Raw genomic sequence first — 72,089 nt, 5'->3', positions numbered from 1 at the left:
GTCATGGAAAACAAATGACATTAAAGGTCAAGTCACATGAGTACAAGGTCAAGTCACACGAGTAGTCAGTTGAGAAGAAATATGAAGACAAGAGAGTATGACATGGGATAGGCTAAAGCCATGATAACAAAATATGAAGGCTAACTTGTCTTATCCACAATCAACAGTCAGCATGACAAAATCATATTAAAACCTATTGCATTAATAGGGATTTCTTGGAGGTAAATAATGAGGGATGCATTTGTGGTTTCTACAATACATTGTGTTCTAATGTCTGCAAGGTAGATAATATCCCATTTGAGCCTTTTCTGAGAATGTAGCACTTGGGGACAAGAACAAAATCTAGAATCCAGCTCATAAATCTAAAATAGTTTTTCAAGGCTTGAAAATGTTATTCTTCTTGAATTATAGCCCTGCCCTCTTTTGGCACTAGAAGGTACTCATGACTGCTGCCAAGGCAAGGAAAAAATTAATAGTCCTCGACTTGAACTTTCTTTAACTCACTTTACTCAAGGTTTGCTGCAAAGGGCAAATTTATTACATATCTTTTTTAGTCCTAACACTACTTGATCATCAGAAGTTTATCTTAAGTTAATGAGGACCCTAAGCCAACATAAATTTGACCATAACCTGATCTGATTCTTCTAGACCTTGTTTGAAGGTGATGCTGGCTTACACTTAAACCATGGTCAAGAGAGATAGATGAACAAACAATTCTCAAACTAAAAGCCATTAACAACCATATGAAAGATTGCTACAAATTCTTAGTAAGATATATGTAAAACAAAGTAATGTTAAAGATCCCTTTCACATTCAGTAAATTAGCAAATAGATATAAATAGTAGAGGGAGTGTAGAAAAGCAAAGAAATATAATGCTGGTGGCTCTGTGAACTGATAAAAAAATCAATTTTAAAGCAATCTGATATGCTAAGAAAATGTCTGAAATAACCATAGTCTTTGACCCAGAAATCTCACTGCTGGGCAATTGTTTTTTTAAGGTTAATGATTTTTTAAAAAATAGTTTGGTATGCCAAAATAAGGGTTTTTTTGTAGAAGCAAAGAATTGATAACAAAATTCATGTAATTTGAATGATACCTAATAAGAATATAATATATGAATGTAATTGAATATTAATGAATGTAAAGAATACAGAGAAGCGCTGAGGTAAAGTGAGTAAGACAAAACAGAAATACTAGATATAGATATAAATAATATAAAATATATATAATATAAAAAACATAAAAATAAAAGTAAGACAAAGTAAACAGAAAGACCAACAAAAATTGAAACTGAATATTGTGAAATTATGACAAAATCAGACCACAATAATATAATTAACATTTATGTAGCTTTTACTAAATGCCAGACATTATGCTATAATATTATATTATTTGATTTCCCAATAACATTGGGAGGTAAGAGGTCATTATCAATACCATTTTAAAGATGAGGAAACTAAAAGAAACAAAAGAGAAGTGATTTGCCCAGGTGTGTGCAACTAATTGTCTGAGGCTAGACTTCCTGTCTTCCTTGGTTTTTCTATCTCCTGTGCTACCTAGCTATCTCTTTCCACAAAGAAGAATAAAAAGAATTCAGTTGCCTTTTTTCAGGGAAAAGGTGGGAGACTATGGGTATGAAACATCTTGGAAATTATAGACTTGGTAATTGTACTGGATAGACTTGACAATATTTTTTCCTCCATTTTATTCTTTGTTAAAAGAGATAGCTTAATGGCAGTGGTTGAAGAAGAAATATAATTGGAGATGAACATAATGTAAAAAATAAAAGATAGGGGCAGCTAGGTGGTGCAGTGGATAAAGCACCGGCCCTGGAGTCAGGAGTACCTGGGTTCAAATCTGGTCTCAAACACTTAATAATTACCTAGCTGTGTGGCATTGGGCAAGCCACTTAGCCCCATTTGCCTTGCAAAAACCTAAAAAAAAAAAAAAGATAATAATTTTTAAAAAATTAATTAACTAATTTCTTTCCATGTTTATTCCAAAGATTTCTTATATTTGAAAATTTGGGGGGGGAGTTCATACCTGCAATCCCATGATTTCATCAGGGCTACAGGTCTTTTGGTGTGAAAACTATTGCAGATCCTCCACCTATTTTTTTGGTTGTTCGGTCACTTCAGTCATATCCAACTCTGTGATTTGCCATTTTCTTCTTTAGCTTGGTTCACAGATGAGGAAAATGAGGAAAACAGGATTAAGTGACTTGCCCAGACTGACAATTGGAAACTGAGGGAGGTAAGATTTGAACTCAGGAAGATGAACCTTCCTAACTTCAGGCCCCACAGTCTATCCACTATGCCACCCAGCTGCTCTTTGTTCTCATCTAGATAACTTTTAAGAATTTAAAAAATGAAGTAACTTGTCTGTGGTCTCACAGCTGATATGTCAGAAGAATGACCTTGAAGCCTGGCAAGTCTTTGTAATTTCAAGGCTCCTCTTCTATCTTCTACCCCACACTGCCTCTCATATTTGGTGATAATGCTCCAATAATGGTCATCCATCTCTAAGTACCAACAGATACAAGCTATATACAAGCTTTTTGCTGACATTCAAGCATTTTTGAGCCTTAGAGTCACAGCATTTGCAAAGTATAGTGTTGACCCCTAACAAAAGCCCAGTTTACTGGCAATTTATTAGCCCAATTTAAGATCTTAGGAGAAAAGTAGAGTTTATTGGCAAGAGCTTGCTTCAGAGAAGGAAAAACAAAAGGTGTAGGCTACAAGTACTATTTCTGGTCATAAAAAAAAAGAATTTGAGAAGAAAGAAATCATTAATGTCTAGCCACAGAAAAAGAAGGCAAAAAATATATACTGAAAGCTCCCAACATGAAAAGAAATTTTAGTCTGATTTTTGACTAAATCAAAACTACAGGATCCAAACTGATCATCTTTAAATTTCTTTGTATCTGTAACCAAAAATAGCATGATGACCTGCATGTAGTAGGTACTTAAATTTTTTTTGACTAACTTTTAGTTTAATGGATAAAAGTACAGAAGAAAACAAAAGCCTCCTAATGACATTTTGACACAGATCAAAGATCAAATCAAAGTCAAGTCCGTAAGGACTTCTGAGAAGTCTATTGTTCAATGCATTCTCAATATTTTATATGCAAAGTTGGAAACCTATCACAATTGGCATGTGAAGCAACCACAAAAGACATAGATGGGTTATAAAGTTCCAGGAATGAATTGAGGTTCATAGGATCATAGATTTAAATCTATTGTCTAGTCTAAACTCCCTCATTTTGCCAATAAGGAAATAGGAATCCAGAACAGTTAAGAACCTCTATAGGTTCCTATTTCCTTATTCTTTTTTTTTGGGGGGGGGGGATTACAAGGCAATGGGGTTAAGTGACTTGCCCAAGGTCACACAACTAAGTATTAAGTATTTGAGGTTGGATTTGAACTCAGGTCCTCCTGATTCTAGGGCTAGTGCACTATCTACTGCACCACCTAGTCATCCAAAAATCCTATAGTTCTTAGGTATAGGTATCCTTTTCATAGTAAAGTTTAAGATTCTGTGGGTAGTAAGGAGTAATCTCAGAGAATCTCAATTCTCTGACTCCAAATCAACTCTCTGCATTGCACTGTGATGTGATAAAGGTATTCATATCTTTGGAAGTGTGACACAAAGGGGGCAGCTAGGTGGAGCAGTGGATAGAGCACCAGCCCTGGAGTCAGGAGTACCTGAGTTTAAATCCAGCCTCAGACATTTAATAATTACCTAGCTGTGTGACCTTTGGCAAGTCACTTAACCCCATTGCCTTAAATAAATAAAATTTAGAAAAAAAGAAGTGTGACATATGTATAGACCTCTAGTCTCCAGGTCAAGAAGATTTGGGCTCTACTCCAGTCTCTGACGCATACTGGCTGAATGACCTTGGAAAAATTGCTTAAGTGTTCAGTGCTCTATGATTTAAGATTTCAAACTGCAGACCTATATTGGTAGAGGGAGTTTCCTCATCCAGGGACTTCCCTATTCTAGTGAAAATAATTTATATAGCCCCCTGCCAACATCAATCTGAGTTATAGTGGAAATGACTGCTGAACTTGGAGTCAGAAGGCCTAGATTAAACTCCCAGCAATGTGACTTCCTACCTAGATCACCTTGGGTCAGTCACTTAAATTGCTACTCCTCAAATCCTTCATCTGCAAAATGAGTGAATTAGACAAGGTGGCCTTTTAACTATTTTTAGTATGAAGTCCATTGTTCATAGGCACAGTAAAATAGCAGTCATCTGTCAGTAATTTTTCAGCTGCCCTTCAAGCTTCTTCTGACATCTGCTTTCATTTTTAAAAGCTCTCTCTCCACAATGAAAGTTGCCAGATTTCTTTTTGTTATCAGCATTTCCTTGTATTCTTATCAAAACTTTCTTGTAGTAAATATTGCTTGAAATATGCCCCTTTCATTTGGATTTGTAAATTACTGTATTATACTAAAAAAATTTCTGGTTGTGATGTACATCTATTGCTATGGCAAATATTTATTATTTGGAAAATATTTCATTTTTCCCTAAGTGGACTGAAAGTGTTCTTACCAGGCAAGTTCTGACATCATGAGTTACTGTAAAGATCAACTTTGGGGATCTTCAAAAGAGAAATTCCATTTGTCTGGTTTCCATCATTATATCTGGAAACAGCTAAGGCAATGGGTTACCAGTGATATGGCAGTAGTTTTCATGATTTTCAATCACTAAAGCTATTTTTTCAAAAGAGAAAGGTAAAGAGTAAGAAGCCTGACATCTCCATTTGAGAAATCTCCAGAAGTTTAGATGCTGTCACATATTTGGCCATCTGAACCTTTTACAGAAAGCTTTCTTATACATTAGTCCTGCAAAAGTAAAATAACCATATAGTGGAAGCAAAGTTTCTCCAGTAGTGATGTGATATTCTATGGATACATTCAGAAAAAAAAAAATCAAATGCAAGCAAAAACTTCCTAAGCAAACTTTGAATTCTCTGATACAGATTAGAAATAACAATAGAAGGGAACAGCAAGGAAAAGCAGAGAGTAGGGAATATTTTAGTTTATTTGGAGACATAGAAAAAATATTTTACAAATTATCACTATGATCAAGTGGGTTAATTCCCCTTTCCCCTTTCATTTTCAATCTGGGAAAGTATAAAAAATACACTATTATTTAAACTAAGAGAATCACTGGAATAAAAATAAAATTGACACATATACACACAAACACACCACATACACTGAAAGAGAGAGAGAGAGAGAGAGAGAGAGAGAGAGAGAGAAATATACCAGCTTTGTAAACTATTTGTAGAAAAGAGGAAATAACACTGGAGAACTTTGGACACATAAGAATTCTATTTCCTTAATACAAATCATGCTTCATCCATTTGGGGCTCATCCAAAAAATGAAGTCATCTCTTTAATTGGCTTATGTTGTGTTTCAAATAGAGTTATTTTTAGAAGTGGCAAGTTCATGCTTTCTCACAGGGTAGAATAGTTCAGAAAAAGAGCTGTCTTTAGCCAACAATTTCTCTATCAGTTAAAAACAGTAATTGCTTATAGGCAATGACCTTAACCTCTTCTCCTCATTTGCTGGCCCTTCATAGGGATTAGTGAATCTTCAAGTTCAGTCTCAGGAGTGGCTTATCACCTCTGACAAAGGAAGTCTGGGGCTTAGGAACCTCTTTTGAAATGATGAACAAAAATCTCTTCATGGTGCAAGTTTATGATTCTTGTCGATCCTAGTGTATATAGGAAGTCTCTTAACCCTATGTACTCCTTCAAACAAGCTCCAGGGATAGAAAATGGCTTTACTCTGGCTTTCAACTAAAATAAAACTATAGGATCCAAATTGATCATTGGCACCAGACCAGCTCACAGGTAAATAATTCATAGTGTTATCCTTCTAAGAAGAGCAACAAAATGTTACTGCCCCCATCATAGAGATAAGGAAAGAGAAAATCACAGGGGTTAAATGAATTGTTCAAGGTCACAGAAGTATCTGAGCTTGGAACAGAGCTCAGGTATTCTGATTGGAAGACCAGAGTTCTTTTTCCTGCACTAGGCTGAATCCCTTGCCCTCTTACAGCTTAACCTTGTGGAATTTTGCTTTGACTTGTTTTTGCAAGAATGAGGAAAAGATAGCCACTGCAATCCTTAGAATTCTTTTTGTTCTGGTCTTCATATAAAAGATTCCCATTGCCCATGCATCATTCAGCTTTGATCTGCATTGCATTGTGGGGTTGCTCTACATTACGTGATCCTAACGTACCAAACTATAATGTGCAATCTTCCAAAAAAAGAACCATACCGTATAGGGTAGGAAATTACATTGCTTCATTTTCCTAAGCCATTTTTGTGGATCTAAATTTGACAAACTATATTCTAGGAGGGTCAAAATAAGAGTAGAAAATTGATCTAAATTTTGAATTCTAAGTGAATACAAAAAAAATAGGCAAAAATCTATTGTTTTGTTGTTTTTGTTACTATTGTTACTGTAGTTTTTATCTTCCAAAGACTTGACGAAAATGTATTGGAATGATATCAGTTTCAGATGGGTTCTTGAGACTTAAGGGTGGGACTAATAAGTATGTCTTTGAAAAGCTCACCATAAGTATTTGCAAAACCTGTCTGGAAGAGCCTCACTGAAGAGTTCATATATATCCTAGAAGATTTATCAGAGATTAAAACCAGTTTCCTCTTCCATATGATGCTCATTCAGTGACTGTGGGCTTTTCCATAAAAGTCAGGGGAAAAGGTTTATTTCTGCATAGAAGATGATTCTCATCACCAACCATTAAAGACTGAAAAGGTTGACTTACACATTGATGTCCTTTGAAAATTTCAAGGAAATCTCTGAAAGAGTTCCATTCACAGAACATGTATGGATTCAGCAAGATGTTTCTCTAAAGCACTCAGCTATTTCTACTAGCCAAGTTAAAGGATCAAAATTATAATGATAACCCTAATTATTATTTTAACTGAATTGAGTGAACACATCCAGATTGACATATTAGAAGGTTAAAATGTTTTCCCTTCTGCTTTCTTAATAAATAGGGTAGAGAATAGTAGAGAACTTAAGATCAGAGCCTCAAAGTCCAGTGAGACAAAGTTTTATGTTATAATAGGAAAGGTTACCAAAGTAGAATAAATTTCACCCAGATAATCAGTTCATGGAATCACAGGGTTGTTGTGGAATTGGAAGGGACCTCAAAGGTCATAAAGTTCCCTCATTTTACTGAAGAGGCACAGAGGAAACCGATTTGTTCAAAATCTCATAGATAGTAAGTGTCAAAGAAAAATTCAAATGAAAGGGGAGGGTAGTCTAAAATAAATGATGACTAAGTCTGAGAAACTTTAAATTCAATTCCTATTTCCTCTTTTGATCTGAAGGTGACTCAGTTCCTTCCCCTATAAAAATCCAGAACAATAAAGTATGATCAAAGTTCCGGTTTCCTGATTGCCTTATGATCTGGTATTAGGAAAATTAGGAATTATGGATTCGTTTGTCCTCCATACTCCCTGCATTCCTTTCTTCATCCATCTTATTCCTCAGGGGTATCCCTTCCCAATTTTTTTGCCTGGCAGCAATTTGGTGGCATAGTATATAGAGCCTTAGGTCTGCAGTCAAAAAGATCTGAATTCAAATTTGACCTCAAATACTTACTAATTTATATGACCTTGAACAAGTCACTTAACCTTGGTTGCCTCAGTTTCTTCAATTATTTATTAAAAGGGGATCATAATAGATCCTACCTCCTAGAGTTGTTGTGAAAATCAAATAATATAATTGTAAATAACTTAGTACTGTACAGCATAGTCACATTAATAAATACTTGTTTCTTTCCTTCATTTTCTCTTCTCCCATTTAGTACTAGATATTCCTTTCCCTAATGCTCTCTGATCTCCTCACTATTCTCAGGTAAAGGATCTCTGAAACAAAACCTCTCCCTTTTATTTAAACAACATTTTTTTTTCGGTGATACCTTTATAAGAGAAGCACAGGTTACTATATATATATATATATATATATATATATATATATAGTAAAAAAATTAAAGTCCACCTAAAGGACTATTAATAGGCATTTGGTGGGCATTAGGAACTGCAATTTATTGCAAAGAATTAGGCAAGAGAATGGGTATAATAGGTGCATGATGAGGAGGAGAGGGCCATTCGTGATAACTAAATCTACAAAAGATAGATAATAGCTATGCTCCACAGTATATAGATCTATTAAAAGGCCTTAAAGAAGTCTTCTAATACATTGGGAAGGCCCCTGCTGAGGCTTTATGGGAGGACACAGACAGGAAGCATAGAGGATGCGCAAGTATGGATGGTTTGGGATATTCATCTTTGGAGGAAGTGCTCACATATATGAAGATACAGATCTTTATAAATATCCGCCTAAGATGCTCCTCATGGATGTATATCCATATCAACCAAATATTAAGTCTTGGGTCAATGGAGTGAATTTTTAATTGAATAGAATTTTTGTTATCAGTGAAAGATAAGTATTTGGGAAAACAGCCCTTTCCAATACCCTTCAGATAACATTGCTTACTACACATATTTCTAAGGTTTAAGTGTAGGCCAGTCCTGTCCATGTAAAAGGTTTTAGAAGAACTGAGCATTTAGAAATAAAATCTGATGAATAAGTAATGGAAATATTGGAAAAGGAGAAACCTTGGGTGCTGTATCTCTCATTATTTTTTTCCTGTGAAAAACTAAATTTTTAAAGGTTACCTCCATAATAGTTGTCATGATCAACCATTCTTTGTTATAATAGAAAAAAACTAAATTATTCTTCAAAAAATGGGGTAGCAAAGCATGGACAGTATTTTACAGTGAAAAGAGCATTGTAATTGGGAGTCAAAGGGTCTAGATTCAATCCTGGTTCTGTCATTTATGACCTGTGCAGCCTTGGAGAAAATCACAAGATCCTTGGGTCTTCATATACAAATAAGAGCTTGGTCTCAATTAACTCTAAGGTGGTTTCCATCTCTGCATCCGTAAAAAGATTTACCTTCTTCTATAAGAGAGTCATTTAAACTGAAAAAGTGTATGATTTGGATAAATACTTTCTATAGACAAAAGGATCATCACTAAGAAACCATCATAATCATTAATTGGGCTAAGGATATTGAGTCAAATTGCCTTGGGTTAAGGCATTGTTTCTTAAAGATCCCACTGAAAAAAATGTTACCTCAGAGAGAGCTTAACATAGCCATTCATTAATAGGAAAGATTACTTTGTTAGCACAGAACAGCTCCCCCCCCCCAGAAGGCTTAAGCTTGGGCAGAATAGGTATATTTTAACGGGGTGGAGGGTGGGGTGAAAAATATCCAGGACATTAGACATGAAGAGAAAACATAAATTGGCTATCATGGTAGATTCACATGAGGGAACTGTGATGAGTGGGGAAAGAGAAAAGAGCATATAAAATTGGAACAGGGAGAAGGCCCCTAAAAAAGAAGTCACAAGTTGGAAGTGGAAGGAGAGGCTAGAGACATGGGGGGGGGCATTGGCTAAAAATTAATTTCAATCATAGGATAATTTTGCTAATGTTAAACTTGTGTCCAATAGTAGTTCAAAACCTGCCAAAATCCTATAATTAAATTGAACAAGTATATAGGAAAAAAGTAACTATGAAAATTGAATAAAAAATTGTGATCAACTCCTTTCTTCACCTGGATTAGGAATGGGGAATAAACTGTTTCCAAAAGAAGAGAGTGGGGAGGAATAAAAGAGAAATTTAATTAATTATTGATCAGAAAAAATGAGAATTATGTTAATAAATGGAATAGGAATAATTAAGGAAAAGTTAAGCATATGACACCAAATAAGAAACCACAAAATAAAGACAAAAAATGCATTTTATATATATATATATATATATATATATATATATGTATTAAATTTTTTGGTCACTATTGAATAAAAAATAATTAAGCATGAGTATCTGAGGGAGGAAAGAGATTCAAAATAACCAGAACTTGAAAAAAGGGAAGTCAGAACTTCAATGCTAGAGATAAAAATATAAGAAGTGATAGTATATAGGAGAAAGAGGGAGAGAAATATATTTAAAATATAGGAATATTAAAATAAAGCAGTGCAGGATCAGGAAAAAAGTGTTGAAGTAAAAGTGAAGCAATAAAAGAACAGAGAGAGAAAAGTACAAGCATCTAATCAATTTTTAATACTACTTTTTTATCATTTTAAAATTAATCAAAATTAGAGAAAAAACAAACATGAAGAGTAATGGAGCAAACATATAAGAAGGCATTTAATAAAAGAGAGGATAATTAAAGAGAAAAAAGAAAAGGATTGGGGGAGAAAAATACAAAGGAAAAACAATAAATTTTTATTTTCAATTGGAAAATTTCACCCTTAAACCTTCCCATTTCCATATACACACCCTATAAAGACCCAGACACACATAGTCTTTTCCCAGACATTCTAGAATGTCTCTGCCCCCCGACCTAACCCCTAAGCCCCCCTTAGTAAAATCCTCTACTGTGTGCAAATATCTCCTGGGAAAAGCTACTGTTAGTCAGCACCGCCTATGCCTGTCCTTCATTAGAATATTTCCCACAAGCATGTGTCCTAGCTAGTAATACACAGGAATCCCATATGGCACAATCTGGATCTCACAGAGGATAAATCTACATAAAGTAGGAATAATCCAGGGCCAGCACAAAAGCTGAGACATGCATGTAGCAACGTTGGCTTCATGGCCTCTGACCCAGCTCAAGGCTCGTTCCCACACTTTGCACAAGTCAGACAAGTGTGGCTGTGGGGCCTGTAGGTAGCAGCAGTGTGTCAGATGATGGCGATAGGATAGGATTGAAAGGAAGCCACCAAAGTGGCCCCTCTACAACGCATGCTGCAATTTTCAGACATTCTCTTGCTATCTACTAAGAAAATCTACATGTGTCAGTCAGATATTAACCCTGTTAGCCTGTGTTTAGTGTTATTTGGAGGGACCAGTTAGTAAAGCTGTGTAAGGAAATAAAGGGCAGAATATTTCTTCAACAAATAAATCAGATTCTTAAACATTTTTTCTTATAGAATCTTTTGACAAACCGTGAAATCTGTGAGAATTTTCTCCATTTTATGCTTTTAAATGAATAAAATAAAATGCATTAGATTATGAGGAAAGGCAACAATTATCAAAATATATATATATATATATATATATATATATTTTTTTTTTTTTAAATAAAACCATGGACCCCACTTTAAGCACATCTGATCTAAAGGTCAAACAGTGTGCTAGAGCAAGGAATACCAATTACCAGACACTGGTAAATAAGGGTAAGGTCTCACAAAATAACTAAACCTACCTTTAAAACACTACTAAGCTCTTATCTGAGGGACATCCCAGAGCGTTATAAATTAAACAATTCCAGATGATGATTCTATGAATTATTAGAAGAGTCTATATAAATATTCATCTATTAACCAATCAGTCCATGGGAAATTATATGGTAGAAGAAGAAAAGATTAGGAAGGCATCACACTTCCATAACAGTATGGTCTAAGAGCAGGTTTGAACTTGAAAGTTAAGATTCTCTTTTTGCTTTGATCAGCAGTGGGGACTACTTTTGTGATATAGCAATGAGAAACCCTAAATAATAATTTTAAAACAATATGATTTAATGATCTCAATTATCTACATATACACCAAGCAATTGACTTTTCTACTCGCATGATTCAAAGGTACCAAAAAAAAAAAGAATGATGAAAAGTTCCATATGGTTCAGTTGTAGACATAGTTTCTTTTTTCAGGACAAAATAAAATCTTTAAATGAAATTCAATGGCAAAATTGTGCCTTTTTAACAGTGCCCTGGATTTTTCATATACCATATGCCAAAATTCATATCATATATCATCATTTTCCAAATACCAGGGTTCAAATGATGTGGGAGGAAAGATCATAGAATATGAAGATACATACATATGTACATATATATATAAACAATATATATATATATATATATATTTCCTATTTTAATGTCCTAATTTGATTTTTCTGTGGCTTTTATTGTTTTGAAATGAAATGAATATCATTACTTTATAGTTTCCTTTTTAAAGAAAAAAAATAAATTTCTTCCCCAGGCAAGGTCACCTTGATGCCTATTGCTCACTTGAAAGGAAATAAGAAACCCATGCTAGTTTCCTGGATAATTCAGGGGAAAAATATTTCTCTGTCTTAAATGCAAGGTAACTGAAAAAAAAAATAGTAAGGGATAATTTTACCTGAATTGTCCATCGTTTTGGTCATCTTGCTTACTTCACCTTGTGTCTTATAAATCTGGACATCTCACATCTTGTCTCAGACACTTTCAGTCTTCCTTCAGTTATACATTTTCACACATACCATGTGTTTCAGATAAACGTCACCCAACATTTTAAGATGTTTCTCCTACATGACCCTGACATACTAAATAGAAATGTCTGTTTTGTGGGTTTGCTATCCTTTTCCCTTAAAATTCTCATCTCACATCACTTTGGAGTCTTCACAACACAGGTTAACAGGTAAATTGAGTGCTCTTCACAGAGACATAATTGACTCTTGTTAGAAAAGGGGAGGTCATTTTCTTTTCCATATGTATAAATTTAAATGTTGTGTTGGTATGGGTTTAAACCAATTTTAATGAGAAAACACAAGTAGCAAAAAAAACTTTTCTGTCTTTTTGGTTTCTTTTTTTTAGTGAGTTTTACAGTACTATCTGATAAATATACAGTTTTTATCTTCCAAATTGTATTATGATACCAAAACTAACTTGGATGATCCATTTACCTTGGGCCTCTATAAAATGAGGGGATGGAATAAGATGGTTCTAAGGTTTATTCTCACTCTAAACAAATGATCCTATGATTTTGTGACCTCTGAACTCTCTTTCTAGCTCCATGATGTTTTTGAGACAGTAAGAATACTTTTTTTTAATTGAATTTTGTAGTTGGGGCTCACTGTAATGAATATATGGCATTCATTAACTATCATGAGTTCTTCATTATAAAGACATGCTTAAAGTTAGCTTCTCATCAAATGGAATTTGTAACGAGCAAAACTTTCTTTGCCTGGATCTATACATCCTTGAAAGTCAATAACTGCTCTGGCCTTCAGTTTCTTCATCTGTGCAATCTCTACTATCAACCAATTTAAGCATTATTATCACTTTTTAATGATCATTTAAAAAATTTTTTATTATCTAACAAATAAATAATATTTATTTGGTACAAATATTTATTTATTTAGTATCATTTTTAAATTAAAAAGCTAAGTCCTAGGAAGTGACTTAACTAACTTCCATGAGTATCTAGCTAGTAAATGACAAACTAGGACTTCTAACTCCAAGCTCCATAACACCATCCTGACACCAATGGTGCCAGATATTTAAATATTCAGAAGTCATATTATGACTGATTCAATTCTTCTTTTAATATTGTTTATGAACACTGTATAGACATAGCTGTGACATCCTTGGACATGTTAGCATCTTTAAATGAAATATCCTGTTAAGTTCCTTTTCCAGTTACCTTAAAAGAAACATTTTCTCTGAAATCAAACCCTTTGAAGATTAAAAAGAACTTTTCTGAGTCACGGGTAGCACATATTCTCTGAGTATCATCCCCTCCCTGACCCCCCAAGAATCTTGAACATTAAGAATGTAGTTGTCTAGCACAGCCTCACGGCCCATCACCTCAGCAACAGAAACCCTCTGGTGCACAGGTCATTCCACTGCGGCTTGGACAAGAACACAGTCCCCATGGGTGGTCTGGCTTTTACATGCGTCTGGGTACAAAAATGCTAATGTATTTCTTTTGGGGATAGGATGGGAAGGAAAGAATCAACTAAGAAGATAGCCCCTCTCTGCAATAGCATACTTCTGATCTCATAAATCCAAATGTAGACTTCAGGATGCAGTTGATTTGAGAATTCAGAATACTCTTTGACCATCTAGCGCAGAGCCTGAGCATCATATTCACATTTTCAACCCTATTATTCCCCCACTATATATCTATTGTTATTGTTGAGTTGTTTCAATCATGTCTGATTCTTTGTGACCCGATTTTTTGGGGGGTGTTTCTTGGCAAAGATATTGAAGGAGGTTGCCATTTCCTTTTCTAGTTCAAATTATAGATGAGAAAATTGAAGCAAGCAGAGTAAAGTGACTTGCCCAGAGACACACAGTAAGTATCTGAGGCTAGATCTGAACTCATGAAAATGAGTATTATTGATTCAAGCCTCAGCACTTATCCACTGTACACCTGGCTGTCCCACCACTATATGATGCTATACTGCAAAAGGTGGATGCCTCAATAGCATCAAGTTCAACCTCATGGTTTGCTTTTAATCAGCACCATATGCAACCAGTGAGGAAAAGGTCCCTTTTCTTTTGAAATACCTAAGTGCTTACAAAACTGGGTTAGCCAATTTGGACAAGTGAAAGGTGCTCTCTAAAAAGTAGTGGTTCCAGAAATGCCTACCCATTGATAATAGCAAATTAGATTAATTCAGTTTAGATGGACTAGACAGTTTCACCTAAGCAGGTTGCTTAGCTTCTCCAAAAATATTAAGATATTTTCTTCATGATTGGGAGAAAACATTATTTGCAACAGCTGTAACCTAGAGGCTAAAATGCCTAATTCACTTGCAGATTATTAAAAAGCAGCAGGACGTACTCAAAATGAAAGGCCCTTAGTTCTTCAGACTGAGGTGACTTGCTAAGGAGAGAAACAGCATGAAGTTTAAGGGCCCCTTTTGAGGTCTGAGTTCTAAGACAGTTGAGAAAGCTTCTTAAAGTTCCAATGGTTCAGAAAAGAAGCCACCAAATTAAAATGATTGCTTTTGGAAGGAGGGGGAGGAGGAAGAGGGAGCAGAGAATTATTCACAAGGAACAATCATGGAAATATATTTTCTAAACTTAATAGGTAATTTCTTAGAGGTGAGTAGGCAAGTGAATAGTTCAAAATGACAATCCAGTCAGCTAAACAGAGCTCTCTGTGTTACCTTCTGGACATGACTCTTTAGAGCTCTAATTTTACAAATTCCTCTCCTTTAGCAAAAATAGCAAAAAAAAGTATACGTCCACTCAGTTCCCATCCCGGCTCCACCCACCCCTGCCACCATAACTGCCCATTTTGTTATCCTATTTGTATTTGGTGCTCTTCCCCCTTCTTTCCAGTGATTTCCCCTTGTCTCCTTTGTTCTGGCAATGCTTCTGTTTCCCTCTCTCCATCACTTGTCCATCCCTTTCCTCCCAACCCTCTTCTATTCTTCTGTCAAGTCTCTTGCTTTCTGTCGTGACCTTGCTCCCCTCCCTCCTTTCAGACCAAAGCTCCTTGAACTTCTTTCTGACCCTTACACTCATTTCAGCTTTGCCAAAGGGCTCCCTGGCAGACCTCTGTGAAGATTTGGCGGCAGCGTCCGCATAACTAAGCAGTCTGACCACAGCGGATAAGTCCCTTACTTCCAGTGACTTCCCAGAGGGGGTATCTGTGAGTCAATTTTGAACTTGAGAATTTTGCAGGGTTGAATGTATTCTCCTGTTCTGTGTCATTATCAATCTCCAGCCAAATCCCATGCAAATAGCTTGGGGAATAGAGAGTAAGTGAAAACCTCTCCTCTCCCCTTGCAGAATTAAAACCAAGTAAATAGTTCCTACAATTCTTATGTTAAGAAATGAAAAGGAAGGGATTGGTTTTTTAAAAAATTAATAGCAATGATTAACTGGCAATTTAATCTAAATAATCTGCAAGGGAAATCTGTGTTGCTGGCTTGTTAGTCGAATGTATTGCGTGAAGACATTGTGTTGTATGCTATGTGGTATACTGAGTTGCTAGGTTACCCAGAGCATCAGGAATTCAGGGAACAATGTACTTATATCTTTTTCAATTTTGAAAAATAAAATAGGTATTGACATAAAATACAGTGTGGCACTGAAGTAATTTTGTAGTGGAGAGATCAGAGGAAGGGGGCCTTTCATCTCCGTGACAGCAGTTTACTTCTCGTTGTGACTTAGTGAGGGCAGTGGCGGGACAGCACAACAGGATGTCAGTCTCTTGCAGAATACTTGTAGTCCCTGTACCCCAGCAACTGTTCCTTGAGTCGGGCTCCCCAAAGCCATCCAGCAGCTGCCATTCTGAGCTCTGTCAACTGGTCCAACAGAAACCCATGACAGGTCCAGTGATGTATGGACCTGCAAGGGAACAACCAAGTCTTTCATGTTAAAAACAAATATGACAGGTCTTGCTAAGGACCTCACCCTGCTGGGGCCAGGCTGGGAGCTTTTTCTTTCTTTCTTTCTTTTTTCTGTATGATTATTATTATCACCTTCCCACTCAGAGATAATGTCATAATTTACAGTCAGGCATTGTGTGACCCAAATGATTGATGCCACTTAGACATGAATTGGTGGGGTTAATAATGGACCTTCACTGAGTCACAGCATGGGAGGAAGCTCACTCAGGAAGGCCTCCTTCCCTTTGATATTGTGCTCAAGACAGGAAGGTGGTATTCTAGAAATCAACACTCCATCACGCCACTTCCTAAAACTAAAGCATCCCCTAAGCACTGGTAAAAAGGGACTTCAGTTCTCCTTTCCCAAAAATATTCACTCATTTTCACATTCTTAATCAAAAACTGGCATTATTATGGAAATTTCAATACAGGCATGTGCCCAACTTTAAGCTGTTACCTGTGATGTGGGTTCACCTGATCCAAGGTCAACTGTAGATCCGCCAGATACCCATGAACAATAGCAAATTGTGATTCCCCACATGGAAGGGGATATTTCCACTCATCCATTATTAATTATCTAGTCTATGCAAGACAATACTTAGACTTGGGGAGATAAGTACAATATAATACAATGGTGGTCATGTGGCTCTTGGAATCTAGAGAAATGGATTCAAACTCCTATCTATACTTAGAAGCTCTGTTGGCCATAGCAAGTCATTTTGTTTTTCTGAGTCTGGAAAAAAAAGGGGGGATGGGAATAAACATGCATTATTCTATCTCACAGGATCATGATAAGCAAAGAGTTTTGTAAGAGCTATAAAAATAGCAGCTAGTATCCTAAAAAAAAAAGCAGCTAATGATCTAGAATGGGAGACAAGTTAGCTTTGTCCTGTAAGTTTCCACAGAGACCTGAACAAATTGCCACATGGTTGCAATAGGAGAAAAAAATTGCTTCTTGCTGGAGAAACTCAGGAAATATTCAGAGGAAGACATGATATTTGAGCTGGACCATGAAGGGTCGATAAAATTTTGGTGTATAGACAGACATGGTTCCTGATTCCCATAATGCAGAATCCCCATCTATTTGGAGAATTACCGAGGTCCTTTTTCCAGCCCAGCTCAGGACAGGAAGAGAACTACTTTCTGAAATGATTACACTTGGACAGCTTTTGCCATTAACTAGCAACATTCATTTTTCTGAAATACTGCAAGTTCACCTGTCCCCATGAAACATGTTATTAAAACAGTTGCCACTGAAGCATCCTTCATTTTGAGTTTTCTTTGTAATTTTATACTTATACTCAGTAATATCTTTCCTCCAAGGGCCCCAAAGCACTTTACAAAGTGGTGCTATTATTCCCATTTTACTGACATGACAATACATCCTCTCTTCCACATATAACACTTTCTATCCATGGACTTTACCAACATTATCTGCTGGCAACAATTATTCTTGAGAAATGTATGGAGCAAGAACCCAGTGGCTTATCCCACATAATACAGCAAAGCAAGGATGGAGCTATGAACAGAATCCAGGAATTCTGACTCCTTAAGTTGTAGCTGCTTTAAAAAAAGAAAAATTTAATATGTGACATGTTTTTGTTTTTTTACATTACAAAGGGCATTTCATTATATAACAATACATCAATATATTATACACACACACACATATACATATATACAAAAACTGTTTTAGTTTGTTACAAGAGCCTTCACATGGAGACATTATTCCTACTTCATACGAAGGCTCTTGTAGCAAAATAAAGCAGTTAAGGAAAAATAATAATGGAGTGATCTCATCTAAAAGTGCATACCTTTGCATACATATAGCTACAGTACACATTCCCCATATATTTATCTAAAATAATAGTAATAATAATAATAATAATAATAATAATAATAATAATAAATCTATTTCTTTCCCTTCTTCCCATTCCACTGGGGAAAAAAGGAAAGAAAAGCAAAATTTCCAGTCAAGAAAAAAATCTCAGCATTTACATACAAATCCATCCATCCATTTCCCTATCTAAGAATTTTACATGTATGCATGTATGTATGCATCTATCTATCTATCTATCTATCTATCTCTATCTATGGCAGCTAGATAGTATAGTGGAAATAGTAATGGGCTTGGGATCAGGAAAAAACTGAGTTCAAATCTTGCTTCAAATGCTAACTAGTTACGTGATCCTGAGCAAGTCACTTAACCCCATTGCCTCAGTTTCCTTATGTGTAAAATGGACTAGAGAAGGAAATGGCAGGCATTCTTGCCAAGAAAATCCCAGTGGGGGTCACAAAGAGTTAGATATGACTGAAACAACTGAACAACACCAACAAAAAAAAAAACCTATCCATTTATCTTTCTCTATCTCATATGTGTACATCCTAAATTTTTCATGTCTCTTATGGATGACATATTTAATCATCAGTCCCATGAAATCACAAATGGCCATTTTATTTAGTCATAGCTCTTACAGTTTTTCAAAATTGTTTTTACAGTGTTATGGTTATTATACACATTGTTATGGTTTTACTCATTTCATTCTTTATCAGGAGATAAAAGTGCTCAAAATTGTTCATCTTTATAGCATTGATGTGATAGTATAAGCTGTTTTTCCTGATTTCCTTCACTTCACTCTGCATCATTTCATAGACATTTTTCCATGTCTTTTTGAAATCATCTATTTCCTCAATTCTTACTGTAAATAGTATTGTATCACATCCATATACCACAACTTATTCAGTTATTCTTCAGTGGTTGAACATCCTTTTAGTTTTCCAGGTTTGTTTAGGAGCTGCTATAAACATTTTTATGCATAAAGTACCTTTTCCCTCTATCTATGATCTCTTTTGGGTATTGGACTACCAGTGGCCTAGCTGGATCAAAGCATATATACTGTTTAGTAACTTTTTTGTATAATTCAACTTGTTTTCTACAATGATTGTACCTATTCACAGATCAACTGACAATGACTTGTTTTCCTACAGTTTCTCCACCATTTATCGTTTTTCTCTTATTTATATCAACTTTTCCACTCAGTGTGAAAGAGAATCACAGTATTTCTTTAATTAGTAGTAATTTAGAGCATTTTTTCATATTGACATAAAGAGTCTGAGTTTCATTCCTTCAGAACTATCTGTTCATATCCTTAGACCATTTATTGGAGAATATCTCTTTTTTCTTATAATTTTGAATAAGTTCCTCAGATATCTTGGAAATTAAAATGGAAGATGTATAAATACAAGAACATTTCATGATGAAATAAGGGATAGAGAAGACTACAATAATAGTGCTAAAATGTTTACATAAAATTAAAAGATTTTGAGCAAAATTGTTAAAGCTAATATTAACTCTAGCATATCTCTAAGGAGGTAAGTGGGCATTTATTGTCTATTTCTCTTCATTATTTTAATCTACCTTTCTATAATTGATTAGTTTCATGGCATACATAGTGGAGAGAGACCCAGTCAGGAAGAACCAGGTTCAGATATTTCCTCTGATATTTTCTAGTTGTATTAACCCTAAGCAAATCACTCAAGGGAGTATTCTAGACAGGGTGGGTCAAACTCAGATAGAAATGAATACCTGCAGGTCAAATGTGGACTTAGAAAACTAGTTCAAATTACACTCAGTAAATTTTTCCAGCTAATGGCCAGCAGTTTGACGTTTCTGTTCACAACTCAATCAAGTGGATTGTGGAAAAGATGTCTTCCTGAATTAGCAGAGAGAATTTTCTCATTTAAAGAGTTACCAAGTTCAGTGAAGTCACAGGTTCAGTTACTATTCTTTTTTCATTGACATGACTCATGTCAGAATCTAAATACTTTCCACAAACAAGAAAGACATATACAAACTTTTCTGATTTTGGAACACTTGTATAGATGAGAAATCCAGGATGAGTATGATTCTTTACAGGAACACATGGAGGATATAATTCTCTCCTCAGGAAAGACTACATTCTTCTGCTCTTTTTAGAGAGAGGAGTCACTGGGTTTATTAGAATTATATCCATCTGCTTTCTTAAATATTATTAATCTAGGGGATTGATTTTCAGGTTCAATCAATACTCCTGGTGTAGTTACTATGTTAAAATGGTTTTAAAAAATACCTAATTAGAAGATAATATTGACCTGTCTCTCAGGAACATTTTGAGAATTACCTAATTAAAATAAAATGTTTAAAAGTTTCATAACAGGAGATTATATCATAAGTTAAAAGAAGGTTAAAATGGAGAAGGCACAAATGTGCCATATCCTTGACATAAACGATGATTTTTTTAATATTACATTTCTACAGATTTTTCTACACTCATTTATATACATTACATATATATATAAATTATCTTTACCCAATAAGATAGCATTTTAAAACTAATATTTTTCATATATGCTATTTTAATTGCTGCCATTTTGTTTTATGCATTTTAAATGAATGTTTTAAATTTTGCAGTTATACCCCATGGAGTTATAACTACAAAGGGTGTAACTTTATTAATTGAAAAAATAAATATGGAAACAATGCCCTATATATGTTGTGATAGGTTGACTCCTGTTTAGACATATGAAGAGATAGATTGAAAGATTGAAAGATAGATGGATAGATAGTAGATAGAGAAATGATAGATAGAGATAAAGAGAAAGAGAGATAGAGATTTGTCATATAACATATACACAGAGTTGTGTCCTTACTCCCCTACTTTAAAAGATTCATGGTTTCCCTAGAATAACACCTCTTCTAAAAGTTACAGATATTTTCATGGGTTGCTATGGTTAGAAAAACTCATTGCATGGCAGTTAATTTTCTGGTAATGAAATTGTCTGATTTTAGTTAAGTTGGTTTTTGGATGACAATCTGTCAGCAATTAAGTAGTACATGGAATAGAATGCAGGTCCTGGAGTCAGGAAGCTCATTTTCTTGAGTTCAAATGTGACCTCAGATACTTCCTAGCTGTGTGTCTCTGGGCAAGTCACTTGACCCACATGAACCAAGGCTGGCCCACCTACTTGACTTGAAGGGAAGTAAAATAGATATCTCTAGCCTCTTCTCCCCTCATCTTTTGCCAAAAGATACTTTATTTCCTTCCAAGAAGGAAGCAGGATGTTGAGGCCAGAAGATTGGCCATTCTGCTCTTTTTTTAGAGAAAGGAGTCACTGGGTTTATTAGAATTATATCCATCTGCTTTCTTAAATATTATTAATCTAGGGGATTGAACCTGAAAATCATTTTGTAAATCACAACAAAACAGAAATCAAAGAAAGTATGCATAGGAGAATATATATATATATATATATATATATATATATATATATATATATATATAATATATATACACATATATGTATGTATATCATACAATAGAGAGTGAAAGAATTCTCCCATAAGATGTGGGAAACTGATCTGTACCACAAGGAGTTTCATTACTTTGGGCTTTGAAACTGGGGTTATATTTCTTTATTTCCAGATCAGTCAAACTGGAATTACAACTGTGTCTTTTCTAGAATTCCTTGATTTGGAGCCTGCCTGAATACTAATTGAAAGAAGTAAGGGTCTAAGACAAAAGTTCTTAATATATTTTTGAGTCATGGACCTTTCTGGAAATCTGGTAAATCTTAAGGATGTCTTTTCAGAATAAGGGTTTTAAATAATTGAAAGAAATGTTAAATTTTTAGAAATCAATTAAAATAAAAATGTGAATTTTTTTCCTATCTAAGTTCAGAGACCCCCTAAAATCTATACATAAAGCCCTTGGGATCTGTGGACTCCAGATTAAGAACTCTTGGCCAAGAAGCAGACACAATAGGTGTTTATATATTACCTTGCTCCTTTTATTGGTTCCATGTTATGAATGTTATATACAGTTAAACATGAATTTCTTCACATAGGGTGGGGGTGATGATGCTATTATGACAAGGCCACAAAGTAAAGGCTCAATGAAATGTAATAAAATCAGGGAAGAAGCAGAGCTTTCCAGTATGCAGAAGTTCAAAAGCAATTTCTGATTGAGTAAATCCACATGAATGCTATTTACACCATTAATTTGAGTGGAGACACTCAGAGAGAGACATCAGAGAACAAAAGATCATCTACTTCCTGAGAATCATACAGGGTCCAATGCTACTTCCTGAATGACAAGGGAATAAATAGCTGCTAGAATTAATAGGAAACTTCCAGGATCTTGTCTTTTGGTGGATAGGATTTGGCTGGTGAGTGGGATATTCCCTCTTAAGAGTTACTATTCCTAGTGAAGTCCTCTCAGGATTAAAAATCAAAAATAAAGACAGATTATTACTATTAGACTATTCTTAGAAGAAAGAGGGAGAGAGACCTTGCATTCCAAGCCAGGCACACTCCCGATTCTGTTGGGGGAGAAATAATGCACTATTTCCAGAGTCCTTGCATTTTCAGTTAGTCACCTATCTGATGATAAAACTATCTTAACTGGGAGAACAATAGAGGACAGCTAGGTGGTACAGTGGATAGAGCACCAGCCCTGGAGTCAGGATGACCTAAATTCAAATCCGGCCTCAGACACTTAATAATTACCTAGCTGTGTGGCCTTGGGCAAGCCACTGAACTCCACTGCCTTGGGGGGGAAAAAAAAAGAGAACAGTAGACTGTTCCCATGAGAAAAAAACTTGCATTCCAACAAAGCTCATAAAACTCTTCTCATTTGATGATAAATAGACTGTTAATTCAATAAGATAATTATAATCCTGAAGGTTATTCTCACCATCTGGATGGTGAGGTAGTATTTTATGAAAATCTTTCATTCTTTTCTTTGTTGCTGGGGTAGATTTTCACAAGTAGAATGTAACTCTGAAGACTAACCAATGAGTTGACAGAGAGGGATGATAGGAAGGAGGGGATCGCGTTAGGCCATATAATCTTGCTTGACTGTCAATTTGGAGCAGCTTCCTGATCTTCACTACCTTTGTGAGACTTAGAGTGTGTCCTTTTCTTGAGAAAAGCCAAAATAAACTTTTGTTTTTTCTCATAGGAGTCTCTATATTTTTTGAAGTGTATATCCCACGCAGTTTGGTTCCCTGACCGGGAATTAACCCCCTCTTTAAGACTCTCTTGGACACAAATACAAGCTGGTGCCGTGCTGGAAATTGTCGGCAGCTTGTTTAGTGCCTAGGCAGATCCCTTGAGGAAGAAGGGAAGAATCCCAAAGAGAGACTTACTTAGCTTGAGCAAAATTGAAAGCCAGAGGATCTCCCAAGGCAGCACTACAAGGAGACAGGGCCCAGCACAGAAGAAGACCCAAGGATGGCACCATGGTCTGTAAGTTTGTGTATACAAGCCCAGGTGTAGCCCTGGGTGACCAACCCTTGCCGCTCCCACATCAGACCAAATGTGCAGGTTGATCTGATAAGAGCAAAAAAATAGGGCTGGGGTGGGGGGAATACTTACAAGCAATTAATACAATTTTCAGGGAGCGATTCCAAAGAAGTTCAAGTGGTTAGAGGTCATAGGGACAAGACAGAAGGGTCCAGAAGTGCCAGCTGAGAGCTCTAGGGCCTAGATTTAATAATGGGGAAGAAATCCAGAGTAAAAAGGGAAAAGTGCAAAAACTGATAAAATGCTGTTGACTTTTTCCTTCCCCGCTTCTTCACTGTGATTCTGTGTTGCCAGAATGTTTTCTCCTCCTCTCCCTCCCTGCTTCTTTTCTCTGGGACCCTTACCTGGTTTTTTGTTTGTTTGCTTGTTTGTTTGTTATCTCTGAACCTTGGGAGGAAAATGGGAGCAAAAAGGGAATTTATTAAGAAAAAGGATTAATTAATGATAGAGAGTACTGATTCATAAAGACTTAGTAAAATAAGGGACCTTATTTTGAAGTTAAAGAGACAGGAAAGAGACAATGAAAATTATAAAATATGTTAAATAAAGAAATCACAGAAAGAAATGTTATTTTAATTTGAAAAAGTTTTGAGGAAATAAATTCCAGAAAGTCAAGAGAATCGGGTTAATTCTAAGGTATATAATCTGGTTTCACAGAAATGCCAGAAAAGGGAGACTAAATAGTTAATCTTTTACCAGAATGATATGGTAACATTATAGTTCCATGAGTTTATTAGTATAGATTCTGGTAATGTTAGTTATTTACAGAGAGTAATAGAACAAGTAGAGAGAGACATAAGAACAAAAGAGCCCCCAAGAAAGATTTTGGACCTGCCTCCTTATGAGAAAAGTTATGTGATCTATTCTATCTGAAAAGGGGAGCAAGTGATATTACAATTAGGTTGTTTTTTAAGTAGCTGTTTGCCTTCTCAGAAGTTTTACCAGTTAAAATCAGGAAGTGTTAAATATTAAATCCTTTGAATGGAAAATGTTTTCTGGAAAGTGGAATCATATCTGTGGTTTATATAGCTAGTTCAGAACAGTATTTACAGTCAAAAAGAGTTAATGAAAAAGAATAGTGGAACAGAATATTAAGGGAAAATGTAAGTTGTATAGTCTGAGTAAGAAGTTCTGAAAGTACTAGAAGGAGAGTCAAGGTATAGAGACAATTGGGGTTTTTGAACCATTTGTTAAGTATGGAAATTGGTTAAAGCATGTAGACAGAAGATTTGAGAAGGTTTGATACTGTATAGTAAAAGGATTGATTTTGGGGATTTGGGGAGCCTTGGGGGTAGTATAAAAAGCTGAAAGTTCAAATGGAGATATACATTTAAATGAGGTTAGAGTAATCTGAAAATTGCATTAAATGCCACTTTTGAAATATCTGTCAATGAATTGATTGGAAAAGCGATAAACCCAATAAGATGAAAAGTTTGATATGAAAGCAATTGCTAGGTAAATGTTAATTTTTTTATTATGTTATTATTGATTCTGTAATGTGTTAATCTTTCATACAAAGTAATCTGAAGATATATGTAAACTGAATTAAGGGTTTTGTGTTAAAAACAAAAAGGTTTTGTTTTTTTAAATTTATTTTAATGTTTTTATGGCTCCTCCACAATCATGGGAGGAAAAAGAATTAATGGAAATGCTGTAATAGATAGGGACAGAATGGCCTTGGTGGAGGCTGGCAGTCTGCCAAAACTATTGTCAGGATAGACTGTGAGTGTGCTCTTAACCAAACTTTAGAATTACTAAACAAGGTGAATTGGGAAACATAGGTTCAAAATATGTTTGGGGTATAGTTCATGTATCTGAAAAAAATCTGCGGTGAGTAATGATAAACAGTAAAGATAAAGAATTAGTACATATTCCTTTAATATCTCAAATTGAGGGAAATCTCCAATTCCCAGAACATAAAATGTTCTAATATTAAGAAATGTTAGTCAGTAAAAATGGAAAACTCTTATAAGTTGAGAAGTTAGAATTGCACTAAAGATGAAAAGAATTTGCAAACTCTTTTTAGGCTTTGAAAAAGAAAATGATTTAATGTTATTTTGAATGTGACTTTTGGAATTTAAGAGAAGTATAAAGAAAATCTTGTAATTATAAAAAAGGGATTGTTAGCAACAACTGGTCTTAAGAATTTTTCAGTGTTGTAAAATTCTAGGGAGTAAAAGAGAATATACATGAAATTGAAATATGTAGTGAAAAATTAGTAAACTTTATATAAGAACAGATTTAAACAACTTTTTTTTTGAGAATTTAAGATCCTGTTACAATAATGAACAATGAATGTATTGAGGTTTAACCTATCAGATTTGTAAAAATTTGTTATGAGAAAACTAGAGAATACCCTGCCAACAGGTTTTTGACCCAGAGAATTTGTGAAAGACTTTGTTTGTTTGTTTTCCTCATGTTTATAGAAGGGAATATCTATATGTAAGATCAATGTAGCTTATTTATTATCTGTTATTTAAGATGAAGAAATTATATATGTAAATGTAACCCTAACATGGGTAAAAAAGTGTGCATTGAGCTTTCGAATTATCATATGTATAAGATTAAATTCATGGAGAATATTATTTTCTTAGTTTTGAAAATAGAAGTGTATTTGGAAGAAGAGATAAATAAGCTTTTAAAGCACAAATTTAGAAGAGGTTTGTGTGTAAAAGACAATTATAAGGTTAACTTTAAGAGAAACTGCTGTTTTGCTTTGTTTTGTTTTAAGAGAATGAGATATCAGCATGAAAACTTTATGTTTCATGTACGTTGAGTATTTAATGTTTAAATTTTAAAGAAGTAAAATTGCAGATTTCCGCCCCCATATTAAATGCAGATTCAGAAGGATAGTATAACTGCAAGATACCCTTTCCAATAATGTTGTATAAATGTGAGGGGCTTTGGAAAATGATTAGGAAATTAAAAATTATGTAACCCTAATTAGATGACTTATCAATGAATAATATATTGAAGAGTATTATCAAACATGTGATCTACCTTTGGAAATATAAACTATTTTACTGTAATATGATTAAACCTGAAATTAATGATTGATTACTTTGTAGGGATAAAGAGGGAAATTATCAAAGGTCATGACCCTCTGGGTTCCCTGAAATTTTTAAATGATGTGTTGGACCTTGCTCTAGAACTGTAGGTCCAGATGTAAATGTAATAATGGAAATATTGTTTTGTGAAATATAGTTCTTAATGTCTTACACTTATTACTGTTTTGTTAAATTTAGAGATTCTAATGGGTTGAATGAGTTCTGAAAAGTAATAATTTTTATTTCAAATGTGGCTAATAATTAAATAGGTTTATTATAGAGAATTGCTGGCATAAGAATTTGCCAATTATATATATATATATATATATATGAATTGGAACTTTGTGGTAATATACATATATATATATATATATATATATATATATATATATATATATATGTAAATCTCAAAGTTGTGGTTATCTGCTTTGAAGTAAAAGCACCTGAGCAACATGGGAAAGGAAATAATGATAATAATTTATGATTTTTTTGTGACAATCTCTGGCTAATTGTTATGTGAGAATTCTTAGAATAATCTAGCCAAAGAGGTATTTATTTATTGTAATACAGCAGACTAGCCAAGAGGCCTCTAATATACCATCTTTGTCTAGAAATAACACAGATATGATTTCAGACAAAGGGATGTGGATCTGCAGATTAGAAGTTAGTGCCACAAGGAAGCTATACTTTCTAGTTGAATTATGAAACATATGTGTGAGAAGTTGGGGGTTTTTTGGTATGTTAAGGAATACTCCAGATGCTCGGGGCACTTGACTGCTTTTTGAATGTTTAGAAAGTCATTTTATTTAACGTAATCTGATGACAGGGACACTCAGAGTAGATATTTGTGATATATGTGTAGGGAAGGGGGTTGATTGTGACCCCCCCATCCAGATTAGAATTAGCATTTAGTTCTTATGAAGTGTATTCACTTGGAGATCTAATTAGATAGAATTACTCTTTTAGATCATGGGATTTTTGTTTGCACACTACACAGGTGGCAGATGTATTGGGAGAAAAATCCAAAGGGGTGACTTTTCAGTGCAACCTAAGGTTGGACCCTTTTGACTTGACTTTCCCAAATGTGACATTTGAATAATGTCTTACTGGATAAATCTAAAATTTGACTTAAGGCATTTGAATATCCACATGACCTCTGCCTGGAAACTGACACTCAAAATTATATCTATAAAGGAATTTTCCTTTGATGTCCTAGATTTTTATAGTAAATCACTAAAAGTCAACCTGATATAGAAATTTTAGGTCAAGTGGAGTTTAATAGCTAGAGAGGCCAGCATGTGGTTTTAACCTCTGCTGTTAGCTATATGTTTTGAGAAGAATTAAGATTCTTTGATTTGATTTGATTTGATTTGATTTTGTACTAGGAAAAGGATATTTAGGTAAGAAGAATAAAGAAGGGTATATAATCTCAAGATATACTTCTGTGCAGTAACAGTTTCAAGTTCTAATTTGAGAAGGGAATGTAAGTCAGTTGAGTATATCAGGAGAAGAATCGCCTATAGTTTAGTTAAGAAACATTTTGGGAAGAAAGAAGAATTTATTTTAGTTAAGGATACTTGAATTATTATTTTAATGAAGAGCAAGGGATTAAAACTATTTCTATGTTGTTTGCTGGACACTTTATACAAAGATGGTCATGTAATGTAAATGTTGTAAGCTCAAATTAACTTGATAATTTTCAACATATTCACTTGTGAAGTGAACAATTATGGAAGTTGTATGTTTGTTAAAGCATGTATATCAATGTGTCAGCGAGTATGGAAAAATGTGAATTTTAATAGCTTTAGACTATTATGGTCTAATGATGAAAATACAAATCTGTCTGATAAGATGTTGTGTTAAGAATTTCCTTTACAAGAGGAGGAGATCTCAGCAAGTCACCCAAATTAGAGATTGGAATGGACTCTGAAGTTACAGAAAGATATTGAATGTCTCCAGGGGAAGAGAGAGAGAGAGAGAGAGAGAGAGAGAGAGAATAGAACCTGAGAGGGTATCAAGGATAGTGTAAGAGGACTTCAGTTGCCAAATATATATGTATATATATTTAGAAATAAAACGAGGAGGGATTGAGTGGGATATTCCCTCTTAAGAGTTAATATTCCTAGTGAAGTCCTCTCAGGATTAAAAATCATTAAAACAAAGACAAACTATTATTTTTAGACTATTCCTAGAAGAAGAGGGAGAGAGACCTTGCATTCCAAGCCAGGCACCCTCCCGATTCTGTTGGGGAGGGGGGGGGGGATAGTAGACTATTTCCAAAGAGACCTTGCATTTTTAGTTAGTTAGTCACCTAACTGATGTTAAAACTATCTTAACTGGGAGAACAGTAGACTGTTCCCATGAGAAAAACCTTGCATTCCAACGAAGCTCATAAGACTCCTCTTGTTTGATGATACATACTGTTAATTCAGTAAGATAGTTATAATCCTGAAGGTTATTCTCACTATCTGGATGGTGATGTAATATTTTATGAAAAATCTTTCATTCTTTTATTTGTTGCTGGAGTAGATTTTCACAAGTACAATGTAACTCTGAAAACTAACCAATGAATCAAAAGAGAGGGGTGATAGCAAGGAAGAGGCTATTACATTAAGCCATATAATCTTGCTTGACTGTCAATTCAGGGCAGCTCCCTGATCTTCACTACCTTTGTGAGACTTGGAGTGTTCCCTTTTCTTGAGAAAAATCCAAAATAAACTTTCATTTTTGCTCAGAGGAGTAAAGTGGATTTTTGTCCCACACACTAGTAATACGACTTGGTGTTTAAATATTTTTAAAAAGGGAACTTTTGTCAGGCAATTATTCCTGCCATTTTTGCTACAGGAAGCAAAGTTATGATTTTTTTCAAAATAATGCACAATTTCTAAATCCATCTCTTTATGTTAAACCCCATCTAACACACTCAAACAGTGTCTACACAATACTAAAATTACAGATTATTTTGGGGTAGAGAAGCAATCCATTAATTAAATTAAATAAAATTATACAGATCAGTATTTTGTTTTCCTGAAATTATTAGTTGTTTCTAAACTGATCATAATTTATGTCAAAGTGGTCACTGTGATAGACATGCAAACACCCATTAAGACAATGGATGAGAAGTTTGTATAATTATACAAGTCTCTAAGTATGTAGTCTTTTGTGCCTGTATCTTTTGTTGGTGTTCAATCATTTTTCAGACATATATAACTCTTCATGACCTCCATTTGAGTCAGTGGAATGAGTTGCCATGTCTTCCTCCAGTTCATTTTACAGATGAGGAAACTGAGGCAAATAGGGTTAAGTGCCAGGTTTACAGAGCTAGAAAGTCTGGGACCAGATTTGATCTCAGGAAGATGAATCTTCCTGACTCCAGGCCTAGTAATCTACTGTGCCACTTAGCTGTCCCATGACTGCATCTATGTTCTAGCAAATAGGATCTACTACTAAATTAGTTGTAGCTCTGTTTACTATTCTTTTTTTAAATCCAATTGTTTGTTTTACTGATGGGTATTGTTTTGATTAGGGAATGTTAGTATAGCTATCTCGGTTATTTTGTTTTTGTTATTGAGATTGACAAAGTGATAACTTGCCATTCTTTTTACTCTACTGTCTCCAAAGCTAATTGTTTCAAACAACTTTTTCATATACTAAGAGCTCCTCCAGAGGAAACTGAATTCAATAAGCAATGAGATTCAGAAGACATGTCAGCTCTCCTAATTTTCTGAACATTGATGGACACCTAGCACTATAGACATGAATTTATCTTATAGTCACTTATAAATTTATGCTTTTGAATATGTATTCTAAGAAACATATCACCTCAACATGAAATTTTGTCAGCATATGCACAACTGCATTTGTCTAGTTAATAAGAGAAATTGAAGAATAAAAAGTAATGAAAAACAGGGGAGGCCTATATAATATATCCATGGCTTTTCATCTTGTGCCATTTTGTCCATATTTTCTCCTCTATGAAATCATATTATTCACCAAGCTGAAGGTCTTTCTTTTAAATCTAAGGCAGATATTTGGGCACCACTCAGATTGCATATCTATTTCTCTTATTCTTTTTACTTCTAATTTCATGACCTAATTCCTTTTTCTGGATATATATATATATATATATATATATATATATATATATATATATATATATATATTTCCTATTAGTAGTTTTAACATGTCTTTGTTCTTTTTTCCTAGGAAAATCACATTTGGCAACATTCCTGCAGGATACTTATGCCAACTGTGGATTTTTCCATTGCCTTTGGTTAATTTGTAATGTATAAAAGGCATCAACAAGCCTATTCCAAGAAGAATTGAAGAAGACATATGAAAGTTTTGCCATTCCATGTAGCCTTTCCATGGTATATTTGTTTGAAAAGTCAAGATCAAATTTGAACTGAGGAAATTAATGAAAATTCAAAAAGAAGGTAGTAAAGTCGTTCAAAGGATAACAAATATTAAAAAAAAGAATGAATGGATGAATATGTTCATGTAAGAATATTTATAAAATAAAAACTTTTTAAATTTAAAAAACAAAAATTAGTTATCAGGGGAAAAAAAGAGCTGTCCACCATTGTCTGAACAATAATGTATCTTTTGCATCCATTTTGTTTTTCCTTCAGGATGGATCAGTCAGTCACTTTTTGCATTATTATATATTACACTGAAATGTATTAGTAAGGTTGAGAACTAGAAGTGGTATTAGAGTTTATTTATCTATATTCTTTATTTTCTAGATAAGGAAACAAAGCCTTGACAGATTAAATGAATTAACCAGGTTTTGAGTTTAATGATACAATAAAAGAAAGACTAACTTTTAAAGAATCATGATATCAGTAGAAAATCTTGCTTTTCTTTGTTTTTATGCAAGATATCATCGGTCACTGATGAATATCTTATGTAAATATATATTTTCCTGCTGAACACCTTGTCTCATATCAATATTCAGTAACTGTTGAACAAAAATTCTCAGTAGTACCATCAGTCATAGAGTATAATTTGATGCAAGTGAAAAATGCCTTGTCTACTTTTCAAGGATTTTGAATATAACCATATTCAAAATATAAATCTAACAAATGAATATAAATAATCAAATGTATTTAAATGGATGATCTGAGCCTCAATTTCATATTACTCTTTTCTGGAAAACACATTGTGATTGGTCAATAACCTAACAGACTCATTAATTTATTCCCTTATGTTCTTCATTAAACAAATGTTTAGTGTATGATTGTTAGGTGGAAGATAATTACATTAGTTGCTTTATGAGATAATGAATATGAATAAGGTCCAGTCTTTATCCTCAAGAAGTTTAAAAACTTGTAAAGAAAATTATGTGCATAAATAACTATAAGGCAAAATGTGATAATTTCAAGCAAATAGTGTTGTTAGTTCAGAGAAGCAATGCTATTTCTCACAAAGGGCAATGTTTTGGGTAGATTTTGTTATTTTATAATTAGAGGACTAATTGCTATTCTCTGATAGAAATGGAGTCAAAGAATATAACCAAATAGTTCTCAAAAGATTTTCAAACTACTAGCAAACATAAAAGATTGCTCTAAATCATGAGAAATAAGAGAAATGTAAACCAAAAACACTCTGAGATTTCACCTCACACACAGAAAATGTGCAAAAGATTACAAAACTGGAAATAAATAGCAGATATTGGAGGAGTTATGGAAAGATAGTTATATAATTCACTGTTGGAATCACTGTGAATTAGTCAAAATACTCTGAGGGGAAAAAAGTAACTAAAATGTACATACCTGTTGAACTAGAAAATTGAAATCTACTACTACTACTACTACGACTACTACTACTACTACTACTACTGCTGCTGCTGCTGCTGCTGCTGCTGCTGCTGCTTCTACTACTACTACTACTACTAGTACTACAACTGCTGCTACTACTACTACTACTACTACTACTACTACTACTACTACTACTACCACCACCACTATTACTACTACTATACTATTAGGATACTATAAGGAAATCAAAGGTAGAAAATAAGGTCTCATATACACTAAAATATTAATATGTTTTATGGATACTAAGAATTTGTAAACAAAGTAAATGCCCATCAATTGGGCCATAATTAAAACTGTGGTGCACACACATAAGAGAAAGTCACTGTTCAGTAAAAACCATAAGTATAAAGAATTTTTAAAAAGAAAAATGTGAAGACTTATATGAACTGATATAAAATGAAATAAGCAAAACCAAGAAAACAGTATACAAAAATGTAAACAGAAAGAGAAAGAAAATGCAACTGAACCTTTAGCCCTTGGAAAGAGGTTCCTCACTCTGCATGCAAATATTGCATCTATTTTTAGGTTCAGTTACTGTGCAGTTTAGTTTTTTGTACCACTTTTTTCCCTCTTTCTTTTTAAAAAGTCTTTATTATAAGAGATGTCTCTCTAACCAAGGAAGAAGTAGATATATATTTGGAAATTAAAAACAAAAGAAGTACAGTTAGATAGTACAATGGATAGAGCACTGAATTTAGAATTAGAAAGACTCACAAGTTTTGTGACCCTGGGCAAGTCACTTAACCCTATTTGCCTTGGTTTTCTCATTTGTAAAAAAATGAGTTGGAAAAGAAAATGGTCAACTACTCCAATATCTTTGCCAAGAAAATCTCAAAGGGGATCATAAAGAATTGAATACAACTTTAGACAACAACAAAAACAAAAGTTATCAATAATTTTTAAGAATTTGGTATTTCAGTAGACCTTGAACTATGGAATGGAGAATGAGATTTCCTTCCAACACAGTTAAAAGGAACAGTATTAACAAAATTATGCAGGTGGGAAGAGTGAAGAGGTTGTTCTGGAAAAGAATAGCTTAGCTTAGCCAATGCATAAGAGACTGTCAGTTTTTTCATCTTTGTATCCACAGCATCTAAAAAACAGCTTGCACATAATATGTACTTAGAAATGCTCATTCATTCTGGGTAATGAGAAGAAAATCTGGAAAGGTAGGTGGGAGCTAAATTTTAAAAGTGCTTAAATTCCAGGCTTAGGATTTGGGATGTCATTTGGGAGACAGTAAGGAATCTGTGAAAGTTTTTGAGTGGGAGTTGAGGCAGGAGTAACAAGGAGGTGCAATATGATCAGAACTGTATTTGGAGAGGATTTATTATCTCTCTTCAAATGATGCAAAGAAAGGAAAAGTCTAGAACTGAGAAGAGGTTGGGGAGGAGGGGTCATTAAAATAATCTAGTCTGGGTCAGAGAATATGACAGCTTGACCTAAGGTAGTGTATCTAGAAAAAAAGTGAAGTTTTGAGAGACATAAAGAATTAGAATCATGAGGACATGGTGACTGGTTTGATATGAAGGGAAAGAATCAAAATAACTATAAAGTTTCAAGATTTTGTAATTTGGAGAATCTGTCATTAACAGAAATAGAAATCAATATCAGGGGCTGGTTTATAAGGAAATATAATTAACTTAATTATGGGAATATTGAGTTTTAAGTACTGATAGGTAATCAAAGTAAAGGTGCCCAGCAAGCTGTTAGAGGCTGAAGAGATAAAAGGTTATATATTTGGGAGTTAAATACATAGAAGTTGTAATGAAAACTCTAGGAGCTCATGACCTCAAAAAGGGTAAAACTATGGAAAAATTTTTAAAAAGACAAGCTAAAGATAGAATTATAGTCACAGGGGTCACAGGGTCAGTCAACAAATTTATTAAGTGCCTTCTGTGTCCTAGAAAATATGTTAAGTGCTGGTAATACAAAGAAAGGTGAAATGCAATCTTTGCTTCTCAAAGAGCTCACAATCTAACAGAGGAGACAACATGCAAAAAAACTACGTAGGATCAAGTTATATACATAGGATGAATTTGAAATAATGAATAGAGAGGAGGCAATAATATTAAAGAAAATGAAGAAAGTTTTCTTGCAGAATGCAGGACCTTAGCTGAGATTTGAAAGAAATAAAATAAACTAAGAGACAAAGATAAGGAAGCATAAGGTTCCAAGCAAATGAAAATGCCCAGTTGGGAGATGGAATGTCCTGTTAAAGGAACTAGCAAGGGCTGGGAGAGAGGGATGAGGAATAAAAATATAAGACTGAAATTATAGGAAGGAGCTAAGTTATGGAAGGTTTTAAAAGTCAAATAGAGAATTGTATCTTTGATCCCAATGGAAATAGAGATCCACTGTGATCAGACTTTGGATTTAGAAAAATTAATATGATATCTGAAAAAGGGTGAACCAGAGAAGGGAGAGATTTGAAGCAAGGAAACCAACCAGCAGATTAGTATTGATTGTCCAGGCATAAGATAATGAGGAACCTTCACCAAGGTGGTGACAATGTCAGAGGAAAAAAAAAGGAGGGTATATGCAAGAGATGACAAGAAGGAATAAACCACAGGATGTGACAACTGATTGAATGGGGGGGGGTATGGAGAGGGTGAGAGGGTGAGGAATGATAAAACATCCACATTATTGGAGTGGGGAAAAGAATGAATCATCAAAGGAAACACAATGGTGTGGTCAGAGAGGTGGAAAGAGAATTAATGTATTACATATTCCTGAAATCCAAAATTAAGTTTCAAGTAGAAAGTAGTCAACAGGTGAACAAATATTGACAATCAATCCTGAAGCATAGGATTAGGTCATGAGATTTCTTATTAGTATGTCATTGGGAGTTTTGCAGCATATAACCTATAAGATGTCTTCTCTAACTTTCAAAAACTCCCCAAAATATGAAAAATGCAACACTGGAAAAGTGATTTCAGTACAGGCCAATCTACCGAACAACCTGACAAGGTAACACCATTTTGAATTACTAGCACAAAATGCTATTGTCTAATTCTTACTTAGTACCATTCACACACACACACACACACACACACACACACACACACACACACGCACACCAACCCTTCAGAAGGGCACACAACCAACTCATTGGTATATACTCTGGTATTCACTCAGCAGTTTCCTGGCTGTTATATTAGTCTCTGATATAATATCTTGCTCCTGCTTGTGGTAAGGATAAACAAGGAAAGTAAGGTCCTAGCTATAGTAATCTCAGGCAGTAAAGTAGAAGACATACTTGTAGGTGATCTGGAGGATCTTGAGAAGTTGACTCACATTAAAAGGGGCAATATGGGGCTTTGAAGGATAGGCTATATGCCTCCTTTTAGATCCTAAGAATAAAAGAATTTCAGAGTTGGAAGAACCTAAATAATAATCTAATCCAACATATCCTGACCAATAATTCTCCCGAGTACATCATTAACAAGAGATGACACAGTCTCAACTTGAGGACCTGAAGTGAGAAGAATCCACTAAACTCCCAAGGCAGCCAATTTCACTTTGGGACAGCTGTAATTGTCAGGAATTAGGTGATTAAAAGCTTTTTGACTGATTGATTGAATTGGCACAGATAAAAAATGTCACAGTATGAATGGGTTGTTAATTGCTATAAATCCCAAATTGGAATTTGAGATTATTGTGCTATAACTATTGAAAGGCATAGTTTTGAAGAAATTTAGGAAAACCTGTGTAAATTGATGCAAAGCAAAATGTGAAGAACCAGGAGAATAATTTGCATAAAGTAGCTTAGATAGTACAGAGGGTAAGAACACAAGGAACTCAAAAAAACACTAGTTCCAATTCTGATTCAGAAACTTACTAGTATGTGAGACTGAGCAAGTTTCTCAGCCTCTCCCAGTCTCAATTGCTGTAACAATAAAGTGGGGGATATCAATAATCTCACAGTTTATTGGGGAATCAAATGAGATGATTTTTGTATATTGTTTTGTAAACCTTAAAAATGCTAGATATCCTTATTGTAATTTTTATTATTATAACAAAACTATAAAGACATATAACTTTGAAAATTAAGAATTTTAATTAATAATAAACAATTATGATTTCAAAGAAATGATGAAGTATGCGGTAAGGAAGCAAGGTGCAGAATGAAATATATTTTCTGTAAAAAGCATACATGGGGATTTTGTTTTGTTTGAATAAGCCTATTTATTACAAAAGTTTTTTTCTTTTTTTGCAATGGGGAATGAAATTGATTTATGGTTGAAATTGAATTTAAATTGAAATAAATTTAGATTTAAAAAATAACTCAGACCAACCTAGAAGTCACAATGAGGTATTAGAATAGAATTTTTGGTAGCAATAATAAATTATAACTTAATTTTGTATAGCACTTTCAAATTTGCAAAATACTTTACATATATTATCCTAGGATGCTGCAGGTATTATTTCCCCCATTTTACAGATGATTATGATGACAATGAGAAAGGTCAAGTGATTTACTCAGGATCACATAAATGGTAAATATACAAGGAGAAATTCAAACCTAAGCAAGGGGTTATGGGTAGACTTCAAGAATATATTAGAGATAGAGGCAAGGATGCTGAGGGCTGGTTTTGTGTAGGAAAAGTTTATCAGATTAATTAGCCCCAATTTAGACTGCATTGACAAGGCAGATTTGTTTTCCAACTTGTCAGTCTTGAACTCATGGTATAGTCCATAGTGTTGGGTGAAAAATGATGCATGTGAAGTGTGTCTATAATGGATTTAAAAATATACCTGCCAACCAGTAAAAATATGAACCTTTCCTTAGAATTTTCAAAGTTCAAAAATGCTATAGGCTTAACAGGCCTGAGAGGCCAGGAACCTTCCACATGTTAAAAAAAAATTATACAGTTCTGACATCTTGAATTGTGTTTTCCATTTTTAATCTTCTTCTCTTAGAAGAACCCACATTTCTAGACTTCAGGACCTTTAGCCATTTACATGATTGACCTAAGTGATAGATACTTAGTGGCTTCAGATTTGGCTTAAGATGATTTCAGGAGGGAGAGATAGTCCTCCACTGAACAGCAAAGTCTCTCCTGTGGCTGTCAATTATGGCTTATTATAGGTGGCTCATTTATGACACTGTGACACCTTTACTCCTTTTCTTAGCTTCTCAAAGGACATCTGACTGAACTGTACCACTAGCTTATTTTGTTGCACAGTAGGTCATCCTGACCCTTTGAAACAGAATTGAGTGGGAAGAGGGAACACCATGCAATTGTCACCCCATTACTCCTAGCCCTGGAAATGCTCTGTTGCAGAAGTTCAGAGAGACAAAAGAAAACTGCTGGGAAGGTTGGTTGTTTTCCTAGATCTGACAAGGATAATTCTAGAGGCCTATGGCTACTAGGAATAAGACTTCAAATTGACAGCATTTAAGGTATATAGATGTTATTGACAGCGTTTTCTTTTGGTTAGAAAAGAGGTAATCAAGAATCCTAGCACTATATAGATATAACAACGACAATGACAACAACAGCAATAACATCTATATAGTAATAAATGACCTTATTTGATCCTTCCTACAACCCTTCATGGGCCAAGCAAAGTGGGAGGTTTAAATAATTAGCCCAGTGTCACAGTAAAGGTCTGGGGCAGGCCTCAAACTCAGGTTTTCCTGACTGAATCCAGGGAGTCATTCATGATACCACTGAACTTCTATTATAAAGATAGAGTTTGAAAGATAAAATAAAAATGACATGTACTGAAATGTTAGGAATATATCGAGGAGGAAAAAGAGATGCAATGAGAAGGGATGAGATTTACATTAAAGGACTTGAGATATGAGCCAAATGGCTTTTATAGTTATTGTTGATCTATTTGTATAGGGAATTTCTATTTATCTAACATTTGCCAAGTCTGAACACTATGACTTGAAATTTTATTGATTGACCTTACATTCCCATTAGAAATGAGGGAGATCTTCTGTGAATATATATTTTCCTCCTTTTAATTACAAATGCTATGTTTGAAGGGCTGCAGAAGGTGCCATTTTTATTAAAACAAAACCATGTTTAAGTGGTTATTACAATTCAGTCACTTTTACTTTTATTACACCTGAATCTGGTATTTTTGATGTCAGCTCAGACGGGGTTTTGTTGAGAAGTATGCCTTTGATTAGATAAGATTTTTTTAAACCCTCTAAAATGAGGGTTTTTAACATAGAGACCATGAACTTATTTTAACAAGTTAAAAATATTTTGATGACTGCATTTCAATATAATTAGTTTCATTTTAAATCCTTTGTATTTTATTTTATCACTTAAAAACACAATTCTGAGGAAGAGTAGAGAGGTATCACTAGTCTGCTTGAGCTTTCATTATACCTGTGTTGAAACAATTTGTGACTTGTCTTTTTTGTAAAGGCAGCTAGGTGGCATGGTGAGTTTGAATTCTATTCATCTTTGAGAGTCTGAGAAAGTCATTTGACTTTGTCTATCAGTTTCTTTAACTGTAAAATGGAAATAATAATGGTATCTACCTTCCAGAATGATCATGAGAATAAAATATTATGTGTATAAAATACTATATAAATCTTAATTATTGTTATTAAAGTTACGGAATGAACTTTTGGGCATAGTGATTTTTCTTTTTACCTAGATGAGAAAATTCAATGGTTATCAATTTGTCATATTCTTTTCCAAAGCATTGGGTATTTTATCATCAATTCACAACATATATGAAGGGTATGTCAACCTAAGCAATAAATCCAACAAATACCACTCAGCTGGGAAATCAAGGAGAAGAGGAAATCCAAGACATAGTAAGTTTTGGTCTTACCATGCAATTCATAGAAATACATGTATTCTTCAATGTGCAATTGGCTTTCAGAAATGATATTTCAGTGATGATACCACTTAGGAAGAAGAGACAGAAATAGGAGTCCAAGGTCACACAGCTAGTAAGTGAGAAAAGATTTGAACTTGGGGTTTCCTGACTACAGATCTATCTAAGCTCTCTTTCTGCAGCACCTAGAGGCCCCCAATGCAATAGCTAGAAACTAAAGTATGAAACACGTGTAGCTCAGTTCACTATATAGCTATATATTAATTTAGTTGGAACATGAATAGTTTAAAACTATTCATAGTTCCCTGTGGTTTTTTAAAAATTCCTTTCTAGTCAGGAGAGCAGCATGTTGTTCCTCCCTTCCAGAGGTGTAAATCTGAACCACAACTACAAGAACATTGTAATAAAAGTAGACCCTGTAAAATGCTGAAAATTCAAGGAATATGTGGAGATACTTATATCTGAAGAGGAAATACATAGAGCAGGTATCTTGCAGTAAATTTTATTTGGTTTTTAAAAAGAATTATAGATGATAATGGATCTGTGTGGGTAAGAGATAGTCCCAAAGGGACTACAAAGCTGTAAGACATATCAAGGATTGTACTAATGCAGGAAAAACCCAGGTTCATTGGTTTATGAAAAGACACAGAATTCAGAAAAAGAATTCAGTTCTAAATTGAAGCTGATATATTCAGTAGTATTTAATTTTTGATGATAATTCTTATTGATTTCTGCATTTTAGAAAATCAAATGTTTTATAATAGAAAATATCATGGAAAGAAAAATCTTTTTTCTTATAACTAGTTTATTATGATTTTTTTATTCTTTCTGTCAATAACCTGAGCACCTATCACTGTGTCAGGTGCTACAAATACAAAGATGGGTAAGAAGTATAACATACAAGACACTGTGATCAGTTCCAGGAGCCTATACTTAAAACATTCCTTAACATTTCAACAGGTAGAAAAAGGAAGTATGGCATGGCAAGCAGAAGGAATAAAATCACAGGATGGTAAATCACAGAGTGTGTTCAGAGAACAGATTATAAATCCTAGATATAGATATGAAGGGAAATATAGGAATCCTTTACTCCAATTCCCTTATTTTTTTCCCAGATGAAACTGAGGCCCAGAGAAGTTAATTACTAAAGATCATGCTGTAATAAGAGGTATAACCAAGATTCATAGTCAGATCCTTTGACTCTAAATCTAACCTTCCTTCCTCTTCCTTCCCATCCTTTGCCTTCATAAAGTTTCATGGGGTGGGGGGGAAGTGGAGATGAAGACAGAAAGACTATTTGGAGTAAGAATATTAATGGAATTTGAATGCCAGAATAAGGAACCTGGATTTTATAGGTCACAAGGAGCAGGGAAGTAACATAACCAAAGTTATATATAGATCAGTTAGAATTTTCCTGAAATATTCCAATTAAGAAGAAATGAATCATGAGAATGCGTGGCAGTGGAAATAAAGGAGGAAATGTTTATGAAAAATATTCAAAATTACATGTGAAATGAACAAGAAATGATGGGAAGAACAAAAGCTGTTACTTTGGTGTTTCAGTCCTAAGATAATTGGAGGAATAAGTCTCTCTGAAGAATTCTGGAATCAATTGCATATCATGGGAGATACTAGCACAGGACAACCTAATATGGAGTGCCCACATCAAAGAAGGTGCTGTGCTCTGTGAGCAAAGCAGAATTGCAATAGCTCAAAGAAAACAGGAGATACACGAATTTAGAGGCATCTCCATTCCAAATTTTCAAGTGAACTTTTTGTGCTTGACTGGTAGAATCTTCCAAACTCATGTTTGTCTGATCAACCACAATGTAACATATTGTACCTCAACTCCAACATAGTGAAGTATCTTTGGTCCTCTTCAAGAAAGAAGGTCAATAGTCAAGCAATACTGGAGGAATAGTAATACCAATGGAAGAAACTGGAAAGTTAGAAGGAATAGGTTTTTGTTTTTTTCTGTGTTGAATTTAAAGTAAGAATCCAATAGTCAAGTGGGAAACTCAGGTCAGATATACAAGTCTGAACATCACTGAAGAGGGTGGATAGATAAAATACAAAGATTAAATGAAGGCTTCCAAGAAAGAGGAAAAAATATTTTGTACCTCTAGCTTTTAAATACTTATAAGTAATATAATGGTTCATCCTTTATAATTCTTTACATAATTATATATATATATCTTTACAATAAGCTGATAAAGTATTAGTATCCCCATTTTACAGATAAGGAAACTGGGGAAAATAGAGAGATAAAGTGACTTGCACAGGATCACATAATTAGAAAGTATATATGAAGTTAAATTTGAACACCAGTCTTCCTGATTGAGGTTCCAGGGTTCTTTCTGCTATTTAAATTATTGTTATATAATAAGATTACATATCTTATTATAAGATAAAAATCATCTTATCAATAATAATAATAATAATATTTTATAATCATTTTAGCTACTAAAAGAAATTAAAGTCTGATTTTGTATTCACATTTTAAACTTGATTGAAGGCCTAATTTCATGGAAAATTATACTAAAATTTTAATTTAATTTCATAAAACTGAGATTTTTATGATCCTAATTTTATAGTTAATGAAATGTGGCAAAAGTCAGGTCCGAGGTCACAAAATTATCAGAGTACCCAACATTAATCAACTGTTAAGCACCTTTGTACAAATAATTACCCCTTATAATATGATGGAATGAGTCCTTGCTCTAGCGTCAGATAACCTCATCTCAGATATTGTTCCTAAATTTTACCTACTTGTGTAAATTTTGCCTGGACCTCAGTTTCCTCATCTCTAAAATAAAGAGAAGTAATAATTTGGTCTCTGAAGTCCATTTTACCTCGAGATCTATAACCCTGTATCTTGGGATCCCAATCTTTATTTACTTGTGTTCAAAGATCTTAAAATCTACTTCAGGGGATAAGAAATATATGTTTACTGTCAATATCCAATAACCAAAAACCACAGACATAGGCATAACTGATAGAACAAAAAAATAAGCATTCAGAAGGCACAGTCACAGATGCAAGTTGTTCTTGTGAAACCAAGTCATTATTATTACCAAGCCCTGTCCTTGGTTCTGAACTTGTTACTCTAAGAGCTTCCATTACAGTCCCTTACAAGAAACTTACTCCAGGAAGATATTCAACAGATAATGTACTAGTAAATGTTGAACAACCAGATCTCTGAAAATGCACAACAAAACTTTCAAGTTTAATCAGCATCATTAGTATCTTCTCCATCACTTCTTAAGTCTAGACAATGAATAGAATAATAAATCAAGCCTTGACTTGTAGTGCTTGCTATTTTCCAAAGCTTAAATGCTCCACTGAAAATTTAACAACTGGCTCTTGACAGCTTGTTCATGCTGGCTCAGTAAACAAAGACAAGTAGGAAAAACCAATTAAGTAACCAGAATTCCTTGTACCAAACTACTTTGTCACAAATAGGTCTCATGGGGCTGCCTTGCTTTCCCTTCCTGTTAATATTAACAACTTTATAGTAACACTATTTCAGTTGTTCAGTCTTTTTTCAACACAATCAATTCTTTATAAAACTAATGGGGGATTTTCTTAGCAAAAATACTGAAGTGGTTCACTATTTTTTTTTCTCCAGCTCATTTTACAGGTGAGGAAACTGAGGCAAATAAAAAGGAAGTAATTTGTCCAGGATCACATGACTAATAAGTGTTTGAAGTCAGATTTGAACTCACAAAGATGAGTCTCCCTGACTCCAGGCCCAACACTCTAACCACTGAATTATTTAACTGCCCCTAGTAATGCTATAAGGGCCAATTAAAGAAATACCAGCTCAGAGTGAAAGAGAAGTTAGTATTAATGCTGAACTTTTAGAGAAGATGGTAAAGATAAGGTTAAAGGGGGAAAAAAGAAAAATGGTAATAACTTGAAATGAATGAATAGCGAAGAACATAGGGAAGAAAAGTTTAAGAGAATAGAATAGAAATGAATAACTACCAAAACTGTGAACAGAATTGGTTAGCAGACTGATTAGAACACATCATTTAAAAGAAACAATCTTAAAACAAAGATTCAATAGAGTTAAAATAATGGGTCCAAGGAAAATATATAATGGTGCTGAATACAAAAAAGAGGTAAAAACTATTATTTCAGACAAGATCACAGCAAAAAATAGAATTAATAGAGATAAAGAGACAAACTACATTCTACAAAATATAGACAATGAATTAATTTCGACAAAAACATATATACCCAATAGCTTCTAAATTCTTAAAGGAAAAAGAACTTGATAGGAAAAATAGATGATAAAAGATGGGACTTCAAATTACTCTATCACAGGTACATTTACATGAAAAAGAAGTTGGGGGCAGCTAGGTGGCACAGTAGATAGGTCCTGGAATCAGGAGGACCTGAATTCAAATCTAGCTTCAGACACTTAATAATTGCCTAGCTGTGTGATCTTGGGCAAGTCATTTAACCCCATTGCCTTTGATAAATAATTTTTTTTAAAAAAAGAAAGAAGTTAAGGAAGGACTTGATAGAGAACTTTAGAAAAATTTGACATAATAGACTTTTGGCAGTTACTGAATGGAAATAGAAAGGAACATATTTATTTCTCAGCTGAAGATGTTACCTTTATAAAAAGTAATCTTGTCTTGGGTCACATAAACTTCATAAACAAATGGAAAAAACAAAAATGTTATACACATCCTTTACTGATAACAATATAACAAAAATAAAATTAAATAAAGGATTGTTGGAAGAAAAGGATTAAAAGTCAACTGAGAACTAATTTAGTACTAAAGAATTGGTAGGTCAAAGAACAAATCATAGAAATGCTACATAATTTCATTAAAGATAATGACAACAATATGGTAACATTCCAAAATTTAGAGAATGAGAACAAAGTAGGCTGTAAGAGAAAATTTATATTTCTAAACTATCTTATTAACAAAAAATAAAAGAGTAAAGGGAAGATCAATGAATTGGGATTTCAAAAACAACAGATACTAAAAAGTCAATGAGTGAGATAATTTCTGGTGAAGTCTTCTTCTCAGAAGTGTTTATTTCAAGAAAACCCTTGCATTTCAAGAGACCCAAGACATCCTGCCTTTGCAATAAGACTGTTTTGCTAACTGAGGTACTGACCATGAGAATCCTACTTTTTTCTAGTCAAAAAAATTATGAAGGTCAGCAGAAGCTCTAAACCAAGAGGGTTCAATAACAGGTCACCCTACCATCTGGTGAGATACATATTTTGAAAATGTTACATTCCTTTCTTTGTTTCTGTTGCAGAGGTAGATTTCCGTAAATAGACTGTACCCCCTGAAACCCAATCAATGGGCTTAAAGGGAAAGAGAGTTAGGGTGGGGAAATTGCGATTAGAAGCTTTATAAACCAAACTTGCTTTCTTTCAGCATGGCTCTCTAATACACTATCATGGTATGTCTGTGAGTTTGCCCATCCTCTTCTCAAGAAAAGTAAATAAAACTTTTCTTTGCTCAGATTGGTCTCTGAAAATTTTCTTTGGTTTATTTTTATTACACAAAGTTAACAGTTTTTTAAAAAATCCAATTAAACACCAAAATAGAAATTCTGAAAATTAAAAAGAATTAACAATATATAAATAAAAATAATCATTCAAATAATAAATAAAACTAGGAATTAACTTATTTTTAAACCCATAAAATAGATGTTACTAGCTAATCTTATTAAAAAGAGAAAATGAAAATTATCAATATAAAAAAAGGAAAAATAAACAAAAATTAGAAAAGGGGGCTGCTAGGTGGTGCAGTGGATAGAGTACCTGTCCTGGAGTCAAGAGTACCTGAGTTCAAATCCGACCTCAGACACTTAATAATTACCTAGTTGTGTGGCCTTGTGCAAGCCACTTAACCCCATTTGCCTTGCAAAAACCTTAAAAATTTTTTTAAATTAGAAAATGAACAAGAAATGAAACAGAAATAAAGAATATTATTAGAAACTTTTATCCAATTGCATTCCAATAAAACAATTTAAATGAGCTAGATGAATATTAAATGAATATTATAAATGTAAGAGAAAATATATTTATATTATATAAAATTTATATTATGTTAATATTAAAATACCCAAATTGATAGAATAAGAAGTAGAGAACTTAAACAATATAATTTTTTTGTAGCTTTTTGCAAGGCAAATGGGGTTAAGTGGCTTGCCCAAGGCCACACGGCTAGGTAATTATTAAGTGTCTGAGGTCGGATTTGAACCCAGGTACTCCTGACTCCAGGGCTGGTGCTTTATCCACTGAGCCACCTAGCTGCCCTAAACAATCTAATTTCAATGGAAGGAACTGAACACATCATAAATAAATTTCCAAAAAAAAAGATTCCAAGTGAATTCCATCAAACATTCACAGTATTTCATTGTTTGAAAAAAATAGCAAAAGAAGTAATACTATCAAATTCTTTCCATGATAAAGAAATAGCCTTGATAATAACCTAAGGGGAATCAAAACAGAAAAACCCAAACAATAAACAACAAAAACAATATTCAGTGGCTAGAACACTGAAATTAAAGTCAGGAAGAGCAGGGTTCAAATCCAACCTCATATTTACTGACTCAATGATCCTGGGCAAAATCTCTTCAACTCTGCCTTAGTTTGCCATTTATAAAATTGGGATAACAGCATCTGCCTCTTCAAGTTGTATGGGGACTAAATTAGATATTTACTGTGAATTGCTAAGCACAGTATCTGGCACAAGGTAAGCATTATGTATGTGTTAGTTACCATCCTCCTCCTCTTCCTCTTCCTCTTCTTCCTCATCGTCATCACAAAAATGTTTTACAATGACCAAATTAGATGTATACAAGGAATACAGGATTAGCTTAATATTAGGAAAATTATAAACAATCATATTAATAATAAAATTCACAAAAATTATATCAATAGACACTAAAAAGGTTTTGACAAAATGTAAAACGCATTTTGTGAAAAAAATCAAAACACTAGAAAATATAGGAAAGGGGGTAGCAGTGGATAGAACACCAGCCCTGCAGTCAGGAAGACCTGAGTTCAAATTTGATCTTAGACATTTGATAGTAACTAGTTGTGTGACCTTGGGCAAGTCATTGACCCCACTGTCTTGCAAAAGAACTTGCAAAAGAACAAACAATACATACATACATACATACATATATATATATATAAAATAAATGAACATTTCCTTAAAATGATAAATACTATTTATCTACGAACAAAAACTACTATTACATATATTGGAGAATAGCTTGAATCTTTTCAAATTCATGTTTATTGTCATCACTTCCATTTGACATAATAATAGATACTCTTTGCAATTATGGTAAGACAAGAAAAAGAAACTGAGGGAATAGTATGTATAGGTAAAGAAGAAACAAAATGATCACTTTTTACAGATGACATAATGATATACTTAAAGAACCCTAAAGAGGCAACCGAAGAATTAATTAAAACAATAACTTCAGCAAACTTGCAGGATATAAAATAAATCCACGCAAATCATCAGTATTTCTACATAATACTAATAAAACCCAGCAGGAAAAACATAGAGAAAGAAATTCCACTTAAAATAACTACAAAATGTATAGAATACTTGATTCTGCTGTCAAAGCTGCACTCAAGAACTATATAAAAACCAATATAAACAACTGTTCATAGAAATAGGCTTTAATAATTAGAAAAATATTAATTGCTCATGATTAGGATGAGCCACTATAATAAAAATGACAGTGCTACTTAAATTAGTTTATTCATTGCTGTACAAATAAATGTACCAAAGAATTACTTTACAGAACAGAAAAAAATAATGATGAAATTTATAAATAGAAAAAAATCACAAATTTCAAGAGAAATAATGAAAAGAAATTGAAATGAAGAGGGTCTGGCAAGCCAGATCTCAAACAAATTGCTATAAAACAGTAATTACCAAATTATTTAATACTGGCAAAAAACAGAGAGTGATCAGAGGAAGAGAATAATTTAACATGCAAAAGCAAATATATCTAGTACTCCAATATTTAATAAACACAAATATCCCAACTATGGGAATAAGTACTATTGACAAAAAAATCCTGGAAATATTGGACAGTAGTATAGAAGAAATTAGATTGACTGATATCTCACACCTTATACAAAGATATGCTTCAAGTGAGTACATGACCTCAATATGAAAGATTACATCATAAACAAATTAGAGAAACATGGCAGAGAAAATTACCTCTTAGATCTATAGATTCAAGAAAAGTTCATGACCAAACAAAGATATAGATGTATAATTTTCATTACATAAAATTAATAAGTTTTTGTATAAACAAATACAATAAAGGAAAAATTAAAAGGAAAACAATTATCTTGAAATATCTTTGCAACAAATTTCTCTGAAAATGAATAATTTCATTTTCTAGAACTTTGATCAATATAGTGGCCATTCATGATGCCAAAGATTCATGATAGAAAAGTGACAGATTTAGGAAAAAGGAGACACATGTAAAGATATGAATATATATATATATATAATATATATGTATGTATTTGTGTATAGAGTGATTTAGGGAATTTAGTTTCTTATTTTGCATATTTATTATAAGTAATTTGTTTTTCAGTTTCAATGAAATGAGGGCAAAGGAGGGAGAGAAATGTGAGTTCTGTTCATTTAAAAAATAGAAAGGTGGGGAGAGGGATAGAGTGGTGCATATTTAGAATGTTGCATATACTTTCAGATGAAGTCATCATTAGTTTTACTTAATTTTTTTAACCTTTTTTTACAAGACACCTCTGATAAGAGTGAGAGTAATCTAATATAACATAAAACCAAAATGCCAGTTAAACTTTTAAAAAAGAAAAATTTTTCTTAAAAAAGAAAAGCACATAAGCAGAAATCTTTTCTATCTACATATAAGGCTTGATCTGCTCTCAAGTTTCAAGCTAATGGAAAAATTAATTAGAATTAATAGTAAACTACAGTTTATATCAACACTAATCTGAAAAACTAGATAAGCTTACACCAGATGAGTCCTAGAAATGCTTAAGATTGAGACAAACCTTAACAATCAGACTATGTTGCCACAACTTTACTCTGGTCCTTTAGATGGTTTTGTAGAGTCCTGAAACAGCAATAGAGGCAGACAGCATACTACACAGGAACATCGAAAGAATAGACAAAATATAAACAACCAAAGGTCTACCTTGAATTATTCACATAAATTATTTTGGAAACAAACACTGTTGCAGAAATTCAATGTCAAATGAAAAACTATAAACCAAGAATAATGATAAATAGCAACCCCCCTTAAGTGATCAGAAGACATCCAGAAGAATATTGTGAAATTCAGAATATTGCTCAGCTTTTGTTAATATCTTCATTAATAGGATGATACAAAGGATAAGCAGCACATTCATTAAATAAATCTGTAGGTGATACAAAATTGAAAAACATTTAGAAAAATAATAAAAATGGAAAAAAATAGTAAAAAAAGACATGAAACCAGCAAAACCACAAGAGGTAACAAAATTAGGTTTCTTGAGAGTAAATGTAGAACAATCCATCTGAAGGGAAAAAAATTTACTTTACAGATCATCTACTCAGAAGAAAGCTATAATATAAAGGTAACTCTCTAATAACTAAAGGAACTACAAAGGCTTCGGTATTGTCAAACTAGAAACTAAACTGTTTTCACCCTAATTTCATCCTAATTAATCTAGGATTTATTATAGGACTACTATACATACAACACCAACCCAGACAAAGGAATATCTGGATATTTCATGCCCTCTTTTAACTGAATTCATCAAAAGAAAAGAAAAGATACTATGAGAGAAATAATACTACAATATGTACAGTCAGTCATCAGGCATTTATTATGCATTTACCAGGTGTATCAAATGAGATAACATAGCATTACATAAATTCTGTTAGTATTATTAAAAGTGGTGGTGAAGATGATGATTGATGAGGATGAGGATGAGGATGATGATGATGATGATGGGTGGTGATGGTGGTGGTGGTGGTGCTGATGGAATATCAGGCATTAAGCCAAACAAGAAGCTGCATTGCAGAGGAGAATGGGACAAAATGATCACAAATCAAAAAATACAGGATATGTACAAAATACATGCAAAGTGATGTGGCATTAAAAACTAGGAGAATCAGGAATCACCTCTTGACACTTTCAAATAATCCTAAAACAATTTTAGGCAACCCAGAAGACAGTCATTACAGATGGAGATGATGATATCTATGAAAGGATGTGAAGACAAAGAGATATAAATACAAATTAATGGCAGGCATACTAAATGGATAATTCCAAAAGGGTCTGAGAGTAATGAGTGGGGCTCAGAAAGGACTGGATCAAAATAGGAAGAACGAAAATACAAAGATGAAGGAGGGGAGAACAATTTGTTTGAAGGGAAGGGAGAACTAATACTTGGTCTAACATTGGTGTATCTAATACTTGATTAAATTGACCTTTTCCCATTAAATTAAGAACTAACTAGCTTTGAGGAAGTCAGATACTTTGATAATCTATAGTTGTCTCTTTTACCCCAAACTTCAAAAAACACAGATATGAATGTCACTCTTTACCTTAATACACTATGTTACTGTTATGTAAAAAAAAAGGGGGGAAGAGGGAGAATGGAAAAACTAAACATATAGAAAATTGATTATTAACTAAAAGAAACCAGTTGCTAAAAAAGAAACAATGGAAACTCTGGGGGTAAAAGATTTTACAATGGAAAATAACAGGAAACTTAGGTAGTTTTCAGTGAATTCTAGATCTGAGGAAAACATTTCGAAAATTCAAAGAAAGAATACATTAGTTCCAATGGTCAATATTTTACAGAGTGAATTATCACAAGAAAGATGGGAAGTTCTGATGAATGAAATTCTGAAGGTGAAACTAGAAATCATTGGAAAGAGGAGAAAAAAGTGAACTAACTGAAAGAAAAACAACACATGGGTATATGCTAGGAACTCACTGAAAAGTTCAGATTTTGGAGGGAAACTAGGTGGCACAGTGGATGGAGCACCAGTCCTGGAGTCAGGAGGACCTGAGTTCAAATTTGACCTCAGACACTTAATAATTGCCTAGCTGTGTGACCTTGGGCAAGTCACTCTTAACTCTGTTGCCTTAAAATAAAAAAAATATCAAGAGAAAAGTTCAGATTTTTAAAAGTACATATAGAGAAGATGGAAGTAATGTCAAGTAAATGAGGATAGATACAAAACTGCCTACTGAAAACTATTGAGCTAATGCTAAACTCTCAATGAGCTGAGACTAGTGAGGAAGGCTAAAAACAAGGAAAGGGAGTAGTTTTTTGAGATTTGGGGAGAATAAGGGATCAAAGAAGGAACAGAATCACTACTTGGAGTAGATGAGAAGACTGAATGACCCAATTTTTACTGTTTCTCTTTTCTCTTCCAAGAATGGACCTTTATATTAGAAAGGATAGAGCAGAAATTATTTTTAGGGGGAAAGAAGTCAAGAGACAAGTGATGAGGCAATCAGGTTACATCTAGCAGCCTTCAGTGAGTTCAAGTCCCTTAGAATCACTTCTTAGAAAACTAGCAGATATGGAATGGAGGCAGGGAGGGAGGAAATAAGAATTTTTATTCCCTTACTATGGGTCATGCACTCTACTAAACATTTTACTATCTCATTGCAGCCTCAGAACAACCCTGCAAAGTAGGAGCTGTCATTCTGCCCATTTTACTATTGAGAAATTGAAAGAAAATAGAAGTTAAGTGACTTCCATAGGGGATGCAGTTAGTAATTATTTAATGCTAGATTTGAACTCATTTTCCTGACTTTAGACCCGCTGCTATATTCACTGGGTCACCTTATCAATTACTCAAGTAATTGTTCAATTAATGTTATAAAGACTTGAAAAAAATCTTCATTAATTGGGAAGAGGTTGTGAAACCAGAGGAAAAATGTCTTTTTTTTTTTCAAAAAAGAAGGTGGAACATGAAAGTCCTTCTTGGAAATAGTCTATAATATATGGCTTAGGTTTTCTTTTGGAATACCTAAAAAAGAAAAACACAATCACAGAGCACCAGCTTGGTTTCATCAAAAACAGATCATGCTGAATTTTTTTGACTGAGTTCCCAGGCAAATTGTATTTCAGTAAAGCATGTGACAAAGTCTCTCAAGTTATGTTTATGGAGAAAAATAAAGAGATTATACATAAGATGACAGTACTTGTAGATGGATGTGGAAATGGTCAGCTGAATTCACTAAAAGAGTAGGTTTTAAAACATCAATATCAATTCTGAAGAAATTTTGTAATTTTGTTTCTTTAGGCTTCAAGTTCCTCATCTGCACATTTGTGGTGTTAATCTAGATGACCTCCCAGGTCCTTTCTAGCTCCAAATCTATGATCCTATAATCTGCTTGACTAAGGATTTTCAAATAGATCCCTGTGCATTAACAATATCAAATCTGAAAAACTAACAAAAACAATTTCTGTATGTATAAACACAGAGGTAAATATTTCCATCAGCATTTTCCATCAGCAACTGGATAAAACATCATACTCCACCCAGAATAATTTGAACCACTGAAATCTCACCATCAATGTTGCTTGGGACTCAATTGTGTATACTCAACATTCTCAAACTCCTTCAATTGCCTCTCCCTCTGACTAAGGGACTGGAGGATGGAGCACTAAACTCCTCCCAAAGTCATCATTTGTAGATCTGACCATTCCAGGTAACTCTCCTCTTTGCATCAGCAATTGTATTTTGGTTTTTATTGTACATATGCTAGGTGATGCTAGGTAGTCTCCTGAAGTTCCTCCCTCATCATTTTGTACCTTTTTTTTGTATCGTCTTCCCCCTTTTAGATTGTAAGTTCTTTGAGGGAGGGTTTTTTCATATTGTATCTTAGTGGCTGTCATATAGTAACCACTTAATAAATGTTTATTAAATTGAAAAGAATTAGGTATTTAGTTCCTGAGTGAGCACATTCATTTATACATGTGTGCAAAGTGTTCGTGGAGTCTTAAATTCATTCATTTAACAAGCATTTATTAACTATATGCTAGCCACATAGTTTGAGAATACAAAAAACAAAAATCACTGCTCCCCAGATTGGACCAGATTGGAATTATGAGACAGCTCACTCCTTAGGATTTCCTGTATATATGAGAGATAATCACAATCTGAAGAGAACCTCTTTACATACATGAACTAAAAGTTCATCAAATCTAATCCAGTTCCAATGGATATACACTGGTAAGAAAGCTAAAAAAAATGAAACTAAAATTACACTTTGATACTGGTGAGCAAGTTGTTTCCTGGGGCTTTATAAACAAGCAATCCAATCTGAAAGCAAAGACACCAGAAATTGCAACTTTGAAAAGGAAATTAATTTAGTATATTTGGCATTTGATAACCATTAATTGGTTAATACACATACACATCTGGGAACTAGGGTTTCTTTTCACAGTTTACTGTCAGACATTAAAGCTAAGAGAGCTTTCAACTACATTGAAGAAATTAGTAGCAAGAAAAATATGAATAGACAATGTTTTTACAAGTACATGTTGGGAAAGAATTTTACCTTTTCTTATGTGACAATAGAATTCTGTTGCGTTTGTATTTTCAATGTATGGAAGGAAAAAGAAATGATAATTGTAAAAACTACAATAATAATATAATCAATAATAATAAAAATTTTCTCTATATTGTGAAATTGATTTTCTTTTTTTGGAGGGGAAGGAAATAAGAGTAGATATGTGTTTGTGCATATTCACTATTCTATATTGGTTTGAGCAAGTTACTTTTATGTTTTACTTACAGATTTTTTTATTTACTCCATTCTTCCATAGTTGTAAGCCATGTAAGTTCAGTTCTGTGGTCCTTCTATAATCAAAAGTGTTACATGGATTCAAATCATTTAAAGTTCTTAGTTTACAGCACTCTTATCCCAAGCATCTAGACTAAAGTGATTTGAGAATAAGGCAAAAGTATCTGACAGACCCAGAACATAAATAGGATTCCCTATTTCATAAGAACTTCTGGAAATACTGGAAAACATTCTGGCAGAAATTAGGTTTGGACATGTTGCTGTTTTTATTTATTTGTCCTTGATTCTCAAAGAGGATCATAACCTCATAAAGATGATGTCATGCCTTGCAAATGAATTGGATTTAAGTGAAGAAGCAGTCACCAGCCTCACTTTCACTTTTGCATGCAGTGGGAGAATTTGACCTTGGTTTATATGAGCGTTGATTAATCAAGAAGAATTTATTAAATTCCAGGAATTGACCTAAATACAAAGATAAAATTTAAGTAGTCCCTGCCCTCAAGAAGCATATATTTTCCCAGGAGAATATACACATATACATAAATAAGTATATACAAAATAAAGAGAATGTAATTTGGCGGAGCAGGCACTATACATTTGGGAAGATCAGGAAAGACCTCGTGTAGATGATGGCACTAAGTTAAGCTTTGAAGGAAATTAAGGAATCTAAAAAATGAAAATGAGGAGGGAGTGCATCTTTAATCATATGGCACAATAAGCTCTAAATGGATATGTTGCCAAAATATAAGATCATAACAGGGGGAAAATGTAGAATGGGGAAAGAGAATAAAAGGAAGTATATTTCATAACTGAGGTTAAGGAAATGATTATTATCTAAATAAGAGATAGAATGAAATATTTTAAAAATAAATAAATTGTACAATTTAAATTATAAAAACTAAAATCTTTTGCACATACCAAACTAGTGCAGACAGAACAAGAAGAAACACTTTGAAATGAGAAAAAAATGATAAAAGTCTTGAATCAAAGATATATAGGGAAAGGACATTAAAATATACACCAAACTTCATCCCTAAAAGAAAAAAATGGTCAAAAGATATGAACAAACAGTTTTTAATGGAAGAATTTAAAAACTTAAATAATTATAGACCCACATATCACAAATGGTAAGAGAAATGAAAATAAAAATAAACACTTAGGCTTTGTCTTTAACCCAGAAAATTATTAAAGATTGCAAAAATGTAATCAATTTTAGAGGAAGATAAACCTAATACACTGTTGGTGGAGTTAGGAATTCATCAAAGCATTCTGAAAAACAATATGTAATTATATAAGAAAAAATTATATGCTATTCATGTATTGTCACCTTATCATACTATTACTAAGCATATACCCTAAGGAGGTTAAAGGCAGAAATAAATTTCCAATATGAATCAAAATAATAATAGCTATACTTCCTGTGGCCCACTTTTCTAAGTATCTAGGTGATACAATGGTTAGAGGGCTAGGCTTAGAGTCAGAAAGACCTTACAAAACTGGTTCCAAGCACTTATTAGCTACATGACCCTGGGCAAGTCACTCAACCTCACTTTGCTTCAGTTTCCTCATCTATAAAATGGGTATAATAGTAACCCCTACCTAACAAAATTGTTTTAAGGATCAAATGAGATAATATGTGTCTGAAACATAATAAATGCTGTATAAATATTAGTTATTATTTATGGTAGCAAGGAAGTATAGATAAAGTAGATGCCTGTCAATTGGGCAATGGCTGAATAAACAAAATGTTTATGACAAACTGAATGTAGTAGCTCATTACTGTGCAGTAAGAAATAATGAATGAAGAATTTAGAGAAAATTTTTACGAATTAATATGAAGTTAAATAAGAAGAATCAAAAGGACAATTTGTACAACTATAAAAATGTAAATAAAAAAGTTAAAGGGAAAGTTTAAAAAAGTTAAAAAGGAAAGTTGAAGTGAAAAATTAAAAAGAAGAACTAATTGTGATTATAAAAAAAAGATTAGATAATCTTATTTCAGAAAAAACAGTAAGAAGCATATCTTCCTCTTCTTGACAGAAAGGTGGGGGACTTTGGAAACATAATTTTATATACATTATCAGATATGATCACTAAAATAGTTGCTTTTGTTTCACTGTTTGACTTTGTTACAAGGAAGAGATAAATTATAGGAGGATTAGAGTAAGGGATTATATTCAGAAATGACCATCATAGAAATAAAGCTTAGTTAAAACTTTTGTTAAATAAGAAAATAGAGGAGTTTAGACATTTGTTAATATAATTCAGTTAATCTTTGTTTAACACAGATATGTTGTGCTGTTGGAATTTCAATTGTTAAACAACAATAAAAGTACATGTAAAAATAATTTTTAACATTTTTTTTTAATTTTGCTTCCTCCTTTACTCTCTCCCTCTTCATTGAGGTGAGCAATTTTATATAGGTTATATGGGGGCAGTCATTCTGTGGAATTTCTATTAGAGTTGTGATTTTAATGTACAGAACTGTCCAAGGTGTCTCATAACATCAGAATATCCTTTTCTAAACAGGTGTCCTTTGTAAATATATCAAATATTATAAAATTATGCTAAAGTCACTCTGATCTTTACTTGAAATATTCATTAATAGCACTGCAAAACTATTTAGTTCTATTACACATTCAAAGTTATATTCATAGCTATAAAATGTATCCATCCAATCAAATCTTTACTATTTACATCTTAGCTATGAAATAGAATTTTGTTTTGGCTAGTTAACAGGGGACTTTGGTTATATAAATTTTTAAAACTGCCACTGCTTTAAGTATATCAAATATTATCATGGTTTGGGGTGTGTGTTACAACATTTACTGCGCAATAATTATTTGAATATTTGAAAACGACTTTACATATTTTTCCACAAAAAACCAGTAATGTGTTACTAAAATATATATATATATATATATATATATATATATATATATATATATATATCAGTTACAAGCATAATACTACAGAATGCCCAGAAGAATACCTCACAGTTGGAACTTCATTGAGAAATTACACAGAAAATTCTGTGTTCTGAGTCAAAGATCTTGAGTATGCAATGACTAATAAAGATTTTGGCAAGGAATAAACTCAACCACATGCATCAGTATGGAATGGTAGCATCAATATTCAAACAAATATAACAACTTGATCTAAATAGCAGACTTGAGATAGGGTAGTTTGATACATATGGGACTACATTGGAATTAAGAAAGAGCTAAATTTACATTACTGGCTATAGGACCCTGGACATGTTTTCTAACCTTTCAATGTCCAGGCAACTCCCTAAGACTATTATTTTCAAATGTTTATTATCTGCATGGAATTTCAATTTTTAAAGTATTTCTCCAATTACATGTAAAAATAATTTTTTAACATTCTTTTTAAAAATTTTGCTTCCTCCTTTACTCCCTCCCTCTTCTTTGAGAAGGTAAGCAATTTTATATAGGTTATACATGTGTAGTCATTCTGTGGGTATTTTTATTAGAGTTCCCTACACTGATAAAATCACAGATCTCAACAATAAAATAATACCTGGGATATTAAACACTAGTAATGAGACTTTTCTCCCCATATGTACACTGCCTTCATTGAAGTCATTTTGGGATGCTACAGGCTTATTCCAAAGGTGCTGCCACTGTTCAAAACATTTGTGGAATGCCACTTCCAAAACAGGCTTCAGAGCCACACAAGAAAGCTTGCCTTATATTTTATAATACCTCATTATGGACCAAAAATGATATTACCAAATTGTTTACCTTATTCCCTAGAATAGAATATAGATGACTTGAGGCTAATTCTAAAAATCAAATCAATCCAAAAGGAAGATTGTCTACCGCTGTGCATATTCAAGAAATGATGCCACAGGCTCTGAAAGCAATTCCAAAAATATTTTGAACAGCAGCAGGTCACACTGAAAAAGGGCATAACTCTCAGACTGACTACTTAGAGGCAAAAGCATTCATTTATTTATATGGAAGTATAAATTCTTGAATGTTTGTTTTTAGAAAATCAATCATGTTACTTTGAGTTAGGATCACAGAATCAAAGATTTTGATCAGGAAGGGACCTAAGGCATCATCTAGTCTTACCCCTTCATTTTACATTTGAGGAAAATAAAGTCCAGAGAATCTGTTACTTGCCCAAGATCAAATAGTAGTATGTAAACTCAGGGGTTGAACTCAGGCGATAGCATCATAGATTTAGAACCAGAAATGACCACAGGAGAAATCTAGTCAAACTCCTTCATTTCACAGTAAAAAAAAATGAGATTTAAAAGGGGCTAGAAAACTTTCCTAAAATCACAAGACAATTCTAACAATTTTGGATCCTCTGATACCAAATAGCCTGAGATTCTAACCCGGGTCCTCTGATACCAAATCCTTTGCCATTCCATATCCAGCTTAAATGTTAACAATTATAAAATGAGGAATCTCTTAGATTCATAAATTTAAAAAATTTAAGCGATTGTTGTACAATCTACATGTTTTCTGAGTGGTGAAGCAGATGGTATTTGTATTTCCTAGGTTTTTCAAAAATACAAAAGTATGATACTGTGAGTTATATGGAAGAGAAATGTCCCAAGAACCAATCTGATGATCAGCAGAACAGGGAACATGTAGCCTAGAGGTTTCCTAAGCAATTTGCATAAAAATATATACCAGAAATAATCATCAAGAATCCCTGAAGAGAAAGACAAGAGTTATAAAAGCTGGGGTATTTTAGTCAAATATTTTCTATCTTCTATAGTTTCTCCCTCCTCTCTGTTTCACTTTCTAATTCACTTACTTCACTCATACTTTGTATAATTCTATCATGAAACTTTCTTCAACCTCATAACCCCTCTAACTCCCAAAACCCAATGTAAATCTTTATTCCAGTAGATGTCTGTCCTCCTATATTTATCTAAAGTATCTCATTACTAGCTTGACAATTTTTAAAAAATGTTTTATTGGTACTTTTTTTTGCAATGTCATTTCTAATTAGTACCCTACCATGAGAACCTTCTCTGTGACAAAGTAGAGTTAAGCAAAAAAAAAAAAAAAAAAAAAAAAAAAACCCAACATATCAGTCCTCAAATCACATCTGAATTATAGGATGCAGTTCTTAAATAGGATATCAAAAACGTGTTGGCATCTCAAAAAGGGCAGGAAGGATAAAGATGGTTCTCAAGTGCACATCATATAAAAACATTAAAAGAACTTGGGGTGTTTAGCCTGTAGAAGAGAAGACTCAGGAAATCATAATAAGTGTGTGCATGACTTGTAGGGATGTCACTTGACCCCAGAAACTAGAACTAGTAGAAATGGATAGAAGTCACAAATAGGTAAATTTAAGTTTGATTTCAGGGGAAAACAATTCCTAACAATCAATGCTGTCCAAATAGAGAATAAGAATGGAACAGTCTAAGTCAGGAGACAGTGGATTCACCTTCAGGTAAAGGCTGGATGACTACTTATCAGGTATAAGACATATATCATAGATTTAGAACTAGAAGGCACCTTTGAGTCTAACTTCCTCATGTTAAGGAGAAAACTGAAGCAGAAAGAGGATAAATGAGTTGCTCAGAGTCATATAGCTAATAATGACCTGAGGCTGGATTTGAGCTCAGGTCTTCCCAACTCCAAGATCACTGTACTCCAATGCTATCTGTCTCAGTATCATTATCTGGATTCTTTTTTTTTTTTTTAATATAGGCTGGACTAGCTGAGGTCCCTTTGAACTCTCAGATTCTAAGATCCTATGATTGGTGCCATCTGACAGCAAGTGACTCTTTCCATATATATAGTTCATCACTTCTGTATTGAGAGAAGGGAGAGAAGCCAACTCATTATCACATCACTGGCATCAAAATTGTCCACACCAATTTGCAAAATTCAATTTGCAGTTTGGTACTTTGGGTGCTTCTTTCTTTCTTCCCTTCACCCTTTCAAATCTTGATTGCAGAGCTATGGCCCATTCAAACCAACCTGCAGACTCACATCTGTGTTGAGTTCAAAACACGTTAGAATCACCCACTCCGAGCTTTGAGTATTGGGAAAGGTTTCAAAAAAAGCATGTTCGTTTAATCTTTTAATGGGCTGTCCTAACATAGATGAACCTGTAGGCATTGATAACCACATTCTTTGAATTGATATTAAAGTAAATACAGGAAATTCAATCTTTTTAAAATGTTATTCACTTGGGATGTCTGTTGACATTTTGCAAAGCAAACTCTAAATGTATTTAAACCGATGAGTAAAACATTAAAATTAAAAATCCTCCTACTTCTTTTCTGCAGATTCCTCTTTAAAATGGCACAGAGAACTTTACACAAGCTCCAGGAGCCTCTACATTTAATTCCTCAGGGCAATGGTATTCATCAGTATATTGAGTAGTCTGGTCAGGTTCTGCTGAGTCAACCTAGTTCTGGGACTTTCCTTGCTTGTGAATGCAGTGCACAGGCCTTGAGATGTCATTATTTCTGCACAATGATAAGGCTCTAACTTATGCTGCTTTATGGAAAGGAAAAGCCAAAGTTTAGAAAGCCAGCACATCAGACTTATATTGTGCCAATGTAGCTCTCTCTTGAACCTCATCCCATTTTAAAAGACAATGCCTGGAAAAGAAGCAACTTTCTTCACATAGCCCATCTTCCTGCCACAGATGGTCAGGGAAAGGCCATTTCCTTTTGCTTTTGGAAGTTTAATTTTCATTAGAAACAATAGATACTGACCTGATCCATGGGACACTTGATCCTATGTCATTTGTGCCACATGTCACCAGCAGGCTATTGTTCTCTTAAAGGATCACTATTACACCAGTGCCCCTCAGAGCAACACTGTTTAACTTGGAACAATTTGCTGAGGTCAATTGACACTAACAATGGCAAAAAAAGCTATGGTCTGGGCTCACAGGCCCATACCAGGTTGTTTAGAGAGCAGTGACTGGCTCAGGTCTTAGGGACCTTCCATGCAGGACAAAGTGTAAAAATTAGATAAATGGGAATGAACTCAAATAGAATAATAGTGCTAAATGCCATTGGTGTATGTGCAGATTCTCAAATAGGGTTGTTGCTCCACCAGGCATGTGTGAATGTGAGTGTGTGTATGTGTGTGTGTGTGTGTGTGTGTGTGTGTGTGTGTGTGTGTGTGTGTAGATGTCAGAATGAAGGCACTAATAAAAAGGATTTAGGAAACACTTTTTTGAAGATAGTCATTAATTTTTCTGAAGCTATACAAATTCCTTTTCTGTAAAATGGGGATAAATATTTATTAGTACTATTTACCTAAAGAAACCTTTTGAGAATGCAGGGAGATGATGTCTATAAACAGTTAACAAAGCATATAAAGTGTTGCATAAATGGAATCTATTACTATTTTAAAACTCCTGACTCCTCAAAAGTTTCTGATTCTACACAGCACCATTAAACTAATATATATATACACACACATATATATATATATACATATATATTTGTATATGGCAAGTCCAAGAGATATAGGATAGTCTTTTAAAGACATGCTACCAGTGTTACAATATCTTGCCCTAGGTCATAGCAACTCAGAATGGTAAGGGACTTTAGAAACTGCCAAAAACATCCCCAGGAAGTGGTCATTCAGGCTCTCTTTGAACGATTCCGGTGACTTGCTACATAGTTCTTTCTCATGTTAAGACAATAATTGATTTCCCCCTCACTACTGCATATTGGTCTTGGTTCTGCCCTTTGAAAGTACATAAAATGTTTTCCCCATGACAGCCCTTCAGATATTTGAAAATAGCAATCATGATCCCCTAAGTCTGCTAAACCGCTAGTTATACATTCCCAATTCTTTCAACCAATTCTCACAGGACAATGTTTCCAGTCCCTTAAAGAAATATTGTGAGGCATTCTGGGCTATACAGAAAAAAATGTAGGACTGGAGCCTGAAGGCAAGGGATAGAAGTTGGATTATAGAAATACATGAAGATGCATTTTAAAAAAATCAATGAGCATTAATCGTCAGATACAATTTTGGGTACTAGGGAAACAAAGGCAAAAGTGTAGTCCCCATCCTCTAAGAGTTTACAACCCAGGATACAAGTTGGTCATAAATAAATCTCAAAATACAGAGTAATAGAAGACAAGAATTACAACTGAGAGAATTAGGAAAAGCCTCCTAAAGGAGCTGGAGATGACAGTTGAGCCATAATATCCAAGCAGTGTGAATCTGGTTATGGAGATGAGGACATTGAAGTAGGCTAGGGAAGGTGTCTTTGATCATAAGCCTCTGGGAAGTCTTGAGTCATAAAGTCCCCAAGTTCAGAGTTCTTAACAACTCAGATGCCCTATACAAGGCCCAATCCTTGAGAACTCTGAAGGCAAGAGGGAGGGAGGGAGGGGGGAACAGAGAGATAGGGCAGAACTGGATAAAGATAAAGGAAGACTGAGAAGAAGGATTCATTCTCCTCTAAAAGGTTTGTATCTGGCCCCTATCAGTCCATATGAATTCCATTTGGAACCACTCATAGGAGATGGACCACCTGCCTGAGGACCTCTGGTCATGGAGTGCCCTTCATGAGGCAAACTCAATACTGTGAAATATTATACAGACATGTGAGTTATATGTAAGGGTTGAAGGCTTTTCTGAGGGTTTGGCAGATACCGCATACAGGCAGGGAATGTATGCCAAAAGGTTAGATATCTAAATTGGTGTTTCATTATAAAATAATTTTTTTTGGACCAGACCTTTGCTTTCCTTGATATATGAAACTCCTACTGAGGAAATTCATTTTACTAATGCACATTGGCACTTGCTCTACAATTTATAGCCCTAGAGACTTGCCTGGGGCATTAACAGATTAAGTGACTGACCCAGAGTCATACACCTAAAGTGTATGTGTGAAGCCCACACTATTCTTTGCAGAATACCTTACCCTGTCTCTTGAAAATACATACATATATACATATATATTCACATGTAGATGTATCTATTCACCTATACATATTTTCATTGCTATCAATAATGATTTTATTCCAAGACATCAGAGAGTTATATCTATATATTTATCCTTCACATGCATAATGAGGAAATTGTCCTTAAATGAAAGATGGTATGATGTTGATAAAAAATTTCAAATCAATCCTTCACTTACCACATCACTGGGCACTGTTTGATAGAACTTGATTCAGAATTATAGCCTGAAGTTCCTTTGAAAAAATGCATTGATAAGGCTGTTGTATAAATATAGAAGTAGACGAAGATTTCCCAAAGAATCCCACTTCACACTCTCAGGGCTCTTTCTTATCAGAGGATCCTAAAAACACTATACAAACATTTATCTCTAGTGACTCTTCCTTTCTCCCCCCCCCCCCAATATATGTGCCTCAGATAACATACTATTCCGAGCAAGGGCACTGCAGCTGCTTAGATGGCAGCCTTTATAAAAATTAAGGTATCCTAGAAATTCCCATATAAATAACAACAATCAACTATTCTCAGCTCTTGTTTTTCTTGGGATAATTGTTTTTTTCTTTTGTCCTGTTTCCTTTTTATGGGACTTGTTTCCCTGCCTCTGGTGGTTGGCTCCACCTGCCTGCTTCAGTGGTCCTCCCTGGCTGTCATTTCCCCCATCCCTGCCTAGCTCTTCACCTGTTCCCTTTGCTGGAGGGAAGTAGTCCCTGATTTGCACACATACAACCCGGCACTTTGCACCATCTTCTTTCTGAAACTCCTAAGTAGATCTAAGACTGTTTGATCTCGTTTCCAATTCTTTGCGCTTTAAGGGCCATGTAGCCTTGATGCGCAAGACAAATACACACAAGCTTTGGGCTTTCAAAACCATCCGTCATCATCCTGCCTTGTGGACGTGTTCAATATATGGGTCTGCTGGGGAGAAATTAATCTGGGGGAGGGTTAGGAGAAGAAAGGAAAGAAGAGAGAAGAAAGGAAGAAGGGGAAAGGGGAGAGAGAGAGAGAGAGAGAGAGAGAGAGAGAGAGAGAGAGAGAGAGGAGGGGAGTTGGGGAGGGGGGCAGATCCAAGAGCTCCCAAGGCAATCTGCATGCAGAGACTTCCTCCAGACCGGCCAGGGAGCCGCAGTCGGATGGGACAGCCCCCTTTCCCCGCTCAGCAAGCCACAAACTTGACCTTCCTGAGCATTTCAAGGAGAGCGGCGCTCCCCCCCGTCCCTCCCCCACGCCGGCTCCACCAGCGCTACTGGGAGCCTCCTTCTGGGAAATCAGTGGCACCGTCCTAGCGCTCCAATAGGCACACGCGGGGGGAGCGGGACCCAGCCGAGGCTGGGGGGGGGGGGCAATCTGCATATGCATGAGGCTCCCTGTCCTGCCCTCCGAGCAAGCAGCCAAGCTGCACCCGGCCAAGAGGAGGCGGAAGCGGGGGGGGGGGGGGGGGGGAGTGGGAAGAGGACGAGAGGGGGAGGGGCGGGCGCCCAGTGGAAGGAACGGAAGGGGCGATTTGCATCCTAGCTGGTGATTGGCTCGCGGCCGGGGGCCGGGTCTTCGAGGTGGCTTCTGAGTGGTTTGAAGGAGGCGATGACTGTATTCTTCCGGCTATAGAAAATCCCGGGGAGAGTGCGGAGAGACGCAGTGTGCAACTAGACCGCGAGGGGCCGCAGTGTCCCATCTTTGTTCTGGAAAGAGAGCGTTCTCCTCCCCTCCCCTCCCCCACACCTCTCTCTGTCTCTCTCTCCCTCTCTCTCTCTCTGTCTCTCTCTCTCTCTCACACACACACACCAAAAATCCCTGTGATCCAATCAACTGACTCTGCCCCGTCTATTAAGAAAGATGAACACTCCTTTCTCTTCCATCTCCCTTCATGGGAGACCACTTTTCATTTCAGATTATCACATCAATAAATATTCCTAGAGGAAGGAAGGGGGGGGAAGGAAAGAAAGAAGGTACTTTACCAAAAGATCAGACAGAAATAATACATGTATGTGAGTATATATAAATATATATATATATATATATATATGTATATATATATATATATATATATATATATATATATATATATATATATATAATGTGTGTGTATGTGTGTAGATGCGTGTACACCCATTCCTACATATTTCAAATACACGAAATGTCTCTGGATTGTGAGGAAAGGCAAGACTTGGATCCTTAGCGCAGACCCGCATATGTAAATAAACGCATAATTAGAACGGAAACCAAACACAAAAGGAAGAGACCCAGAACTCCCAGAGCGAACACCCAGTTCACACAAATGCTCACACAAAAGTATGCATACCCTCTCTCACGGATCTCTGTGACAAAACACAGCATGCACTTCACACACGCGCGCACACACACACACACACACACATGCATACACACACGAGGAATGCAGAGCAGCCTCGCAAGTGCACTCACGGGGAATTGCTAGACCACGAAGAGAAAACACGAGGGGAGGGGGAAGACACAGGGATGCTCGTTGAGAGAGCCTCCACCAAACGCAAGCAGAATGAATCTGCATACACAGTACACAAAATACGTGAACAAAAAAAAATGATGCCTCCACGTCAGGACACAGCAGAGGACACACAGACTCCTCGCAGCCCACAGAACCGACACACCCACAGACTCTCCTCCACCCACACGCGCTCTTCAAAGGAACATGTAGCACAGACACAGCAAAACAGCATCCCGGTTTTGAGAAGAGGCACCAAAATGGGAGCAAATAGAAAGAAACCCACCCTCGACATCCAGGGATGCACCATTTTGCGAGTCCACCTTGCTTCTCCGTTAAACCATGAAAACAGAACGCTCAGGCAGAGGCAAGGTTCAAAGAAACGCCTTGTAGGTTAATAAATGGTCACTGTTTCTCCATTCAGGATATATTGTAACTACTTCATCTTGAAGGTTACTTTTAGAAGCGTTCCTGAAAGTTACACTAAAAAGACAATTGAAAAAAATATATTTTTTAAAATGGGGGAGGGCAGATGGAAAAACCTATACTATTTGGACAAAAGATGAGAAAATATTGATGTTTTTATTTTAGGAATCTATGAATATTACTGTTGATTTGCTGGGGAGGAAAGTGCCTGGATGGGATCCATACCTTCACAAGCCTCCCAGCCAGACTGTACTACAAAAGGCATTATTAAACATTCCAAATAACAAGAGCTGTCTATATATTTACAGATCTGTTCAAATATTTAACCTCTTAACTTGCTAAATCTCTCTCTCTCTCTCTCTCTCTCTCTCTCTCTCTCTCTCTCTCTCTCTCTCTCTCTCTCTCTCTCTCTCTCTCCCCCCCATCCCTCCCTTCCTTTTCTCTGGCTCATTTTGGGAGTTCATTGAAATGGCAGAGCACAGAAGGGGTGCATTGCATTACCTGTTCCAGTGTTAATTATAATTTCATTTCATAGCAATTGCTTCGTTTACTTGCTAAGAGAAGAGGTCCAAAGATCATCAGAGCTAGATTTTCTGCTTGGGAGATTTGATGGTTCCCCTCTTTTTGCAAAGAAATGCAGAAAGGGTGCTCTCTAAATCATAACAGATTCTTCATTAACCTTCCAAACTGCTTTTTCTCCTAATTCATTGAATCATCATACTTTTCCCTCCTCTTGCTTTCTTTCAACCATCTGCACAATGAGGAGAAAGGTAAAGGAGCAGCAATTTATATTGCCTTGAACCCCCAAATTACAAACATACTTTTCAAGATTTTTTAAATTACTCCATCAATAAAAGAGGGAAATGAAGGAATTTTAAGTATCCATGGTAGAATAATTAAGAATGGTATGAAATGATTTCATGATTCAAAATAAAATGTAGGGCTTTATAGTAGTGTGTTTTTAAAGTAGGGAAATTGGCATTCTCTAGAATCAAGATATAAAGAACTGTAATGGAAACCAAAATTGGCTGACAATGGAATCAGAAAAGGTAACCTAAGGCCAACAAACTGACTCCCAAACTGTCCTACTTTAAAGGACACAAGCAAGAGATGTCAGGTTTCTTTTCTCTCCCCTTTTTTCCCAGCATCTTCATGAATAGCAATTCTATTATCCCTTTGCCTACTTTGACGTACACCCACTTCTGAAATAGATTAAATAGGTTTGGGATGGGTTCTCCAAGTTCTTTGCACCTTGTGGAAATTTAGTTTTTTTAATGCAAAGAAAGAAATCAAAGGAGGTTCTTAAGAGGATGAGTTTGGTGGAGAAACTTCTTTTTGGAACATTTTCATCAGAAATATAATTAGATTGATATAAATTTGTATAAGTCTAAAAAAAAAGAAATACATGCTTGATCACTATCAACATATAATGTTTGACTTTGTATCTATTTAAAGTAAATATTAACTTTCTTAAGAAGTCCAGGGGGCTCTACATACCTGAGAAATCTCTAACCTTGGGCAGTTTTGAAACATCTTATGAATCTGACTCAAAGAAAAATCTTATCTGGTGTCACCATGGTTATTTCATCTCAGAGAGCTAAAGCTATGGTGCTTTTTAATTATATTATCTAAAACAACTTGTTATCAAATCAATTACTTTTCCTCCAGTGACTGGACCAAACTCCTTGAATATATTTCTCAGGAGTTCCTCAGGTTGCTGTGTCTTTCCTGGTGCTGAAATATACCACTTTGTAAACAAGGCCCAGATGTTCTTGGACAAAGAAATTCCTGTGAAATGCAGAGAAGTGAAAAGCAATTGAGTCAGGAAAAGCAGTAACCAGGGACCTCAATTTTTAAAAAGTCATTTCATTGTACTGGAACTTTTCAAGTTGGGGGGGTAGAGGGGGAAGGATGGAGAAGAAGGAAGGATAGGGAAAGGATGAAGTCTGCTATTTATGCCATTGTGGATCCAGAGGAAAATGGAGATTTTGGATTATTATTATACAGTGTCTAATAAGTAATAAAATATTTTTTCAGGACTCTAAAACCTTTGGAATACTCAGGACAGCTGAAGAGTTTTCTAGTTCTTCCTGATCAGAGATATTCATTCCAAAGACATTATCCAAATCTGCTAAAGAATGAAGGCTGCTTATCATGCGTCCTCTGTCTCCAGTAATGTGTTGCATCCAATTAGAAGCAATTTAGGCAATCAGCGCTGTTATGGGAGAGGGGAGTGTTAAAAATAGGTTTTCTATAGCCTCAGAACTCTAATTCAGAAAGAAAATCTAAAATTACATATGTATCATTTCTTTATATAAAAATAAATATGTAATCTGCATGTCTCCACATTGCTTCTCCCTTTCCCTTTTATCACCCTCTTCCTTGAGTCATTTTTGAGATTCACAACTGCTGTCAATTCTAAAGTCTCTGAATCTGATAGAAGAGGCCTGACACCTTGGAAACATCTTTTGGGGATTCCAGGGGATGTATACTGAGGTGCTCAGTCCAAAAGATGTTTGGACATATTTGTCTTCATAAGATTCCTTGATAGTGGGAACCATTCTATACTGCCTAGAATGGAGAGATGATCCAAAAACTGATGGTCAAAAACTGAAGGTACTTCATTCCTATAAATTAGTGGTTGGATTATATCTAATCCAGTGATATTTAGGTCTATTATCAGAACATCAGACAGAGATAACATTGTTTCATGTTTTGAGATGGTAATCCTGGTCAAACAATTGCCAGAAATGACTATTTTGGGAAATCTGGCCTGATCTCATTCCTTTGAATTTATTGTGATCTATCTTGGGAAAAGGGGTGAGGGGTGGGGGGTAGGGTTGGAGAAGAAAGAAAACAAGAAAGGGACTGGGGGGAAGTGAGGATAAAAGCATTGACATGTTTTCCAAACAAACCTTAAAGGTTAAAACAATCCAAAGAAATGCTTTCTAGCAGAAGAGAAAATGCAGAACACTAAGGCTTTCATTCCCCACTTGTCACCTATTACCCTTCACAGATGCCTGAAGACACATAGGGAAGGGAAGAGAAATGGAGGGATAAGGACAAATGAAAACTAGATACTGTACTGCAGACACATTTCAGTATTTTATCAAGTCTTTCCCTTTCAGCACTACTGTTTTTTGGTTTTGAAGCTATTATATAAATATATATATATATATGTGTGTGTGTGTGTGTGTGTGTGTGTGTCTTGAGTTTTTAGAGAAGAAAAAAACCTTCGTTTAAGAGATTAGGTGGTAAAAAATAGAACAACCCCTTTTAAGAAAAAAGGCAGAAGTAAAGAAAACCTCAGAGAATGAATGATTTGTCACTTCTATTCCCTTCACCCCCACCTTCACTCCCACCCTCACATCCACACTACCCCAGGGAAGTTCTTTGGAGAAACTGCATTGAGTACCTCAACCTCAAAGCCCATTAAGTAAAGATTTGAAATCCCTAGATCAAAATGAAGGACATTTGGGGACTGTAAAAAAGAATTGTGGGAAGTGGAGGGTCATCATTCAAAGAGCAGAGAAAGCCTCCCAAGAGCTTCCCAGGAGGACAGCTGCTAACTCCAGAGACTTTGGAACACCTGAGAATATTTGATACCTGACAGCTGCCCCGTCTATCCTCCATTCCACTGACTTTTTTAGTGTAGAGATAATCCCTCATCTCTTGGAAGAGCTTTATGATCTAAATAACTCTTTTATTGGGGTTAGCATAAGTGAAGAGTGTGTGGAGGGTGAATGAATAGGGGGTGGGGTGGAGGGTATTGCTTCAGCCTATTTTTTCCAAGCCTGGGCATGAACATCAAAATAAAAGTAGTTCAACATAAAGAGTAGTTCATTTGATAAAACAGCCTGGAATTTTATTCATGTAGACATGACCTTAGGATATACCTTAAGGTTCACAGGAAGTATATTATGAGCATGTAAGTAAAAAGAAAGCAAACCACTAGTTTTAAGATATGACTATTAAGTTCTCCTTTTTTGCTTTACTTTTAATTGCCTTCAGATCATATCTAGAGACAGTTACCAGTTAATTTTGTTCATATAACTGACTTTCTTTTTATATTAGAAGACCTATGTATACAACTCTGATAAATATATAGAACATGTAATATTAAAATTAATAGCAACTATAACTTGATTATTTCCTGTTTGGTACTACATGTTTACTTCTGATTCATTCTAAATTTAGCCCTATAAAAATCATTCCTAAGACTATGAAGCAACATGTTCCTATTTTAAAGGTTACCATAAATTATTTTTAATTTTGTCTATGATTTTGTTACATAAAAATGAGTTGCTTCTATAACTTTTCTAAAAAGTAGCTATATGCTCTTACATATTCAAAATAGAAATAAATCCCAGTTTTTGACCAATCTTTCTCATCTTTTGATCAATTTTTTAAACATTTTTATTTAAAGTTTTGAATTCCAAATTCTTTCCCTCCCTCCCTTTCTGCCCCTCCTCTTTCCTGAGACAGTAAACAATCAGATATAGGCTATGCATGTGCAATTATGTAAAACATTTCTATATTGATCATTTTGTACAAAAAGACTCACAAAAAAGAAAAAAAATGAAACTGAAAAATAGAATTCAGTATATATTCAGTTAATATCAGTTCTTTCATTGGAGGTAAATAGTATGTTTCATTATTAGCCCTTTGGCATTGTCTTAGATCATTGTATTTCTGAGAATAGCTAAGTCATTCATAGTTCTTCTTCAAATAATATTCATGCTACTGTACACAGCATTTTCCTGGTTCTGTTCCCTCCACTATGCATCAGTTCATGCAAATCTTTCCATTTTTTGAAATCATCCTGCTTTTCATTTCTTATAGAACAATAACATCCAAATACAATCATATACCACATCTTGTTTAGTCATTCCCTAATTGATGGGCAACCCTTTGAGTGCCAATTCTTAGCTAACATAAAAACAGCTACTACAAATATACACACACACACACACACACACACACACACACACACACACACACATACACACACATATATGGAGAGAAAGAGAGAGAGAGAGAGAGAGAGAGAGAGAGAGAGAGAGAGAGATCCTTTTCCCTTTTTGGATATCTTTAGAATGTAAACCTGGAAATGGTATTGCTGGATTAAAGAGAATGCAGTTTTATAGCTCTTTGCACACAGTTCTAAACTGTTCTCTATAATAGTTGGATCAGTTCACAATTATATCAACAGTTCATTAGTGTTCTAATTTCCCCAAATCCCCTCTAATATCCAAAATTTTCCTTTGTTGTCATATTAGCCATTCTGATAGGTGTGAAGTAGTATCTCAGGGCTTTTTAATTTGCATTTCTCTGATCAATCATGTTTTAGAGCATTTTTTCGTATGACTATAGATAGCTTTGATTTCTTTCACTAAGAACTGTCTAATCATATCCTTTGGCTGTTTATCGATTTAGGGATGACTTGAATCTTTATAAATTTAACTCAGTTCTCTAGATATTGATAAATGAGGCCATCATCAAAGATATTTGTTGTAAAAAATTTTTTCCCCAAATTTTCTGCTGTCCTTGCCTGCATTGGATTTGTCTGTTCAGAAACTTTTTAATTTTATATAATCAAAATTATATTGTAATGCTCTCTGTATCTTCTTTGATCCTAAATTCTTTCCTTAAGCATAAATCTGACAGATAAACTATTTCATTTGCTCATGGTATCACCCTTTATGTGTAAATCATATAATTATTTTGACTTTATCCTGGTAGTGGTGTGAGATGTTGGTCTACACCTAGATTCTGTCATACTGTTTTCTAGTTTTCTCAGTAGTTTTTGTCAAATAATGAATTTTTGTTCCAAAAGCTTGAATCCTTGGGTTTAGCATGTATTAGATTACTATGATAATTTATTATAATTTGTACCTAATCTATTCCACTGATCCACCACTCTATTTCTTAGTACCAGATTGTTTTGATAATTACCACTTTATAATATATAATATAACTAGTTTGAGATCTGGTATTGCTAGGCCACCTTTTGCATTTTCTCATTGATTCCCTTGATATCATTGAACTTTTTACTACTTTTTTTTCCAACTCTAAAAATAATTATTTTTGGTAGTTTGATCAACATGGAACTGAATAAATAGATCAATTGAAGTAGAATTGTCATTTTTATTATATTGGCTCAGTCTACCCATGAACAATTTAGATCTGACTTCATTTGTGTGAAAAGTTTTGCAGTTGTGCTCACATAGTTTCTGGGTTTGTCTTGGCAGATAGACTCCCAAGAGTTTTATATGGTCCCCAGTTATTTTAAATGAAATTTCATTTTCTATCTCTCCCTGTTAGATTATGTTGGTAATATATAGAAATACTGATCATTTATGTGGGTTTATTTTGTATCCTGTAACTTTAAGTTTTAATATTTTTGAGTAGTTTTTTAATTGATTCTCTAGGATTTTCTAAGTATACCATCATCTGCAAAGATTATTTTTTTCTTCATTGTTCTAATTCCTTCTATTTCTTTTCTTCTCTTATAGCTAACATTTCTAGTACAATATTAAATAAGAGAAGTCATAATGGACATTCTTGCTTCACTTTTGTTTTTACTGGGAAGACTTGTAGTTTATTCCCATTACAGATAATGCTTGCTGATAGTTTTAGATAAATATTACTTATCATTTTAAGGTAAGCTCCATTTATTCCTGTGCTGTCTTTTGTTTTTAATAAGAAATGGGTGCTGTATTTTATGAAAGACTTTTTTCTACTTCCATGGAGATAATTATATAATGTTGTTGATATAGGCAATTATGCTGATAGTTTTCCTAATATTGAACTAGTCTTGAATTCCTGGCATAAATCTCACCTGGTCATACTGTAAAATCCTTGTGATATATTGCTGTAATCTCTTTGTTAGCATTTAATTTAAATTTTTTGCATCAGTATTCATTAGGGAAATAGGCTATAATTTTATTTTTCTTCCTGGTGGTTTGGATGTCAGGATCATATTTGTGTCATATTAAGAATTTGGTAGCACTCCTTCACCTGTTTTCCAAAATGGTTTTTATAGACTTAGGATTAATTGTTCTTCAAATATTCAAAAATTCATCTGTGAATTCATCTGATTCTGGGAATTTTTTTAGGATGTTCATTGATGACTTGCTCAATTTTTTTAAAGCTTGTTTCTTTTTTCTATTAATCTAGGTTTTATATATATAT

General features: G+C 34.4%; 1 long non-coding RNA gene across 1 annotated transcript; it reads right to left on the bottom strand.

Moving 5' to 3' along the window:
* Positions 1-13,386: 13,386 nt before the first annotated feature.
* On the bottom strand, positions 13,387-65,485 carry LOC141500486 (uncharacterized). Its single transcript, XR_012471940.1, has 3 exons — positions 65,397-65,485; positions 64,756-64,952; positions 13,387-16,195 (listed from the first exon to the last, which is right to left on the bottom strand). It is a non-coding gene; the product is annotated as an uncharacterized LOC141500486 (long non-coding RNA).
* Between the last annotated feature and the right edge of the window lie 6,604 nt (positions 65,486-72,089).

The sequence above is a fragment of the Macrotis lagotis genome, chromosome X (genome assembly GCF_037893015.1).
Source record: "Macrotis lagotis isolate mMagLag1 chromosome X, bilby.v1.9.chrom.fasta, whole genome shotgun sequence".
Taxonomy (NCBI): domain Eukaryota; kingdom Metazoa; phylum Chordata; class Mammalia; order Peramelemorphia; family Peramelidae; genus Macrotis; species Macrotis lagotis.
The sequence above is the reverse complement of the archived record's forward strand: the minus strand, read 5'-3'. Positions and strand labels throughout refer to the sequence as shown.